The 71,184-nt window shown below is 44.1% G+C and overlaps 3 protein-coding genes across 10 annotated transcripts in view; 2 read left to right on the forward strand and 1 right to left on the reverse strand.

Annotated features, from left to right (window-relative positions):
- The first annotated feature begins 20,927 nt into the window (after positions 1–20,927).
- On the forward strand, positions 20,928–49,058 carry FOXJ2 (forkhead box J2). Of its 7 annotated transcripts, none has more exons than XM_080346557.1 (13): positions 22,443–22,458; positions 26,618–26,686; positions 27,011–27,119; positions 37,535–37,887; positions 38,415–38,489; positions 40,469–40,537; positions 40,910–41,050; positions 41,505–41,703; positions 43,626–43,937; positions 44,323–44,424; positions 44,866–45,066; positions 45,820–45,918; positions 46,504–49,058. In XM_080346557.1, exons 4-13 carry the CDS (start codon positions 37,555–37,557, stop codon positions 46,590–46,592), a joined length of 1,620 nt encoding a protein of 539 aa, XP_080202683.1. In that variant the 5' UTR covers positions 22,443–22,458; positions 26,618–26,686; positions 27,011–27,119; positions 37,535–37,554; the 3' UTR covers positions 46,593–49,058. The 7 variants fall into 7 exon arrangements, with proteins under 7 accessions (XP_080202680.1, XP_080202681.1, XP_080202678.1 ...); XM_080346558.1 differs by having other exon boundaries at positions 41,508–41,703; XM_080346554.1 differs by lacking the exons at positions 26,618–26,686; positions 27,011–27,119 and adding an exon at positions 20,928–21,667 and having other exon boundaries at positions 22,268–22,458.
- A 5,032-nt stretch (positions 49,059–54,090) lies between these two features.
- C3AR1 (complement C3a receptor 1) lies at positions 54,091–57,124 on the reverse strand (the record flags this gene model as incomplete). The annotated part of the gene is given in 3 exon segments (XM_080350788.1): positions 54,091–55,216; positions 57,036–57,061; positions 57,065–57,124. Coding segments are annotated over 3 exon segments (1,212 nt in total).
- Positions 57,125–67,522: 10,398 nt separating this feature from the next.
- Positions 67,523–71,184, forward strand: part of NECAP1 (NECAP endocytosis associated 1) — a 10,980-nt gene continuing 7,318 nt past the window's right edge. For both annotated transcript variants that reach the window (XR_013922907.1, XM_080354511.1), the window contains exons 1-2: positions 67,523–67,662; positions 68,878–68,978. Coding sequence is in view for 1 of the 2 variants with exons in the window: in XM_080354511.1 (XP_080210637.1) it covers positions 67,565–67,662; positions 68,878–68,978 (199 nt within the window). In the remaining variant the exon portion in view is untranslated. The remainder of the gene's footprint in view (positions 67,663–68,877; positions 68,979–71,184) is intronic.

Here is a 71,184-nt window from a genome sequence, read left to right on the forward strand (position 1 = left end):
AGATAACACATTCTTCAGGCTTTCAGACGAATCACTGAATCAGAGACAGACAGGACAATGTGCTAGTCACGAGACCCTAAATTGACCTAAAAATGCAGTGAAGCTCAAAACTTCATAAATAACATTTATCTGCAATTGATTCCTAACCAAGTGTTGTTCCAAGATTTATGGGAACACCTTAAACGGTGGGGCAAAATGTAGTAGCAAAATACATGTCTGACAACTGTTGCCATTATCTGAGAAAAATAGATGTTCATCCAGCAGAACCAAGCCCCCCTGAATCCCATCCCATTCTGTGTCAGGCTCAGTATAAGATTTGGAATTACTTCCCCATGGCAGCCACTCCCCTGATTCTTCCAGAGTTTACTCCAGAGAGCTCAGAATATTGCAGAAACCAACAAATTAAACTACTGATGATATTATCTTCAGAGCCTGGAGCCAGCTAGGGATCGATTATTAATGGGATGAATTAGTCCTCTTAAAGTGTCCATCTTAAACCAGGATGACATGTAGAAAACACTATCTAAACAGTAGGAGATAGCCGGGCCCTGAACAACTATCTCAACACCCGCAGGCAGAAGGAAAAACAATTTGTATTAGCTCTGGTTTGCTGACATGGGAACCAGGCATGTATCAATTACACGTTTTGACGCAAGAGAAAATCTGTGATGGAGCCATAAACTAAACCAAATACCCAGAGGCCCAGTGCTTCACCAGCTAGACAATCCACAATCTTCTTCTGGACTAAAAGCGGACTTCATGACGCAGGTAGCTTCTAGGTCTGCTAAAAGAAGCCACTACAAATGCTGTATTTTCAATGTGTTTCATGTTCATCCTAGATTTCATGCTCCTTTACTCACTTGAAGCCTCTGGCACCAAATAATAATTTGCTGGGAAGCAAGAAAATGTAGTTATGGATCATATACCCTCACTTGCCTGCTGGGAACGTGCACAGCCGATGCTATCGGGGAACCTACACGTCAGATTCTGTCCACTTAGCCCAGATCAGAAACAAGAAAATGACCTTTAGAGCTGCACTCCAAATTTTTCTGCTTAGGTGACTAGGAAACTGATGTTCCACTGGGACAATCACCCTAAACTGGGAAGAACTCACTGGGCGGTGTTATGCACCAAAAGAAGCTGGGGTACAGTCCTTGGGATATTGCTGCACAGAAAATGAGAATATCATCATGACTGCCTACGTGATCCGAAGCATGTTCTTGCTTTTTACTGAGAAGAATAAGCACTGCTCAGTACTGTGACACTGTTCCTAAGCTGTTGTTGGCAGGACATAACCTGGTCAAAGACAGGACCAAGCTAACACTGAACAACACAGACTCTTGCAAACCTATGGACTGTTCTCTCCACAGAGACCTTCAAAAGGCTGAACAGAACCTTGGTAGCTGGTAGTGCACTTGACCTCACTCACAGAGACTCGACATGACATGCTTGAACACCATTTTTCTTTTTCTGTCTCTAATTCTGGCCTCCTAATCACCTAATTTCTGGACCTGATGTAAACTGTTGTGCTGAAGCAGGTTTGTACAAGTTTATGCTCTGCAGACATCAGCTGTCTCCTGCCAGGCAACAACCGTGGACATTGAACCTGCCCAGCCCCTTCCATCAGTCAGTTTTCAAGGTGCCCAGAAGACAGCAGGGAGGTAAGTTTGGGTTCTCTGTTTTCTAGTACAGAAATGGCTACAGAGATCCAGAGAGAGCTGTGGTTGACAGGCACGCACAGCTCTCAGGCAATAAACCACGCCCATGTTCCCCACCAGACACCAGCCTTCCTAGTTCCACTCTGCTTTCCCTCCCCTATCACATGCTCAGCTGGTGGGCAGTCATGTTTCATCTCCCACCAAACCAATGGAAGTGTCCAAGATACCTCAGTGGGGTAGAATCCCTATTGTGGGGACATTTTCTCTTCCAAATTCCCATTTGAGACTGACTTGTCAGCTAGATGTGCTATTCCCTACACTCCACTGCAAGTTTCCATGATGAAATAGCTTACCCTCTCTTCTGTTGCCTCTGTACCCCTTTCTGGCAGCCTTCAAGCAGGCAGGTACAATCAGAATAGGAGCAAATGCATACATACACAAGAGTTAGTGGCATGTTAAGCAGTGGTAGTAGGACTCATAGAACAGATATGGATTTTATCCATGGCAGGGAGGATCTTACAATTGCCTCAACTTCACTCTGGCTCTTCCCCAGCTGGAAAGATGCTGCAATATTTGACAACAATCAATGGTATTCAAGTCCCCCCATTCTGTGTCCCCTGTACCCCAACTTCCCTTCAGCTTTGAAGACACACAACAATTGCTGCACTTTGTGACTTGACCCTGGGAATATGTCAAGCTCCACCAATCTGAAATTCAGACAGAACCACAGCAGTTTAATTGGCAATAAATTTAACCCCTTTTCAAAGGGAACAGGAAAATGTATGTCACCTATCCTACTCACTGCACAAATTGCATGAACGCAAACTAATACAACCTGGAAAACTGGGTGGAGACCAATCACAGCAATCCAACACAGACAAGCCTATGTCTGCTCACCCCAGATACCACCTCTGTCATTCCTACCTTGCACCACCTCTCCCACAAGCCTCTTTTCCTTGGGGGTCCCTCTGCTTGCAGCATCCCTCTATTATACACCCAGATAATCCTCATGGAGGAGCTCTGTTACCATTTGAAATATTTGCCCTGACCACTTGCCCTGTGACATTTTCTTCAGCTGCTTTCCCTGACATGCAATCACCCTCCCACTGCCAGACCTAGAAATAGACTTCAAGCCTTCTAATTTTGTCATCCCATTATCCCCTGGTCCTTCTTCTGTTCTCTTCCACCTTAGCATCTCTGCAGCCAAAGCTCCAAGATAAGTAATATAATGCGAATGTGCAAGTGGCTCCTCCAGCCTCCCCTTCTCACCACACACTCTTGCATCTGCCCCATATGCACTCCCCCGTAACAGGTGCCCTCTCACGCCCAAGCTTCAGTGCTGTACTCTGTATCTAGCACTGCCCACCTCCTGCACTCCCTCTCTTGCACATTACATGTTCCCCTTGCCTTTACAATAGTTATCTTTTGCATCATCTCTTCTCCATCATCTTTCTCTTCCCCGGCCTCATTTTTTTTCCAACATCTATCTCCTCCTCTCAGGCTTAATCTAGACTGAGTTTGAGGTGTGATGTTAGCCACAAAGGATAATCTGCTCATTTAACCAGTCTAATATGGACACAGCATACTGGCTTTAAGTCATGTTAAATGGATCAAGTTAGAATCTAAGAGGTGATTTAAATCCTAATTCAGGCAAGAAAACAATGTTTATTTGCACATCTCTCAGTTTTTATCAGTTTCTGACATCCTGTCCAAGAGTCTCTCCTCAGTTTTGTTCTTTTGGTACTAATCTCTTTTTCCTTCCTTTCTGTCCCAAAGAAGCTCCTTTACATGGCTTCTTCACCATCCTAAACAGGACACAAGTCTTGTTTTGCCCTTCAGACTCATCTACCCACAAGACTGATTTTTACTGACTCCCAGGTGAATCACAAGGCTTTTCTCATTTAGATACTTCCCCTTGGCATCTTTATGTTAACATGAGCTTGCTTCTCGTTCCAAGTTTATTGCTTCTGTCTCCAAGATGGTATTTTTTTTTTTAGAAGAACAAAGAAGTTCTTTTCTGTCTTGGATATAGATAAGGTGAGGCTAGGATCCCAGAGGACTGTCACTAATCATACAGGGAGGCAGAAAAGGAACAAAAGAGAGACTAGAAAATAATGCTGGAGTTAAAGCATGAAGGCAAAAGGTTACAGATAGGGCTGAGTAACAGCTCACATCGAGAACAACAAGAAGGTCTGATTCCACCTTCCCAGTGGTGCCTCTAGTACCCAGGAAAGGGCAGGTTGTAGCAAAAAATGGATTGCATGAGGGGAGCAAACCCGCTCCAGCACTCCCCTCTGCCAGCCACTGCCTGGGGACACTGGATAGGGTCAGGTCTGCTCCAATTTACCAGATTGCCCTCCTTTTCCTTGTGAGACAACGGGCCTCGATGAGTGCCAAAACTGTCCGTGTCAGCTGAAACACAATGTTCTTGTTTGAGGCTGAGGATGGCTGATTTATTAGGGAAACTTTAGCAAAATTCCAGATATTTATTTTGTTGTTACTCATTCAACTTGAAGGTTAATTAGTATGTCTTTTATGTCTTTAAATGCACACTAATATACTGCAATGCTTTTGGCTCGTAATGGCACCTAAACTGCTTCCTCCAGTGGCTTGGATTTTCTTTCCTTGCTGCTGCTAAAAGAGGGCAGAAGCTACCAAAAATGACAAACAGGAAGCCGTAAAAAGCCAGATCATTTACAAAGCCACACACAGGCACACATATCCATAATGTATCATGGATAATGTTAAACAGCACAAAAAAGATTTGTTTTGCTATATCCTTTTGTACTTGAAGAAATACTGATGCATGATCTTGGTTTAACTAGCATAAAGAGCTTCTTAGTCTGCTCCCCAGATGTGCACAGATCTATAAAATTTCCTACAGCTGTTCTGTTGACAGTGCACTATAGAAGGCACTATTATTTGTCTACAGCAGAGCTCTTGTTTTGTTGCAGGGGATCTGCAATGTATGTCACGTCTGTTGCATGTGCACTTGAAAACAGTTTGCGCATTTCCTTCCTGTGATGTAAGACGAAGATTTACAGCCAAGTCCCATCCTTCCTAAGGTTCCCAGTTCTAGATCTTTTTGCAACTTAAAATTTCCTTTATCTTGCCTTTTAGCTACAAGCTTCAGATAGATTTTCTGGGGTACTTAAATATTGGTAAGCATTCATTTCAACACTCGCCCACTCCAAACCCTCCCACCTTCAGCTGCATCCCACTCTTCCCTCTGGTGCCCATCACGCCACTTCCCATCTGCCCTCCTAGTCACCCAAACCTGCTGTCTCTCCTTGCCCCAGCTCTCCCACCCATTCCCTCTTTTTCTTCCCCTTTTTCCCTTTACCACTCTCCCCTCCTTCTTCTCCTTCCTTTCTCTTGCTTTTTGCTTTCTCTGAACAACTGGAATGCTGCCAGGACTTGGTAGATGACCCACCCGTCTCCAAATTAGCTAAATTAGCTATATTAGCTACACTAGCTGTGTGTGCTACAGGGAAACCCTGTTTTGCAAGCTCACCTCTTTCAGTCCTAGGGCCATTTTTAGGAATTCAGTTTCCTGCAGTCATTTGGCGCCTGAAGCTGTTTTTGCTCCTGAACCGAGCCCTGGCAAGGAGCTAGGGCAGGCTGTGAGGTGTGTGGTGATGTATCCAAACAGCTATTTATGATGTAAAAATGTACTCATTGCCCCTGGAAACCGGCTCTCCTGCTTACCTCAAGCAGCAGTTGCTAAGCAATGGGTAGCAGAGAGCAGGGCTAAGATCTGGCAGCCATTCTCTTAGGAGTAACCTGTTGCAAATAGGAGGGCAGAGACAGGCAGAGGGCACAGAGGGGCTGGCTGATTTATTGTAATGTTTGACTGACAGTTGCTTGCCAGAGACAATAAGTGGATGGGATGCAGGAAAGAGCAAACCGGTTCCCATGGCAACTATGCTCAAGTCATCTGAGGTCACAACGGTGACTGAAGCTGCCAGAGAAAATTAATTTTGATGTGAGGATAAATCTCACAGCAGTGACTGCATGACTCAGTTTGCCAGTTCAAGATGCCTGGGCAGCCCTGCACCCCTCTTGCCCCCCACTTCCCCACCCTAAACTGGACGGCATTGGTCCCAGCTACAGTGCTCCTCGGGGCTCTCCCAAAGCCAGATCATCTACCTCAGTGTCTGTCCTGAATTCTCTCCTAGCTATTTTTGTTTCTGGGTCACCGAGAATACATCTGCACAGCCAGCAGAGGTTGATGGCAGCGTGGGCTGGCACATCCACGCTCCTCTTCACTGGGAGCAAGGACTGCCCACGGCTGCGGAGCTGCTTACACCAGCCCGCCACCCACCGTTGTGGACAGCTCAGCTCTCCAGTCGCTACCCCCTCACTGTCCTCAGGTACCCGACTTCACAAAAAGCCAGCGTATACGTGCTTAGTGACAATAAAATCACGTCGGCTTTTTTTTTTTTCTTTTTTTTTCCCCCCCCTTTTTTTGTAGGGCGGGGAAGCGGCAGGCAGCCTTTGCAGACTTGCAAGCGTTTCAGCCAGGAAAGCGCTGGACTTGAGCAGGCCGCAGGATCCTGCTGCGCTGAAACGGATTTTTGTTGCCATCTGGTGGCATTTCAGAAGCACCTGGAAATGTAGAATAAATGCCAAGATAAAGGCCCTCACCATTCTCCAGGCGAGGCTTGTTCGTAATTTATTCCACAGGCGTTTACTCTGACCACATCACAATTTCTTCACTTTACAAGGGAGTGGAGGAGAATGTTCCTGTATATTAGATTATTTATTTATTAGTTAATCTAATCTAGATTCCAGGTTATATCTGTCATTGCAAGCCTTCTTCAGTTTTCAGTTCAACACTGGCAATTTTCTTGACTACTGCACATGCTGTAGTCAAGACTCTCTCCTAACCTCTGAAGTTTATGGTTTAGCTCACCCTAGATTAGAAATCACTCTAGCTCTGAGAGTTGCTGAATGAGTCAGCCACAGTGGGTCAGTTAATAAATGTAAAATTACCAACCCCATCAGCCTGTTGCAGAAATCTCCTTGTAAGATTGCACTTCTACTTACTGAGGAACTAACAAAGCACCAGCCAGCCCCAGACTCCCTCTCTGTCTTGCCAAGGTCCCCCCTTGCTGGCTTACGGGCAGAGGCCTCATGGAAGACAGACTTCTCACATCAGATGGTTTGCCCTGACACATTCCTTTTCCTTCGTGGGCACTATTGCAGCTTCTGCTAAAGCCTGGCTTAAACTACAGCCCAAGAGTTTCTGCAGGTAGTCACAAATTTACCCTGTTGTCATTGAATTGTTCCCTGGTAAAAAAGAATTTTTTCTCCCAAACCTAAAAACTGCATGGATAATTCAGAAGCAGGGCATTCTGACGGCATTTTATTGTAGTCCTCCTTAGGTTTTGCTCCCACCTATGCTTACCTCCTTGTTCAAACCCTGCCTTTGTGCTTCTCTCTGTGCCAGCCTTGCTTTTGCCCCTGTTCCCTGCTCCAGCCCAGCTCCAGCAAACTGACTTTACCACTCAGGCACAGAACACCCACTCTGGTGTTCCCAGAGGCAGAGATGACTCATGACATCTTGTCACTCCCAGCAACTTGGCTGATGAAATCCCGGGAGCAAGTAGCCACACTAAAGCTCCATGTGGATGTTGGTGCACCAGCACCAGCTTCTGCCCCATGTGAAACTATTTGTGGAAGTGCAACAGCTGCTTCACTAACCCAGTCTCAGGGCTGAACCTTCTCTTGCCACACAAAACTAATGAAGACCATCCACGTTGTTTTGGTACTTTTCGCCTATATTATATGTCACTTTTGACCCAGACTCCTCTGTGTGCTGCTGATGGTGTCATGAGGGCCCAAACAAGCCCTCCACTGCAGAAGGTGAGGCATTTATTTTAACAGTTTCTGTAAACCCCAGGAGAGGGCAGTCAGTGGAAGCTGCACTCATAACATTAAAGACAAGACAGAGGGACTGTATGTGGATGTTTGCTAGTACTGTGACCCTCAGCGTGGTCCCAGGAAGGAACTCTGCAATGCAGCATCCCCACTTCCAACAAGAGCTGATTGGAAAAAATCCTGGCGCAGGTGTAAACATCCTTTGCTTTAAGTAAATAATTTTTTATTCTCTACATCTGTACTGACACCCACCAGCAAGACAAGAAGGGTGTGTGTTTGAGGGGCTCTAACCAGCAGAGATTCTCTCATCCAGCTTTCTACTGCTGCATGTTTCAGCTTCATGTTCCAGCTTCATGTTCGGTCCAGTGCATTCACAACTGTTACCTCAGGACGCAGAGCAGAGACAGGCACTACAGCGTTGTCTGCCATCATACTGCTGGGAGGCAGTCGGGGACAGATGGTGTTCCACACCCATTTTGAGTCAAACACCTGATTCCATAGACATCACAAACCTAGGCAGTCTGAGACACCCCACCAATCTGTCAGCCCACTGCTCTGCTCCAAAACAAGGTAACCTCATCCCACCGCAGTATGATGGCACTGGGTTACATGGGTCTGAAAGACACAGGAGACTCTAGAAACTTCATAGACACAGGCTTTTATTAAGAATATATATATATACTTTTTTTTTTTTTTTTTTTTTTTTTTTACAACTTAGGCCAGGAGCAGATCTTCATTGACTCCAAACTATTTTGTGACAGAGATTTGGTTACACAGCCACACTAGTAAATGAAATGGTGTCTGAGAGCACTCCCCAGCACTGAAATTTGATGTTCGCAGCCAACTAGCCATCTTCCAAACAGTTCTGATAAAGTTTTAGGAGTCAGCATATGGTAAGCAATGGTCGAAAAAGACATCTGCATGCAGCCAGCCTGTTATGGAGGGTGAGTTTAACAGTATGGTCAGTCCATGCTCATTAGCTTCAAAGCTAGAGAAGAGTAATTTAATTTACTATTACAACAGAGTCAGCCTTTCTCCGTGAGTGGGCACTGAGCCAATTTATAGACACTTTGTTCCCTTTTCACACTTTCAAACTACTTTATGCTCTCTGCATGGCACTAAAATCATTTGGGGCAAGGGACTACTGCAGTTTAGGTCCGAAGACATATTTCACAAGCATGTCTCTACATGTAATGCTTGATTCCCTATGATGACAGAGCCAAGTTTATTGATTTTTTTTTTTTTTTTAGCTGAATTGCCTTAGAAAATGAGAGCTTGTTGCTGGTTTTCAGGATCCAGGTTACTGGAAACACAGGTTAATAGGTCAAGTGCATTGCTCTACCACAGAGTCATGCTTTACCACACAACTCCCATTGATTTGAACTTAGACACGAAGACTCCCTGTCAGAGCCAAAGCCAATGCTGCTTTGAAACTAAGCCAGGTTACTCTGAGTACTTAACAGAGGGTTCCTGTGTTCCCAGAGCTTCATCTACAGATCTCCACATTCTCTCTGAGCTGGAACAGAGAGCTTCCTTATATCTAGTGCTGCCTATCAAGAACTGAAGAAGAGCAATGGGAAATACAAATACCTCTTTCATTGTATCCTTGAGCTACTGGTTTGCATGGCAAAAATCAAATGGTAAATAAGCCTTCCAGCCCAGAATTGGTCATTTTGAGTATATGGTTACTCATCTTGCTGACAGCAATTCTTCCAGAGGCTGCAGGCTAACTTAGCTCTGAATATTTTGCATCATCACCAAGTGCATGTCATAGCTGCAGCAATGCCATTTGGAGCAACCCAGAGCAGAACTGCTGGCTCATACCAATTCTCAAGAAGGGCTAAGGATGATTCACAGTAAAATTTCAAAGCTCACAGACTGAATCAGGCCTACTGGTGTTTAGGGACTCTGCAAATGCTTACTACCAATTTTTTTGTCATCAAGTAATCTATCTCCCTGACACAGACTCCTTAAGCAGAGGGCAGTATTTTCAGAACAGCAGGCATTCAAAAATCCTTCGAAAACCTTACATAAGCCTTTCCAAATACTATTTCCCCCTCCTTGTATTCATGCTGTGTCTCTTCAAATGTTTGAGACAAAAATCTTCTGATTATGCACAGGAACACAGTTATTCCAGTTCCTCTTTCATTGAACAGAAAGGCATCTGATGTCAACTATTCCTATAAACAAACAACTTCAGAACATAGTTAGCAATATTGGCAAAAAATCCCACAAGTAATTAAAATCGTGGGTGGCCAACAGTAACACCACTTGAAGGAGTATGTTGTGCTTTCAAATGTGGACTGATGAGAAAGCTTTAATAGTTTAGAGAAGAAACGGAATTAAGTTCAAGTTAATTGGCTGTTTCCTTTTCCTGTTTCCACTCTAACGCTTCAGGCTGAGTGGAAGAGTAGGACAGCAGATGCCTGTCCATGAAAGGAAACTTTAGTCAGCCTCCATCTCAAGCTCTGTATCTTCCAAATTCAGTTATGTCTCAGCATGACTCACACAGCTTTGGGACATCTTCCACTACAGCGTCTCCTAGGCATCAGTCACCTACCAGATAATTCAGCATCCTCAGCCAGGATGTTCCCCATCACAACCTCTCAACAGCTCATGGGACATAACTCTATAAAATACCCTGTCCCAAATGTATTGTCATTGATGGCAGTGCTAGGAACTCATGAGAACTACATATAAGTCCAGTTCTTTCTGAAAGCTAGTGAAGTCTCTGGCTCAACCACTTTCCTCAGCAATGAATTCATCAGTGTAATCTCAAGACACGGAGAAGTGTTTCCCCGTTTTCACTCCACAGTTTCATTGAATGGTCCCTTTGTTCTCATATTATGATACAGGAAGAACAGAGGCTCTCAAATCTACTTTTTCTACTCTAGTGATTTTTTCATAAAGTAAGTGTCCTCTATTATATTCCTCCTTTCTGAGATAGCGATCTCAGTTTTATTAATCTCCCAGAGTTTTTACATGCCTTAATTGCTCAGGTCACCATTTCCTGAAATCTCCTCTTTAAGAGCAGACTTCTGTGTCCTCCCCAGAGCATTCAGACAAGATTGTCCACACTGGCACTGAAATATCACGCCTGTGATTATTATAGAGTTAGTTTAAACCCCACAAGGGGTAACATGAGCCTAAATGTTTCCCTTGCCATTGCACTGTTGACATTGAATTTCAATTAATGTTGTGCTGCCTAGTCACCTTCCCTGTTTAGGTCCGACTGAAGTCTTCCAGAGTCCTCTCTAATACGGGTATACTGAATTACTTTGTCTTCTGCAGAAGTTGTTGCTTCACTGTTTGCTTTTCTCCCCTCTTTCCAGATGAACAATAAACACAACACAGGGCACAGGATAAATGCTTAAGATATATTGCTTTTAACCTTTTGCCATGATGAAAATTAATTTTTCCATTGCACTCTTGCTGCTTATAGGACAGTTCTTGTTCAAAGACAGTTCATCTCATCTTACACTGTAATGCTTAAATTTTTTTAACATTTTTTGTATGCACAAAGGGAAGGCCACTTTGGAAAGTCCCTACTTAATTCTGGATTGTTTTTTTTCCTACTGTTCAGCCTAACTGAGGCCACTCTATACCTATTTGTTTTTAAACTAGTAGCATTCTTTCAATTAAAAGCTCATTTCTCTATCTGATGATTACTGTTAGGTGTGTTTCTGGCTACCAATCAGATCTCTTCCCTGTTTCAATTTTACTAGTCAAGGTTGTTAAGCCAAAACTACACTGACACAATCTTCATTCTCCAGAAAATCCTAGAAGACATTCTGACACCTGTTTCAGTTTGAATTAATCTTTATTGAGAATGACTGATCAGAGCTATTCACAATATTCTATAAGTGATTTTTTAAATAAAACATTAGCTTGATACTTTCCTGGATCCCATTTACCTTTTAGCAGTTCAGGGTATGTGATCAGTTAATAATTAAAGGTCCTTTTCCTCATTCTCTCTCGTTTTCAACTGGTGAGGTCCCAGGGGAAAAAAAAAAAAAAGGCCGTAATTCATGGCACTAAATTTTGCATAGCTGAATCTCATCCAAAATTCAATTTCATCCAAATCTCAGAGCTCTTTCAGTATTCATTTATAACATCCTGATCATTCTGTCTTTGTGCCATCAGCAAATTTCATCCAAATGCTCTTTTTATTCATGCCAAGGCCATGAATACAAATATGAAACAAGATAAGGCCCCAAAGTGACCTACATTAGTAATCCGTTCTCCCTATCAAGATTTTGTCTTTGTGAAGGAGTCTCTAAGGCCTTTTAAAAATCTAAATATATCAGATTAATTTTTTCTCTTTTAATAACTTCTTTATTGACACATCCAGAAAAGTGAGAAAGGGATTTATGAGATACTCTTTGCTTAAATGATTCATCTTGGTTATCATAGTCTTCCAGGCATTTTGACATACTTTTAATTACCTGCTTTCAAGAAACAGATGAAAGTTTCACTATTCTGCTTCCTCGCTTCATCCCTAGCAACTTTTTTTAAATTGTGGGTACAGTCTGTATTGCCTCTCCTGATGCTCTAGAAGCATGGCAGCTTTCTATGAGAGACCACATATTTTCCTTACTCAAGAAGCCTAGGTGCCCAACTACTTCTTAGTTGAATTTATCTGGAATTCTTGGAAGTATGCCATAATATGTCTTAAAATCTACCATGTTTCCTTATGAGATCTCAATCTCTAAAAATTACTTCATTGTAAAAAATAGAATGGATGCAGGACAAGATTATAAAAGCCTCCTGCATCCTCAAAACTGAAGGTGGTTATGAAAAAACCTCCCTTGATCCAACACATCCGCTAATTCTTTCATAGGCTTACTGGTTCTCACACCCTGGAAGACTCTCATTTACACTTTTCATTTATTTCATTGCTTTCTCTGGAACTCCCTGTTCTAGCTTCCCTCCTAATTATTACTTGCTGCAAATTCAAGCTTCTTCCTGCTGTAAATTTTGAAACCTCTTGTGTGACTCCCAGGTTCTCAGAAATTATAACTTAAGTCACATGGGTATCATTTTTTCCCTTTGATCCACAGGGATGGTTGTCATTCAAGACTATTGCTGATAGCATAGGTATCCACTGCGCTTCTAAGGATTTTTGTCTTTTACTATTAACTCTGATGTCTGCTTCTCAGTCAGAATGCAATGGCATGAACTGCTCATTAGTTTGAGCTATTGTGATAAAACTTTTTATCCTGTCTGCATTTTCACAGCATCTGCTTTTAAAGTGGTAGACAGACTGTTAATCAGACTTACTATGCTTCAGTGTCTGTGAAGTGTAGTGGCTCTTTGAAAAGTGACTTGAGGTGGTTGTACATTTACTGTCTCACAGCAACTTCTGTCTGCACTTACAAGCAGACAGAGCTCTCCTCAATTCCAGCTCTGGGATGTGACCACAGCTTTCCTTTCCTGGCACTGCCTAAGGTGAAGACCCAAACTCTGAGGCACAAAACATGTTTTTTCTTTAAGGACAGCTACTAATTGATCTTTTGGTTAGTTCACTTTAACTCTCTGAAACTTAGAATACAATTTTGTCAATCCAATACAGGAAGGAGTAGTATCCAGCTTCTTCTCTCAAAGCTATTTTAATTCTGAAGGGCTAACAAGCAAGAAAAACAGTAAAAATTATTTCAAGTCAGAAGATTACTCAGAACGCATCTAAGCATCTTAACTGCTGAGTAACACGGTACCTTTTCACATACAGCTTTTTAGTCGAGAATCAGTTTATAACTTTCCTGCATGTTGCTTTGTATTCATTGAGTCTATAGTAACATAATGTGTAACAATACCTCTGGGAGCTCTTGGGCCCTAGAATCTGATATTATCAGTTTGTCTGTCTAACTTCTGAAATGTCTTACTTGTAAGTACTTCATCATCTTTAATGTAGTAACACTACATACACCTTTTGAGTCAGTAAAGTGCAAGGTCAAACTGAGCAACTCCCTAACAGAACTCCACCAAAATGGAGCAGTACTGGAACAGGTCTCCTTTTCTATCTCTAGCCAGAAAAACCCAGTTCTCCCTAAATATGAGGCATGATGCTAAAGGCATGGAATATTCTTATTGATCAGTCTGGATGTCAGTCAAGCTCTGCCCCATCCATGCCCCCCTCCCCAGCTGCCCCACACCTCCAGGCAGGGTCCTCAGAACAGTCCTTAGATCCCAGACAATGGCTAAGATAACAGTAAGCTCCTGCATTCTCTTTGTTCCAACTCTAATACACTGGAAAGCCACTTGAAGAAAAACATTAACTCTGTGCTGGGGTGTTATCTTCTTGTTCTCAAACTAAATCCAAACAATGACCATGCTAGCTACAAAAAATAAGTTTATAATTGCATGAAGAAAATTTACTTGCTTTCAGTCAAACCAGCACAGAAGTTTTACACTGAAGGAAAAACAGTATGAATTGAAAATATAGGTAGAACAAATCTACTTTGTTCACTGACAGTCCTCTTCCTGAGAAAGCTGCTTTTTCTCATCCAAGTCTGCTAGAATAGCACATAGCAGACCTCAGACCACTGGAAGTGCTCCAGAAGACCATGATGCCCTGGTCTGCCAGACTGTGACAGCCAGGAATCTTGTCCCTAAAGGTCCCCCGCTCTCTGGCCTTACAAATGCTGAAATCACACAGGAGTCAGAATTTAAGTATTACTTATTCTCATGTAAGCACTTGCTGACTCTTTCAGCTCCGACTTCATCCTCCAAGATTTTCAGCTTGAATTGAAGCTCCAGAACAAGACTCCTCCAAACAATTTTCTCCTACCCATCTGTCTAGAAGACGTCACTCCCAAAGGCCCACTCAGAGCACAAATCGACCAGAGGGAACCTGTAGGAAGGGCTGGGGCAGACCAAGCACCTCACGGTTAAAGCATTTTCCCCAGCTTGTAGGAGCAGCTTTCCTGCCAACTCCTGCCTCCCCACATTGTTTTCTGTCAGAGATATCACAGTATGAACATGCAATTACTTACAGTAAGTATTTGTCATTTTGTATCTCCCTGGTACCTCCCATTTACTGACTCAACGTCCTGAAAACCAGGGTTTATAATCCATCTATTTTTGTCTCTATGCATATTTAATCATTCACACAAAGAAGAGCTTCAAGAAAAAAAAAAAAGCCTTAAGAAAGCAACTGCCTCCAGTTATCCAAAGCTGGGTAACGAGAGCATTTGCCTGGTATATGCTGGCACGTCTCTAAAACAGGCATTTGACTTTGGGCAGACATAGAAGGAGCAGCCTCCTTCTGCTCATGATACTTGGAAATGAGCCCTGATCTGCTCTGGTACCTACCTACAGCCACTGTGCCTGTCTGAAAGATAAAGGGAAAAGCAGGTGACCCAGGTTTAAACCTTTGCTATAAAGCTATGAGAAGAATCAAAGTCTCTTGCAGAGATCTAAAAAAACCCAAGAACTCCTGTAGGGTTCATGAAAATAAGAAACAAAATACAGGATACTTCCTTTTAGTCCTTGCAGACAGAAAGGTCATGGTTCAAACTAAAGATTTAAAGGCACAAGAGAACCAGAATGAAGTGAGACATTAAAAATACACCTGTTAGGGGAAAAGCTTCAGTTAGAACTTGTGCCTTATCAGTTGTCAAATAATCCAATCAAGAGACCAGAAGTAATCAAGAACCAGGCTTTGTTAGTTCTGCAATTCACAGAAGTACCTGCTTCAAAGCACATTAAAATGCAGCTGTAGCCTGAAAAAATTACTGTCACAACAACGTGTGATGGCATGAAGCATGCACAGAGTCAGGCTTGGAAGAAACAAAGAACAAACCACTGGTCACTAAGAAATGAAGTCTGGGACTTTCCTTCTTTTGAAAAAGACTTTCTGTATTGAAAGCATAGCCAGCGTCCCTGTGCTAGACTTCTGAGAATTTCAGAGAACGATTTATATGGTTGCAGGTCCTATCTGAAAGCAGCAGTGGGCCCATGGCAGAGACAGGATAGTCCATGTAGAAACTGTACTTTTCTGGATGGAGAGAGACAGAAGGGTTTCTGTCCACCTGAAAGAGTCTGTTATCTTTCCCAGTGACTAAAACCTCTGGAGCAGGGCTGATGTAATTTTTTTAATGTAACCTTGCAGGGTTACACTGGCACGCTCCTTTAACAGACACAGTTGTTAACCAATAAAACACACTCCACTGCTGAGAGCCTGAGTGGAGTTTTAAGGATACACTTCATACTGTGAATTCAGTTAAACCTGCTGTTAAGAAATGTTCTTGACCCTAGGATTTCCTGTAGCATAGTCCCAGATGTCTCTGCTTAAAAAAAATAATCAAAAGATGAAAGATAAGTGGAAAGGTACAGCAAAGAAACAGTCCAGACTCGATGCATCTCAAGGAGGGTGACCCTGAGACAAAAAGTATGCTTGGGTTTTTAAATCCTCACAGTCCATGCACCTGCTCTTCACTTGTCCTTCATGTGCTGACCACATTTCTTTTAGTCCAATGATAATTCTGTGTCTGGGGACTTCCTTCTTATTGGATTCTCCTCCTCTGTCCTCCAGGCAGCTTTTTTAGTGTTCTTGATGGTTTGTAGTTTCTACTAACTGTGTTTACTATTTATGTCCTGGTACTAGTCTTCAATGCACCCCCATCACCAAGCAACCAGGTCATGACAGGTTCACAGTATGTGGCATGGAATTCCAGTGATCCTAGCCACTCATGCTAAGTTTGGCTACTCATGCTAAAATAGGTTATTCAAACAAAATAATACAGCTGAATAAAATTTAAGTCAGTTTGATTAAACTTATCCTGAAACACCCGCTGAGCAAGGGATAATATCAGATTTAATGGCTTCTTTTACTCTCATCTACGGGGGGATGAACACCACTCTGACAGTAACAGCATCACTGCGCTCCCTCATGTGTCATCACCATTACCCACCAAGTGCTACACTGCAATTGGTCACAAAGCACGAGAAAGGCCTGGCAGATGGGTACAGCCCCCTCTACTCGCACATATCACAGCGTGGACTCTCCTGCCAGAAGACAACATGGATCCCATTCTGCCATTTTGCAGACGCCGCTCCCCACGCGTGGGGGGGGGTGACAAGAGGTGGGGGGAACGGACGCCCCCGCACGGCTCCAGCGGCAAGGATGCTGCGGAGGGGAGGTCCTCGCCGCAGCCCGAGTGTCCGTGCACGTCGGCAGGGCCGCAGCTCCCGGAAGAGGCGCCGGGACGCACCGCTGCCTTCCCCAGCCCGCCCACGGCCGCCACACGCGCCGCCCAGCGGCGCCGGGCCCGGCGGGAGACGGCCCCACGCCGCGCGCCCCGCCACCGTGGGCGATGTGACGCGACGCGACGTCCACCGCGCGACGGCGGGAGTACAGGCAGGCACCACCACCCCCGCCGCGCATGCACCAGCCGAAGGTCGACGACACCCGCCTCAGATCGCGAAGTTAACCGGAAGCCGTCGGGCCCGGACAGGAAGTGGCTCTTACGTACAGTGACAAACACCCCGCTGCTGGGGCCCGCGTCCCGCTCCAGCCGGACGCGCGGCCCTTTGTGACTCGTTTGACTGACGCAGGGGGGATGACCAATGGGAGCTACTTCTCCCTTGCTGTCTGGACCACCTTCTCTCGGGCCACGGCCAATCGGAAGGGCAAAGTCCCCTCCGTCGCCGTTGCTTGGATGGATGGAGGCAGAATCCAACCAGACAGTGGACTGTGGGCTAGCCCTGCCCACACCTTCCGCCAATAGGCGCTGTGGAATGAAGGCTCTAGCGGGACTGGGGGGAAGGGGGCGGTGCGGTGCGGTAGAGGCTCTTGTCCCAGCGGACTTGTGGCCGCCCGCTGCGAGATTGTTGCCTGCGCTTCGCTGAGCGGGGGAGTCGCTAACCCCGTCTTGGGGGCCGCCCCCGGGCCGGGGCAGCGTTGGCGGCGCGTCCCCGCTCCCCGCCACACGTTCCCAGGCTGGATGCGACACGGGGCGAGGAGGAGCCGCCCGACCGCTGTGGGGGGGGCTGCCTCGTGCTCTTAAGGAGGCGCGATGGCCGGCGCCGCGGGCCCTGCCCTGCCTGGCGCAGCTCGCCCGCCTGGCCGCGGCGAGAAGGGGAGCCGGCGGTAGCGAGGCCTGCTGCCTTTGCCCAGGGTGCGAGGGGACTGTTCCGGGGAGCGGGGGACGGGAGACGGGCGAAGTCCCGCTGTGGGAGACGCGCGGTAACGGCGGCCGCTGTCGCGTCAGGCGGGAGATGCCTGGTGTGAGCGCGGCGTGCTTCATTGCCCCAACGGGCTTCCAGGGCGGGGGTGGCAGCAGGAGAGTGAGCCCGTTTTACCGTCAGGGTAAGGGGGCCAGCTCGGGGAGAAGACCGGTCCCGTGGCTACGTACCAGGCAGTAAGAGTCTCGCAGGAGCCTTCCTGCTGTGGGAATGGGGAGCTGTCACACCGAGGCAACGCCAGGCATCTGCCTTTGCAGGTGTGCGAGGCTCGGCCAACAAACACATCCCTTAATGCTTATCCAACCTTTGAAACTGCGGCGCTCCCAGTAGGTGTGTTTGTGCTGGTAGTGATGCAGAGCACATATCCTTTCTTGTAGCGAAGGTCCTAAACATGTAGTTTTAAAACATTTTTAGTCTCTTGATCGTGTAAGACACATCATTACATGGGGCTACCTGGAAAAGGGGGCAGATACATATTTTCCGTATAGCAGTTGGAGAAATGGTTCAGGGGAGGCAACAACAGCAACTAAAAAATTTTTTTATATATGTTTACATAAAAATATATAAAGGAAATATTTTCTTGGGTGAGAAGATGGTTTGGAAAAAAACCACCAACCACCAAACCCTACTCATGGAGAAAAATGTATTAGGATACCTGTATGTTATACGGGATTGCTGAGGTGTCTGTTTATTACCAGTTGCAAAGGGAAGGGACAGGCTTTCAGCCAGGATGTGGAGATAATTCCTTTCCAAATACTGTAAGTTTTGGCGTTCTAACTGCCAAAAAACAAAGCCACCTCCTACACCTTCCTGGAGACCAGAAGCATCAACTGCCCGCTACCCATCTGTTAAAATTTGTAGCTTTCCTTAGACAAATGTTAACAATTTTGTCATTCACAATGCCAGTGGCATCTTGGAAAAAAATAAGAGAAGGATAAAATACATTGAATGTAATGTAAAAATAAGTTATGTGGTGGCTACTTCACATTTTTTGCCATGTCTCTATCTGCTATATCTTCTACTTACCTTGAAAAGGCTTTGGGATGGGTCTTTTTGTTCTCTGAATGCTAAAATATGATAATGGATCATAGTTCATTCACTTCTGCTGTTTCTACAACACTGATTTCTTGGCCTGCCTCCCAATGGCTTTTTTTGTGTGCTGGATGGCATTTTTGTGTTTACATTCTTTCAAGTAGTGGAATAAGTTACTTACAGCATATATTTTTGTTTGATTGTTTTTGTCTATAAAAAGCTGGCATACTTCAGACATTCATTTGGGAGAGAGGATCCTGAAAACCAAAAGGAAAAATAAATGGGGAAGACACACTGTATGCCTGGCACGTGTTCAGTTCGACCGCAGTTTTCTAACACCTCTGCAGTTGGCTATAGATCAAAGTCACAGACACCACCCATTAGTGCCTCCCAGCACAGTGGTGCTTCTGCCTTGTCTCTGTAGAGTTAAGAGGAGCATGTGCACAGGGTGGACACAAATCCTAGCTAGAGGGAAACTAGAGAACTTGCTGTGGAAATACCAGGGAGACCCAAAGAGAAGTCCAAGTAGAGGCAGAATGACAAGGGAACTGGAGCAAGATGTTTACCCAGGGCTGGAGTGAGACTGAGGGAAAGGACAGAATAGGACAGAGCTCTGTTATGGAGGTGGGAGGGGAAGAGACGGTTGTTGGCCCTTGGTAGTGATTAGAAACACTGTAATGGGATCTGTAATGAGATAATATGAATAATATGGGAAAAAGGGCAGGAAACCCTCCTTGACAGAGAAGAACAGGTAGTAGCACAGAGAGGACAGCTATGCCCAGAGCTGCTAGCCTAGGAGCAGAAGAAAGTTTTGGTGTGGGAGAAGACAAGACAGTATCCTGAGAGGATGGAGGTTGAGCATTCATTCTTGTGACTTCCTGATATGAGGGCATGGGACTTTGGTACAGCTTTTGACCTGTTGAAGAAATGCAAGGAGTCATTGCAGGTACAATGTTCAAATAAGCCCTGCAAAAGCTGCAAGTCTTACAACACTCCCTCTACTATCAGAACAATTTTCATATTAGAGTTTCCAGAAGAAAGAAAAAAAAGCAAACTCAGAAAATGTCATTTTCTTCTAGCATGTGTCCTATCCTCCACTCCAAGCCTTACAGCAGTGTTACCATTTGGAGGCATGTGAATGTGAAACTACTCACAGAAAGAAGACCTTGTCAAATACAGCAGGTCTTTCAGATAATGGGGGTAGGGACCCCAAGGGAGGCTCTTTCATGGTTGTGTTTTTCAAATTTCCATGTGGAAATCTGACCTCAGATGTAGGGGGATCTCGGGAAGTGGCTGTTCCTCCTCATAGATAGATTGTGTAACATTTGAACTAATTAGTTTACTTCACTACACAGTCCTCTTTAACATTGTAAAATAATGGATAGTTGCCTCTGCCTGTGTCCCTAAGACCAGCCTTGCAACGGACTGACAGGAGACTCACAGTTTTCAGTCAAATAGGTGAAAGCAGGACAACACTGTAATTCACAATGTTTTCTATCTGGTTTTAGTTGGTTGTAACACGTTGGAGAGATAGCAATGAGACTTTTAACAGGGTTGCAGCAGAAATGCTTCATAAGATTTGGGGATGTGACTGCAATAGGTTTTTGGCCAATACAAGGCACCAGGAAAGATTACCAAGGATGGAAGGTCTACTTTTTGGGGGGGCTGGAGAAGGGTGCAACCATTGCGTGGTTGGTGAGAGCAGAGCAAGTTGCCCAGGGCAGCAAGCCCGACGTGCAGCGGGGGCTGCCAGGCCCAGGCAGCCATTTGGGAGCAGCGTCCGCGGATGGAACGGGGAGCTCTCTCGGGCCGGAGGAAATGACGGCCGTGTGAGTGCGCGGCTGCTGCAGGGGTGGTCTAACACCTGCCGCCGCCAGCTGGGAGACAGCAAGAGACCGCTGCTGGCAGAGGTCTGGCGAGGCGAGGGCCCCACGAGCGGCGGCCATCTCCGGGGTGAATTAAGCTCCCGGGATGGGATAGGCTGTGATCCCGACGGGCAGCCAGGCTACCTGGGCGGAGCCGGGCTCTCCCTCCACCGGGTTTCGTGCGCGCCCCCGCGCTGGGCAGCCACATCTCCCGCAGACCGGCGCCTCCTTAACCCGAGGAGGCGGGGGCGGCCACGGCCAGAGGGTGCCGGGGAGGCGGAGCGGAGGCTGGGGAGGAGCTGGGGCCTGCAGTGGAGCCGCAGCCCGGAGCAGCAGCCGCGGCAGCGGCGGGGCCTGGAGAGACTCAACGTCGCTCGGCCGGGGCCCCCCGCACCGGAGCCCGGGGAGCCCCTGAGAAGGAAGCCGAGGCCCGGCGGAAGTCGGCGGAGGCGACCGCTCAGCCCCGCGCAGGCCCGTGGGCCGCCGCGGCCTCCCGTGGTAGTCGGGCCCAGGCAAGAGGAGCTGGGGCCTGGGGGGAAGCCAGGGACAGCCTCCGGGCAGCTGGGGTGGGGGGACACCTCCATAGCTTGGCGGGGTGGAGGAGACACCCTGCCCGCCGCCCCCCTGCCCCATCCGCAGCCGTGAGGGGACACCCCGTTAGACAGCCCCACTCCAGGCGCGAGGGACGCCCCCTCGCCCCTCCCCACTCTTCGCTGGCAGGCCGGGGCGCACCCGCCAGCCAGCCGCCTTCCCCGCACCTGGCGAGAGAGCTTAGTACTTGCCCCCTTCCCCCATAACCAGCCAAGGTTGGGCAGAGGCCCCTGACACCAAGCCCTGTAACTTATCTAGAAGCGGGTCTGTTCTTCCTCGCTGTGGAATAGAGCCTGCTGGAGCTCTCTCGATACCTGTTGAGGGGAGAGGCATCCTCAGACCACAGATTCTGAGGGCTGTGAGAATAACCCTTACCACCCACTCCCCCTTGCTACTGAGGAAATTCCTCTGTCAAGCAGAGGAGACAGCTCTTACCAGACCAGATAGTAACAGGTGAGTCTCCACAGAAGAAATTGCATGTGCCAAAGAGAGGCAGTCCTCAAGGCAGAAATAAGTAGCACCTCTAGATACTTACCTAGTAATTGTAATCATATTTGCTCAGGAGGCAGCAGAGAAAGCAAAGGAGAAAAAGTAGAGCCAGATGTAGATATTCTTCCCTTTTCCAGTTGCTGTTAACCACTGGAGATAAAGGTAATTTCCAATACTGACCTCATTCTTCTTCATCCCAAGGAAGATCCCTCATTCCCCAATCCTAGGAGGGTTTTCTTCAAATATCCTGTGCAAGGAGAGAAGACACACCTCCCAGTTACAGGGAAAGGAAAAGGCAGTCTTCGCTGTTAATAGTCACAGAGATAGCACGATTTTTTTCAGAGAAAGAGATTTGCCCACCATTAAGTACAAGGTGCAGCTAGAGGGAAGAAGAAATTTACAGGTAGAGAGACTGAGGAAATTGATTTTTGAAATAATCTGACAATCAGTGAAAAGGCTGCCTCCCAGGGGAATACCTTTTTAGTCCTTAGCTGCCAGAAGGGAGAGAAGATCTCCATCCTGGGATAAAACCAGCAGTTTTAGGGGACTGACAATCCCACACAGATTGTTTTAATACTCAAGATCCTGAATTCATCCACGATCCCTTCGCCCTCAAAATATTTCTTGAAGAAGGTCTTGGAATATTTGACAGCAATGGTCTGAGGATGGGCCTTCGAGAAAGAGTGTGAAGGACAGTACCCCAGAAACCAACACTGAAGATAAGCCACCTTCCTCCAGAAAATCTTCCAGACAGAGTGAGTGACCACATTTTATCATGTCTCTGTTCTTAGCTGTCCTTCTTTTTTGCCTTCGCTCTTTGTTTTCCATGTCTCTTCTCTCACTGTATCTGCTTTTAATCTTTTTTCTCTGTTCCTGAACCTCTCCCTAGCCTTATTTTTCTGTATGTCTTTCTCCATCTCTCTCATTTTCCCTTATATGCTGTATGGAATTGACTTAATTCTTTCCCTCACTATTTAGCTTATGGGAGACCTCAGCCCTGGTTAATTGTGAGAAACCTCTTTGCCCATTTCCCTCTTACTTTCTTTCACTGGTGTATTCATCCTAGGCACAGCCTTTATTGTCGCTGGTGTGAAATTAATTTCTGTCATTTGGGGGTCATTGAGAAGGATAATACTGGCAAAAAAAAAAACCCTGTTGAGGAGACAGGAGTGGTGATTTGTACCACTAGTGTACAAGAATCCGCCTGTGGGGTTGGAGTGTCAGTTTTTCTCCATATGGGTCCTACTGTGCTCATAACTGTGGGAATAACTGTGTGATGCAGACCTCTACTGTGACTTGGAGCTGAATGTACAGATCCCAGTGCTAGAGCTCAGAGATGTGTGTCGTGATGTACCTGGGGGCTGTGGGATGAATTCTGGAAAGAGTACCCTTGACAGCGGGTCCTGTGGTGCTCCAGGGCCTGGGAATGAAAGTGGTGACAGTGCTGGTGGAATCTGCTCTGAAAGCCAAAGAAGCCATTTGTTGCCACTAGTCTTCATCTGTGTTTTTTATGCTGTGTTTAGGGGCTAGGAATGTGATTCCTAATGCTAGTGATATGGTAAGCCAAGCTGGCTGCTTTTTATAAATGAGGCAGTTAATTTCAGTCACAAATGAATATTCTGATACTAACTTGATTTCCAGAGAAATCAAGTCCAAGGGAGACTAAATCTCAAATGAAGCCCAAGCAGATTCCTGTACCAGAAGAATCACGCCTAAGGATGTCTCACCTGAGATATTCCAGTTTATGTTCTTGAGTGAGATAGCAGTAAGGAAATCCAAGACCAATGGGTCCTTGGCCCAGACAGGAACCATTCTTGAATCCATTTGGGAACACAGTGGTTAACAGGGAGTCCCTGAAGAAGAAACTCTGTGATGTAATTTGCAAGCAAGATCAGACAAAAGATGCCAGGGCCCTCCAAAGTGATTTGTCATTTTGTCAGAGAATTTTTACAGTTATCCCTGGCTTCAGAAGGTGCCTCTTTATAATGGAGGGCTGAACCATGAAGCATACATATGTTCTGGGGGTATTGTTAGATGCCCTCCTACCTGTTGCCCTATAGTTATGCAATCAGCCTGTGTTGAGTACAGCTGTGTTATCTAGCATGAGGGAAGAGATAACCGTGGCATTTTGGCCTTTGTACATCCAAGGGGATAACTGACTTTTCATGCTCTTGAGGTTAATTTAGCTCACGCTGTCCCCTTCCTCACAGTAGTGACTTGACATTTTTTCAAGTGCTTTTGGCTCTGATGGATGCCAGGGTACTTTACAGAATATATATGCCAGCCTTACAGAATTCTGCTCTTCCACAACAGTTATCTTTCTGTATATGAAACCTTTTTCTTCATTATTAATGATAAAAATTAAGATTTTGTATTTGCTGCCTGAGCTTTAAATATTCATGACCAAACATACAAGGGTGAAAGACATATGCTGTAGAATAACTGTTAGTTGTTAATTGCTGACAGGGTATTCAGTGTTGACTTGGACACACAAAATTAAGACAATGCTCTGCAGATCTCATAGTCTAAAACACAGCTATACAAAAGCAAGGACATACTGATAAATTTAAGGAAGGGACTCATTTTTAGAGGACATAGCTCTTCAGTGTGATCGTGGTATTTACATCAAACGTTTATCACAGGCTAAAAGGCAGCTTCTTCTGAGGTGGAATACTGCAGCTGTTCCGTACCATTTATTTTATACAAAAGTACCCATAAAAGAAAAAGGGAGAGTATTATTTATCTTCTTAAAGTGTGAGATACTTTATAAACACATTTAAATGAAAGTGCTATGTCTTTGAGTTTCCATTAAGAATGTTAAACCAGAACACCTAAAATTAGGCTTTAAAAACCACATTTAGGTACCTAAGTAGATAGCCTAATTCTTTTAAGTGCCCAAGAATGTAGAGTCAACGTGAACAGAAGCAATGAAGTCTTCAACAATTAAGAGACAGTTATGTGTGTATGAGTTTATAAATTTAAATTTAGACATTCATGCTTCTAAAAGCTGACTTGTAAAGTTGAATTAGTCTGATCTTGTCCTATGTGCACTCTGCTCCCATCTGAGAATTGAGTGTGTGGCATTTCTCAGGTCAAGCCCTTAGGTAAAATGAAATGAGGTGGTCTAGAGAGTTATAGGAAAAGGATTCTGTTACTGAAAGATCATGGGGTTAGATTAATGTTTAAGTATGTGTTCTGTAAGTTCTTGGGTTTTATATTGAAATCCGGTTCTGTAGGCAAGTTTCTAGGGTAAAATAAGGAGTCAGAAAACTTGCAGTGAAATGCAATAAACAGTTTGAGGAGTTTGGATAGAATTTCTGAGTCCAAGGTGGTGATGTGACTATTATAGTACTTTTTTTTTTTTTTTTTTCTTCTTTTTCTTCTTTAAAAATATGGCTGATGTCTCTGGCTAAGTTTTTTCTTGCTCAAGAGGTACAAAAGTCTTTGCCTGCTACCTCCTCCCCTAAATTTCAGCTGACCTTCATAGAGTGGGAGATTCAGTGTACATCGGGGTTTGGATTTTTGGCCCTTTATTTCAAGTGTCAGAAAAGGGATATGGTTAATCGCAGCTGTGGTACAGACAGTTGTCCCTCAAGAGCAGGACCGCACTGATTATCTCATTTTACACAGCTGTCAGACAGGAGTTACATCTCCATCATTAGAAACCAAAAGATGCAATCCTTTTGGACTCATTTTTCCATTTGTTTCTCCCAACCTTGGGTAGAACTCTAAATGGTGCCTTTCATACAGAACCCTCTCTGTTTTATAGTACTTAGTTTGCAGAATCTGTTGATGAGTGATGCTTCAGAATTGAAACTTTAAAAACTATTGTTTCTAGCACTTTCAGTCTGGAAGACAATTTTCAAAATACAAGTAGTGCCCGGATTAATGGGCAGCCTAAAATGGTATCTCCAAAATGTTTGAAATCTTCAGTCGTACTAACTCTGAAGCCTAAAGAAAAGCATTTAAATCTATATTGCTGGCTGTTGCACATCATGTTACTTTAGCAAGGATATCCAGTTGATGTGTTCAACCTCGAAATGCTTATCATCTTTGTAGGTGTCAGTATTTCTATCTATTCTGCTGTTGTTTTCTTCTTGATGAACTTAGAAATCTGTAATATATTTCTGCCCTGTAGTCATGTTTTCTCTTTTAAAGGCAGTTTGTGTGTGTATTGCTGAGGGGAGAGCAAGCATGCTACAGTATGTTTTCACAATTAAATAATCACAAGTTTTCATTTTAAGTTTGAAATGAAAATGTGAAATACTGGGAATGTTTCAAATTTTGGAGACCTCACAACAGAGTCTAGGACAGATTTAATGTTGCGTCCTGTGGTGCTTTGCCAAGATTTGGACTAGGCTGTCGTTTTACCATTCTGTCTTTGACCTGTCCCGTCCTCTACCCCATCGTACTATGAACATTGGAGTTGGTGTCTTAAAGGTCGACCATGAACAGATTTTGTTAGTTTCTGACCTTTGTGAACCCTTTCCTGAATCCCATCCTGGGCTTCCTAGCATCCTGTCACAGTCAGTTTCCTTCCCTGCACCTTAAAGGTCCACCATGTTTCCACCCCTTTACTCTCATTTCCTCCTACACCCTGCTCCTCCTCCCACTTGTCTTTGTACTGCCCTTTACATATAGTTTTATGCTACCACTTTGGCATTCCGTCCTGTGGTCCTGTAAGCCTAAAATGCAACTTCTCGCTTCATCAAGCAAGCATCCACCTCTCTAGGATTCTTCACTGGCAGGAATTCTTTCTTCCTGCCTCTCACAGGCCCCACCCTTACTTCCACACATGCATTTTTACCTGTTCTTAGTTTGGCTTTCGTTAGATTATATGGTTGTGGATATAAAGCTTTTTTTTTGGTCTGAGATTAGGTCAAGAAACCTGCTTTATTTTTACCACTATACCAGGTGTTTCAAAACGATGGGCCCATCCGTGGAGGTCTATGGAGGATCAGTACCGCCTCTTATAGTGTACTTGTAAGTGGATCTCATTCCCATATAAGGTTCGATAGATTTGTACATGGGTTCCTTTCCCAACTTAATGCAAAGTGCATTTAACCCCACTGTGGGGGTTATACTTCAGGTCCATCTTTTGAAACACCCTGTAAAATAGATAGAATTTTGTTCATCTGAAAATTTCCTGTTCTGCTGGGCTGGGAAATGGCACTTTGTCTCCATAATCCAACTCATTTATTCTCTCACCCTCTCTTCTGCTCTACCCCCTTCCCTTCCTCAGGAATAGCTGGATTTTAGTTGGTTAGACTGAAAAGCCCTTGCATTACATTTTCTGGTTCCTTCCAGCACTTCAGGATCTTGGTTTTGAGAACTGAGGTGGAGAGTTTGTGCAAGGTGCAATACCTCATTCCTCATGCTTCTAAGGTGGTCAATTTACTTGATGTGAAGTCAAGAGGTAAGGGGATATGTGTTCTTTTTATCTTTTTTGCCCCCTTTTTATGCGTAAGAGAGACTGAGTAATGAAGGAGAGGTAGAAATGACAAATAAGAGCTTTTATACCTCAAGGAAAAAATATTTGCTTTTTTTTTTTTTTTTACAATTAGCAATTCAGATTTTGTTTATGCTTTCTATAAAGACTGTGGTTGATTATGTCAGAAATATGTAATTACTGTTTAAAGTTCAAATCCAAATAATTGGGAAGGAATCTGAACTTTCTGTGGTCACAAATTAAAGGAGCAAAGTTTCAGAATTCTCAGTTTTCCCAAAAAGCTATTGTTAAGTAGAACCAAAACAATGCTCCCTCCCCATGTGGAACTTGCAGAGGAAAATAAACAAGGTGCTAAAATAGTTACCTCTGAAATTCCCTTTATCTCTACCTGAACAAAGCAGATGAACTATGAATGTAGGGAACTGGTCTGGGATTTGAGAGGCATTACGTTCTCTGCATGGTTCTGCTTCTCCTTTCCTGGCTGACCTTGGGTGGCACACTTCCCCATCCACGGCTTCTCATTTGTCCTGAATAGGTTATTGATCCTTTGTAAGGGTTCCAAAGTATAAGGATGAAAAATACTTTATAAAGGCTAGCTGTTCTTCTTACTGTTGATTATCTTAATTACAGTGTGATATTCAACTCAAAATCTCTAGATGCAGCTTTTCATGGCATTACAAAACAGTGAATTGGGACATGATGCCCCAATTAATTTTTGTTTCATGGAAGGATCTGTGACTCCAAAACTGAAAGATCCTGTACCATGTCTGCCACCTAGAACTGTTTAAGTTTATTTAAGTATAGATATTTGGACTCCCTTCAAGCTTCTTCTAAGATCTCTAATGACCTTTTCTTGGCCAGGTCTCAGGGTCTCTATTCCATCTTCATCCTTCTTGGCTTCCCTGCTGTTTTTGACACTTGATCGTGCCCAGTCTTGAAATCTTGTCCTCCCTTGACTTTTGTGTCAGTATTTTCCTGGTTTCCCTCCTGCTTTTCTAGTCATTCATTCAGTAATTTCTGCATTAAGCTGTTTACCTTCCTCCATTATTTTTTTTGTAAGTGAGACATAAAGACCCACCTCCGGTATCCTCTCTTTTCTTTACCACCTCCATGCCAGTGATATTAAATTATGCAATTTGGCATACTGTCTTAACATACTTTAGAACAATTTGCAGCAAGTTTAAGACTGCTGAGGCCAAGATGGAACTCCAGAAAGCTCCTCTGAGATTTCCCTTTGTTTCCTGCTTTCTTCTGTTGTGAGTCTCCACAGTTGGGCCTGTAACATGGGTTTTCTTGCATTCTTCATGCTCTGCGTATACAGGGTAGGGGTTCATCTTCCAGGTTCATGACCCGAAGCTCCTTCTGCTTCTTAGTCTCTTTGAGTAACCATTATGCTTCTTCATTTACCATCTTGGTTACTGCTAGCTGTTCTTGCTGGACTCTTGACAATTGTGTTACCTTCTTGTCTTGTTAAAACCACAATTACTGAAGCTATCTTCCTGTTGTGTTTTCTCAGCAAGTTGCCATCTCCTTCTTGACAAGCCTGTTTGTTGGCTATCATCCACTACGTAAGATGCCAGCTTCTTGTACTCAGTCTAAGTGACCTGCACATTTATGTTTTTCCCCTATCTGTTGCTGTCTCTTACTGTCCTTTGCTCTGCTAGGAACACAAGCATGACATTGTGCTTTTCCATTACTTGCATGAGCATCTTTCCACGTTCTTCCTAAGCTGACTCATACCTTGATACATATCTGAAAATTGCCAGCCAATAGAGGCTGGATATACTGGAAACTACTTATTTGCATATTTGAAAATTATTCAAAGGTCTAACTGATACTCAGGGTAGTTATCTTATTACGTGTACCCTCCTCTCCCTGGATTCTTTTGTAAAGAAGGATGATTACAAAAGTAAATGAAGATCATCATAAGCAAGAGACACATCGTCTCAAAGACTAGGAAGGTCAGGGTTGGAGCAGAATAATATTTACTTGCAGTTGCAACTATGTGTGTGGAAGTAAGGGGTGTCTTTCAATATCTGGAAGAAAATGAACAGGACATTTAGTTTGAGGATGATAGCCAAAATGGAACATTTTATGAGTAGGGTGCAGAAAGGCAAATAGCAATATTAGCTTTTTAAGCCCAAAGACACTGTTAATGGGTGTGTGTTCCTTGCTGGCGTGGTTCTGAATCCTCTTGACCTTCAAGCCGGATACGAACCTTTACAAGGTTTGAACCTGGCTAGGGATTGTTAGGTGTTTTGTCTCCTAGAAGACAGTTCAGTCAGTTTAGTTCAGAATAACAACTAACAGAACAGTAAAAAGGAATTATGTTAAAACAAGAGTTGAGACCTGATTTATGAGTTTCATACAGTATTACTGAATTCTTCTGATAGTTCTGCAACTTCAATTTCAGCTGCACTTCACTTCCAAACTCATCTTTAACAGTCTTTTCTGCAGTGCTTTGGTAATCTTAACTCTGGGAGCATCTGCTGTATGTACAGTTTGGGCATGTGGTATCCGACTAATCTGCACTTGATGCTAGTTTCCTTATTTTCTATGAATTCAGTACATAGTTCTTACTAGTGCTTGATACCCATTTCCACAAGTGGAACAAAATGGGTTGTGGCTTGTTTCAGCAACTATTGCAGAGTTCATATTGACTAATCTGTTTTCAGTGGTTCAGCCTTTGGTGAACAGGTTCTGACCACTTGCAGATTTTCATTTTCACTATGCCTGACTGGCATTCATTTAGCCCTGGGAGCTCTCTTACACAGAAACTTTGTAGTAGAATTATTATTAAACTGTAAGGTTAACAGTAATTTTTCACTGATAGACCCATTTTTTAATGGGAATAAGAATACAGTCTTCATTTGTAAGTGCATGTTGCAATATTTTAACCCGGCTTTCTGTACCTATCTGCAATGATATGAAGATCATCTGAGAGAGATATTCTTATATTCTGCACACTGAGTTACTTCTGATGTTGTCTCTAATTTCAGAGACAGTCTACTTATCATATCAGTGTTTGCATATCCTGTACTGAAGGTTTAGTACTGGATGTGATTCTGATAGGCAGCTAAAATTGAAATCCTTCTATTAAATCTGAATATTCCCAGGAAATACCTTCTCTTAAATACAGTTTCTCTACCACAGACTTCCTTGTTGCCAAGGGAAAATTTCATTCCAGATATGTGCTCATAAATTCGAATTATTCCAAAACCAATACCCTATACCTTTCTCAGTGTAGGAGTAATTGCTCTGTTAATGTTCTTAAGGCAAATGCCAAAGATTTCTCTTGCCTGCCTTGGCATATGTATAGAATTACAGCTCCTACTTCAAATGGTAAAATATTGCATAGTGATACAGAGGATGGAGGGATGCTGTAGACACATTTCTGCTGTGGTGATGTATTTTCATTGTGCTTCTTCAAAGTGCTTGGATTACTTTTACTTCAGATCTGTTATTGTGAGGGTTGTCATGGGACATTGGCTTATTATTAGAATAAATCTTTTATAGTAGTCTCATTACAAAGAAAATAATTTTCAGCTCAAAAGTATTTTAGGCATACCAGTATTCTCAATATCACTTGCTGTTTCTTTTGACAGGTGTTATATATTCCACACTTTCACTTACACAGCACCATAAGTAAGTAAGCTAATCTTAACTTTGAACACATATTTTCAGACTCTCTGAGGGGTCTCTTCAACATTTGTGTAGTATTTCTCTCTGCATTTTTGCTCCATGTTTGTATGGCAGACAACAAAAATATATGATTAGTTGGTCTTATTAAAATCTGGCAAGGCACTGGCTGTGCTTGATCCTAGCCATTTATGTCTGTAAAGATACTGTCCCTTGACATGAGAATATTTTAGACTTTAGCTGTAATGCCGTCTATTGATAAGTTTGAATAAGCAGGTCAAGTCTTGTAAACTATACTGGTTTGTCAGTTTTTGTACAAGAGGAGTACATAATTGCTTTTGGAATTGGATCCTGATGCTCTTCCAACATGGGAGTTTTGGTGACTTTATAGTCCTCGTAAGACTACATGCTTCATTTGTACCGAGAATGCATGCACAGTCAGTGCTGTTCATTCACTAAATTGAAAATACAAAATTATACCCTTCTCGTGCACCTTTCACAAAATGGAGTGAATCGAAAAGTCCTATGTTAAAATATGCCATTATGATATTTATGTAATTAGTAACTATTGTGAAAACATTTGTTTTCATTTTTCCTTGAGACTTAATATGAACCTTATGTTGCCGAGATTACTGTTTGCTAAAGGAAAACTGTACCTGTATAACAACTTAATTGTAATAAAATCATTACATCAGTGATTTTTATTAGGCTATATGTGATCTAAAAGTTATTGTACTTCTCTAAGTCTGACTTTTCAATACCATCTTCTAGTGTTGTGTTGTAACTTTTAGCAGATTTCTAATTCAGGATGCCATAGTTACTGAACCACCTGTGTTCTTTTACACAAAATAGCACTGAACATTCAAAGCCATTCCATCTTGCACACTAAATAGTTTTGAGTAGGGGTATAGAGTCAGACAACCGTGACATGGACAGGCGCAGATTGTGACAGTTTGTATTCATATAGGTGATAACACACTATGTGCTCTTAGGTGACTGTGTGCTTCCTTTGGTTGAAATCTTTCTTCATTGTGGTTCATCACTAGTGACAACCATGTGCCCCTTATTACCACATCTGCACATCTATAGTTTGTTGGGAAAATGTTTTTGGCTTGTTCTGCTGCTCCCAAAGAAAGGAAACATGGTTCTGAAGTATGATGATTTCTCTTCCCTCTTTGCCACATGGACTGGTTTCCTTCCTTTTATATGGTATTGCAAACAGGAGTGTACTTTCAAACTGCACTGCTTTTCTTTGGTTTGCTGATACACTAATATGACACCTGCCACTCCTTCAGGTCAAGTTTCATTTTATGAATAATACCCAGCAGCCTCTCTTTTCCTTCTGGAATTGATTCCAGAAAGATAAAAATTTTCTGAAGGCTTCTCACAAGTAGTTGCAAAAATGATGGATAAAAAATTTCAGGCTATCCAGGGTGATCAATATCCTTTTGTATGACTTACATGAAACAAATATCTCTCAGTTAGGATGTTTGCTTAGAGAAGATAAGATTTTTAAATATTTTGTTCATGCCCTCTTAGTTCATACCTCCTAATTTTTGAGGGAAGGCACATGTTAAAATGTCAAAATTATCTTCTGCCAGAGTAAGCAAAATTGATTCTTTTCCCCTTTCTGTATTGGCTTAACAGTACAGGTCTCTTGCATGTGTAGTTTACACAGGTGTGTCAAAATTGCATTTTTTCATCAAAGTATCATAGAATGTCCTGAGTTGGAAGGAACCCACAAGGGTTATCAAGTCCAACTCCTGTCCCTGCATATGACAACCCCACAGTTCACACCATGTGTCTGAGGGCGTTGTCCAGTCACTTCTTGAACATTGTCAGGCTTGGGGCCGTGACACCTCCCTGGGGAGCCTATTCCAGTGCTCCACCACCTTTTGAGTGAAGAACCTTTTCCTAATGTCCAACCTAAACCTCCCCTGGCACATCTTCATGCCATTACCTCGGGTTCTGTCATTGGTCACCAGGGAGATCAGTGCCTGCCTGTTCTCCTCCCCTTGTGAAGAAGCTGCATCTGCCATGAGGTCTCCCCTCAGTCTCCTCTTCTCTAGGCTGAACAAACATAGTCACTTTAGTTGCTCCTCATATGGCTTCCTCTTCAAACCCTTCCCCAACTTTGTAGCCCTCCTCTGAACACTCTTCAGTAGCTTTATATCCTTTTTATCCTGTGGTGCCCAGAACTGCACACAGTGCTCCAGGTGAGGCCACACCAGTGCAAAGCAAAGCAGGACAATCACCTCCCTTGCCTGGTTGGCAATGCTGTGCTTGATGCACCCCAGGACACAGTTGGCCCTTTTGGCTGCCAGGGCACACTGCTGGCTCATGTTCAACTTGTGGTCAACCAGAACTCCCAGATCCTTCTCCACGGAGCTGCTTTCCAGCATCTCATCCCCCACTCTGTATGTACAACCAGGGTTGCTGTGTCCCAGGTGCAAAATTCAGAACTTGCCTCTGTTAAACTTTATGTGGTTGGTGATTGGCCAGTTTTCCAACACCTTTGTGTTTCAGAAAGTTTGCAATCAAATGATTCTTTTTTTTGCCAGTTAGTTGGGTTTGAGGTTTTTTTGTTCGTTCATTACCTCAGAAGCTAGGTGTGTTTCTGAATATGTTACATGGATCACTGGATCTGTGTTTCAGGAATGTAATAGAGGTGACCTTACATTTATAGATGTTCTACAGCAATGTCTCTCACTGCTTGAAAGCCTGTTTTGCTGTGCTGTTCCCCACATTTCCTACATTTTTCGGTCCCGATATATAAGTAGTAGTGATCTTGGATAAGATCTGACTGTCTTAGAGCAAGCATTTGCAAAATAGCAGGGCATGCAAAGTACAGATTTCTTCAGTCTGGCAGGGATAGTACAATATGATAGAGAGAAGGCTGCCTTTTTTTGCAGCCTGAGGTTTGATTTGCTAGTTGCAAATGTTCAAAGTAAGGCAGTAGCTTTCCTGGAAAGCTGTAGTGAAGTATTACTAGTCCCAAGTGGATTAGTGGTTATTAAAAGGTATTAAATGCTACGATTTTCTTTAATGATGAATACATTTCTTTATGAGTTACAGATTCTCATATGTTTAATTGTAGTTTTGGACCAGTGCTTGGCTGTCATTTTTGCACCCCTGTCTTGACTTGGGGTTGTACTGGAACTACTTAATGCTTGAGAAATGAAGGCTTTGCAGTCAGTTTCCAGCTGTTGATGGTGGTTATGACTTAGCTATCTTACCCTTGGTTTTAAAGGCAGCCAAATACATTAACAGATACCATTTACTATGTAAAGTCAGAGATTATAAATTCTGGACTTCCAACTTTCTTTTTGCTTCTTCGGAGTTAATTCTGGTTTGCTAATGTGGTAGGATTATTTTTCAAATACTCTTGGTTTTAGTTCAGTGTGTTTGTTAGTCATAAGTGGTTTTTTTTTTTTTTTTTTCTTTGGGTGTGATCATAAGATAATAGCTTGAAAGAAGATTTGACAGGCAATGAACTGGGAAGGGAAAGTTGGAAGAATCATCAACTGCTCTGGTTGGCTTCAGTCTTGTTTTATCATACCATTAAGTAGTGTCAAGCTGGTGTATTGCTTGGATCAGGTAAATGGGATACGCAGTACGAATTGTAGCAGGTATTGCTGTTATAGTAAGCATTATTTCAAATAACTTAGTAGCCAATTACACCAAATATATTTTTGCACTGATAGTGTTCTGGAATGCCACCTTACCTATGTTTTGACTATGCCTGATTATTACAGAACCCATATTGCCAGGATCCAGTGGCATGATCAAGGTTAAGGAAAAAACAAAATCTTATTCCACTGCTTCAAAATTTCCCATGTGATTGCTATCGGATCTAAGTCTTCAATTTATGTCCTAAATTACTGTCTGGTGTATGTGTTGTTAAAAAGCTGCTGGTTTTTTTCCTGAAAAGTAGTTCTTTCAGATTGGTATCTTAATCTGCTGTAGGTTTTTGTAACCTAATTTTCTGGATTTCTGTGCTTCTCTTAAAAGGGAGGGTGTGGCTGGGAAATTTGTATTTATTTTACTTCGGGTTTGTATTGGTAGCACAACTGATATTTCATAGTGGTTTAACATACATAGGATGAGCAGCAGTAATTTGTTCTCTGCACTGTGGAAATTAAAATTTATATGAGGCATACTTACAAAAATAAGCATTCAACTGATATTTAGTTCATGTTTGTTTTCTTCCAAGTTGAATACTACTTTTAGTGACGGCTAATGCAAATGCAGCTGTGTTTCAGTCACTGGGACGCCTCAGTGGTCTGTCCATGCCCACTGGATAAAAAGACATTGTTGCTTTACTTTTGTATAGTTCCAGAAGGAATAGTGCTGCTTAAAAAAAAAAAAAAAAAAAAAAAAAAAGTTTGAGATTAGATCAATGCAGTCAAAAAGAGCTATATTCAATAAACAACAACTTGAGGAGGGTGGATAATGGAAAGCCTTTTGCTGCTCTGATCATCTAGTTAGCTGTGTAGCAAGCAGTCATTGCTGTCATATGTGATAACGTGGCAGATGAGTAGATAGATAAGTTAAAAGCAGTTGGGCTTTTCCTTTCCTCCACAGATAGAAGTATGTTTCCACTCTTACTGTAGTGTTGCAATTTTACTTTTCAGTCTGTACATGCACATGAATGTGAGTGATAATGTTATCTGTGCAACTACCTTGTTTCCCTGAAAATAAGACCTACCCAGAAAATAAGCCCTAGCGTGATTTTTCAGGATTTTTGAGGATGCTCCAAATATAAGCACTACTCCAAAAATAAACCCTACTTACAGTTCGTTAAAAAGTCAGTTTAAATAGTGTCCAGGCGGATATGCAAGTAAAAAAGTAAGAAGTTTTGGAGCAAAAATTAATATAAGACCCTGTCTTATTTGTCAGTAAACAGGGTAGGAGATGCTTTCTGAGCCCAGGGCTTTGGAGCCACTGCCTATGGTGGTTGAGGGGTGGATTTTGTTGGGGCGTTGTGTAGGTATTTGAGACCTAAGAGCTGCAATGAGCACATACATGAAAATGAAAGGTTTAGTGCGTATGAACGTGTTAGAGTGTAGACTCTTGAGTGCTTTTGTGCTGTGAGAGCACTTCAGTGAAGAAGTGCAAGGTGTAATGCATGTAGTTGTGGGGGAAGAACAGGGAGCTTCTGTGTCAAAATGCTGGTTGGCCTTTCTCTGGATCTGTGCATCCACACTGTATTATTGTCAAATACCTATTTTTAGAATGACGATCTAATTGGTATTCATGCAGATGGGTGTCCCCCTGTCTCATCTGATCCACTCATCTGAGTGATGCACTTAGTGAGAGATGTCTGTTGATGAATCTTTCCAAAGCATAGTGTGTTCATGTGCGTCTGTTCTCTCCTACATGTATGCATGTGTTTAATGTGTTACGTGACCGTGTACGTGTGTTTGTGCATTTGCCTTTTGTATGCACTAGCATGCTTAAAGGTAGTATCTAATATTTTTAAAAGATTAATTTCAAAAATGAAAGATGCAGAACTTACAGCACTTCAAGACATGTTTCTTCTCTTTATGGAAAGAATAAGTGCAGAGCAGGGCAGGTTGTGTCCATAGAAACTTAGCTATCTCAGTCCAGACTTAAAGGGATTGCTCCTAGTATAGGGATGCAGCCAATTATGAGTAAGAATTATGATCTTTCTGCTTGCCTTGACTACTACAAAAGATAGCATTCAAGCTCGTATGCTAAGTTTACGTGTTCATGCTGCTAAATATTTTCTTCATATAAAATAACTGTGAGGTAGAAAACCTTTGGTACAAGTGCTAGCCATGTTGGATATGTGTGTTTTATTTCTGTGAGGGGAAATATATAATACTTATGAGAGGAAAGATCCTGAGTCTTTTTCCACCCTGTGACAAACTTCTTGTGTGACTTTGGACAAGTAAGTTTTTCTTGTGTCTCAGATTTGGGGAAAATACTTGCCTGCTACATTGTGCATTAAGTGAGATTTAATTCAATGAAATGTATATTTAGGAAAAACGGGTTATGGTAGGCAAAGCTTTAACTATTATGAGCTTAATATAGTCTGTTCCACCTTGTCATGGTAGATGTAATTATCTGTATACAGTACTACGCATGATGTTGGCATTTTAAAATGATATGTAATCCTAGCTCTAAGGAATAGTATTCATTATAATGTCACCTGATGCAAAAAGAGAGACTAGGCCTTAGGGAGAAGTGAATTTCCCCACAAATTAAGATAGTCCCAGTTCTGACTTTTACAGATGATCTAATTAAACTGTGGTTTGTATGTGGCATGAAGGAGTATTCCCTTTTAACTATAATTTTCCTCTTACCTGACACAACCTACTGGATCACAGGTACTCTTGGTGAAGGGTCACAACGTTATATTGCTTATATAGTAATGGAGCAAATGTGATACAGCTGCTGAAAAGGCTCAACTTCCTTTGACTAGTTCTCAGTTCTTTACCTGGGAACAGTTGGGACGCTCCGGGTAAGACTGTCCTAGCAGTGTTACCATCATCACTGTCCTGGCTAATATCAGCAAGGATAATCCTTCCAGAGACAGTCATAAGGCTTTTTGGATGATTCTGTCTGGCTGTGGATAAGATATATGAAGTAGGATAATCTTTACACAGGTACTTCCGATGGGGGAGAAGCAGAAGAGGAATGCAAATGGATGCTTCTGGTCTTAAGGTTCACCTTTTTTATATCTCAGGAGTTCTCTTCTGGCTCCTTTCTTCTCACAGGTACTCCTGCATCCAGCATCATGGCCTCCGACCTGGAAAGCAGCCTCACTTCCATAGACTGGCTGCCACAGCTTACTTTAAGGGCTACTATAGAAAAATTAGGGGGTTCCTCACAAGCAGGACCTCCAGGGGCTGCCCGAAAGTGTCCCCCAGGCTCACCAACAGATCCCAATGCCACCCTGAGTAAGGATGAGGCTGCAGTGCACCAAGATGGGAAGCCACGCTACAGCTATGCCACTTTGATCACATATGCCATCAACTCATCACCTGCCAAGAAGATGACGCTTAGTGAGATCTACCGTTGGATCTGTGACAACTTTCCCTACTACAAAAATGCTGGTATTGGTTGGAAGGTGAGGACTCGCATTGCTCACAAAAAGTACCCATTTTGCCTGATTACAAGACTTATCTTCTTAATTCTGTGCAAAGTATCCTCACTGAGCAAAATAAAAAGACAGATGTGAAACTAAGTTGACCAACTGGAGAAAATGCAGAGCCAGAAATCCCATTTTCTCTGAGAATTCTGTTGTATGTGGTGGCCCCTTAAGAGGGAGCCTGCAAAAAAATCACCAACAACAACCAAGAAAAAGAAAACAAAACCCCCCACAAAACCTACCTCACTAGCAACCTCTGCATCACACTAATACTATTTTCATTGCACCTTCTGTAGGTGTATATGTGGTTCAGCCCTGTATTGTTCATCCTAATCCATCCCTCTCCCTTCCACAGCTTCTGTTCTGCTCTGTTCTGTGTAGATGTAATGAGATTTGACTTTTGAGTATGCACCGTTCTTCTGTTTTCTCTACTCGTTTCCTGGACATACTCAAAGGCGGTATGTTTTTGTTGTAGCACTTACCTGTGTCTCTTATTCTCTCATCAGAACTCTATTCGTCATAACCTCTCTCTGAATAAATGTTTTCGGAAGGTGCCTCGACCAAGAGATGATCCTGGGAAGGTAAGAAATCTGCATGCTCCTGGGCACGCAATTTAAACCTGCAGAGAATAAGCCAGGGTTGCCCTTTCTAACTCATGGTTGGAATTTGAAACCTGAAGTGTAGGCAAAAATGGAAGCAGTAGTAAGATTTACTGCAGTGCTTTGGCTACAGAGGCATTCACTTAAAGGGAACCGGTATAGGGGCCTTAATGGCTTTAGCAATTGTTTTTATATGTGACCTTTGGTTAACTTTAGAGATACTGAAATAAGGAAAAATGAGGTTGAATATATTTTATTAGTTTTGTTTCTTTTTCTTCTTGATTTTTGTGTGTAAAATGTGGGTCTAGGCCAGCTTGATCTATTATGGAAAACCGTAGTTGCTGCTGGTGAATGGCAGGACTATAATGTGACATCATGGGTTTCATGGAAGCAAGATAATGGAAGTGAGAGCAGAACTACTACCTATTTGGACTGTAAAATATTTGGTGTTGAGGAAAAAGTGTCACTGCCAGTTTGAATCTGCAGAAGTCATTGACAAGTAAAACTCAGGAATTTAGGAATTTTTTGGCTAAGTGAGGGCTAATAAAGTTCTGTTAGTATATGAAGATTGTAAAGGTAATTGCTAGCAAAACCAAGACTTGGCATCTTGGTATACAGATATTATTACTGTTAAAAAAACCCACAAACAAGCAGGAGGAGATGATGGGGTCAAGAACCTATGTATTTAAACAGAAAGATTGTCTCTTCCTCCCCCATCCTAAAGTTACCAGAAAGGGCCACTTGCTTAAGCCTTTTACTTCACGTTATATTTAAAGGACTAGGTGGTGCTCAGTTGGCATCTATAAATGGAAGTAGTATATCTTTGAAGATCACTGCTCAAAAGTACAATTTATTATATGGCTTATTCCAGCAAATCCTAACTGATTTCAGGGTATATGTTTGCAGGTGTTCATTGGCATGCTCAGATGGATTTATGATGAAAACCTGGCCTGTGCTTGTCACTGATTATTCAGATTGGAGGTTAAAATGGGCTAAATCACACTCTGGAGTTCTCTTTATACTTATTCAGAAAACAGCAGACAAAATTATAGACTATTTTATGTTGAAAGGGGCATCTGGAGGTCAACATGCACCCCCACTCTCCTCCCAGAAAGGGACAGTTAGACTGGGTTGTTGATGTCTTCATTGAGTTTTGAATATCTCCAAGGATGGAGATACCACAACTGGGCATTTATTCCAGTGCTGCACCACCATCATTGTGAATAATTATTTGTTTATATCTGATTGTAATTTCCCTTGCTGCAACTTGTGTTTGTTGCCTCTGTTTCTTGTGCTGTGTATTTTTGAGAAGAGTTTTATTCTTCTTTATAGTCTCCTTACACAGTTGAAGACAGTGGTTAGATCCCCTTAGCCTTCTATTGTCTGGACTAAACAGATCTCTCTATCAGAACTGCTTGTATATCATGTGTTTTGATTCTTAGCCATCATGGTGACCCCTCTTTTGATGCATTCTAGAGTGTCAGTATCTGTCTTGCACTGGGAACCCCCCTAATGGGCACAGTACTCAAAGTGGAGTCTCACAAGCATGGACAAAGAGTGATCCTTCTAGCTGTTTCTGCCCAATCTAAACATTGAGTTGGTTCTCATTAGCCAATAACAAATTTGTGTTGTGAGGAAGGTACTGAAAGGGCTGTGCATGCCCAAAAGAATTGACCTATCTTGGATCAAGACATCCTTTGTTCTTCATGGTGTCCTGTCTTGGAGTGGTGGAAATGTAGAGCATTCTGCCTTCCACCAGTAGCATCAAACCTCATTGTTCAATATAACCCAATGCAAGAGGGGAATCTCTGCAACACCCAAGTCTCAGTTGTCTGATGTTCTGGAGGGTGGTCCTTGTGGTCCTAATGTTTGGTTGAGGCTGCATTCTTCTAGTGGGTAACTCCCTGCTTCAGGAAGCTCTCTGATTTAATCATACATTCACCAATTGGTCTTCTTTCCAGGGCTCTTATTGGACAATAGATACATGTCCAGATATATCTCGCAAGAGGCGGCATCCTCCAGATGATGACGTGAGTGTTGTTTTTTCCAGACAGCATGGAGTGGGAGGGGAAGTTCCCTTCTTGTTCCAGGGAGTCCCTCCAGCACCAGACCATGGTATCATTTTGGAGGCAGCATGTACAGATGGGGATAAAAAGGCTATGGCTGAATGAACTAGCATGTATATCCTGCCAATTGGCTGTTGTTGCTGCTGCTGTTCAGTAGCAAAGTTAATCTTGTTTAAAGTCCTTTATGCTGGCTCTTCAGTGACTAAGACCCATTCCTCCTCTTTTCTAAGCCATGAACTTCCACAGTGGGGGAGCTGGCTTCCCATCTGCAGTTTCACTTCTCCCTATGTTCCTGATTTCTGCTCCTTTCCTTTTCTCTTTCTTCCCCATCCACAGATACCACAAGACTCTCCAGAGCAAGAGGCGAGTAAAAGCCCCCGAGGGGCTGTTCCAGTTAGCACAGAAGCCTCTTTGCCACCTGAGGCCACTCCTCAGCTGTCACTACAGACCACCACCCCCATTACTAACTACAGTCAGGTGAGCAGCAGGGTAAAGGGTACAAACCTTATGGTGGGGAAAAGTGAGAGGGGGAGGAGAGTGTGAATGGAAAAGTGAAGCGGTGAGAAGAGAGGGAATTGTGAAAATGGTGACATAGAGGCAAAAAAAAAAAAAAAAAAAGAAGGGAAGAATGTGAAATAGCAGAGTCAAAAAATAAAGAGGAAGTGAATTTTAACAAAGGGCTGGATGGGGATAAGAATAAAGGTATAACAGTATTAGATAGCTGAAGAAAAAGCTGGAGCCAGTGTGCTCTAGAGGGAGAAGGTAGTGATCGGTTTTCCTCAAGGAAAATGGTATTTGGGAAGTTTTGTTGGAAGATGAGCTCAGTGATATGGGTTGCCAGTACATGTTCTACCTGTATCTAGTCTCTGGATCCTGGTCTCAAGTTACAAAACCAAGTACAATCTAAAGTCATTACTTCTGACTTCCTTAGCAGGGTGCAGGGCCTGTGGATGTTGCCTCTACTGTAGCAGGGGGGCAGGGCCGTGAAGGGGCTGATGTGCCGTCCCCGCTGTACAGTGCCAACCATGACTTCAAGTTCTCCTACTCTGAGATCAACTTCCAGGACCTCAGCTGGTCCTTCCGAAATCTCTATAAATCCATGCTGGAGAAATCATCTTCCTCTCAGCACGGTGAGTAACTATACGTATCATGTCAGTTGGGGAGGTATCTGCCCACACACTGTTGTTGACTTGATCTGATCTATCCTTGGTATCTTTCAGATCTTTCCTTGTTTAGGAGCCTGTGCAAACAGACTTTTCTTCTTTGGCATGTTTTCTTTATTTCTGCCAGGACCAGATAAGAAATCTGCATGTCCTTTATCTATTGCTCCCCCTAGTTGTCTCAGAATAAAGAGGATAATGATTTAAGAATACCTTGTGTTGATATAAAAGCAAATACTAAAATGGCAGACACTTAGCAAAATGAAGTCCTAAAGAAAAGCGTGTCAGAGAAGTATTCACAATCTATCAGGCTAGAAACCAAAAGAGGGAGGGGACTTTTATATGTAGAATTTCTCGAGAAGGAGAGTGGAAAGTCATTATTGCTCAGATCTGTTAAAACTAGGATTGTACAAGGCATTGGAGAATTGAGTTTTATGGGTTTGGAGCACAGAAGAGAGCAAGCCTGCAGCTCCATTCACATCTTGCCTTTTTGGAGTCTGGGGGAGCATCCACCAGGGGGCAGAATGGCTGTAGGGATGGGTTGTCCACAGAAAACACTCCAGAAAAAACTCCGGTTGTCCTGCCTTTAAACACTCTTCTAAATATTAGTCTGGTGTAAAAAGGAATATATTGTTACATGAGCCTCTTGTCTCTGTTGTCAACCATGATATAGTGTAGGCAAAGTTTGCTACTCTAGGAAGAGCCTCCTGAACTGACCTGAACTTCAGTAAAATAATCTTTTTTTACTTTTACTGCTTTCATTATGCTGGCACTTGAGATTCCTAGTAGGAGCCTGTTGTGTGAGTTGTTGTAGAATAAGCAAGCTACATGTATGTAGCCATATGTAGAGAAGAACCTTGACTGAGTGTGTACCTCTGTTTGTAAAAGCTTAGCAGCAGAATTTTTTTTTCCCCCTCAAGTCTTCCACTGTAAGGTAGTCTAGGAAAACTTGTAATTTTAGAGGAAATTTTGTAGGCAGTGTTTGAGTCAGGATGGCAGTATTCATCCTTTTGCCCCATCACAGTAGTAGGATGCTCTAAGGGTTGATTTTGGATATAGTGAAAAACTGAAGCTTGCTTGTAGATGGCCAAGTAAGGGTGCTCAACGTAAGAAATAGGTAGCTTAGTTTAGTGGCTTGTAATGCCTTTCACTGTGATTTTTCATGGAGGTTCCACAATGTAAGGGGGGAATGAATTGGGGAAGGAGACCTAAGAGAGATGCCAAGTTCCTGATGTGGGGAAGAGTGGAGAACACCTGATGCCATTCCATGTAGTGGGATACCTGAAATACAAGAGGACAGAAATGAGACTCCCACTGTGTCAAGAGGAATGAAAGTAATAAAGGAGCCCTGATGCATGTAATGTGCTCTGTGAATACAAGCAGTAGAATGTGTGACCTCTAATGATCTGTGTGAGAAAAACTGTGAAGGTTCCTGACCGAACTTCTTGTAAGACAGAAACTGAAGAGAGCTTTTGGAAACAGCAAGTCAGATTTATCAAGTTATCTGGTTTCTAAGTGTTTTGTTGTTTGCTTAATGGTCATTTCTAGGAGAACAGCATGTGTGTGAAATTTCAGGAAAGCATGGGTTACTTTGATAAATACAGGAAAAATCCAGGGAGGAATTTAAGTGCCTAACTCTATTAGAAGTTTAAATCCTGCTGGGGCTTTGTTGTAGAGCCTTTTGTTTTGAAGAGAATCTGGAGCACAGTGAGGGCATAACTGTGCAGGTGATAGTTGTTGGCAGCCTGCAGAGGGCACTCCAAAAGCTTCATAAATAGCACAATAGGCAATGTGAAATTAGAGATGGATAATTTAAGCAGAGGTCTGATCCAGGCAGCTCTTAAAGCTCCCTCCTCTTTTTTTTTTTTTTTTTTTTTCCTCCTACTTGGCAGGCTTCTCTTCTCTCCTTGGTGACATGCAGCCCTCCAACCACAACTACTACATGTACCAGCAGCAGCAAGGTCCCTCATCAGTGGGTGCTGCTCCCCCACTCCACACTCCAACCCCAGAGGGTTGTCCATCCCAAGGGGGGAAGCAGCAGGGTGGTGAAGGTTATGGCCCTCCACCAGTGATGTCCATGCACCCACCCCCAATGCAGCATGGAGGCTACCACCAGCATCAACATCACCCGCACTCCCACCCACAGCAGCAGCCACACCAGCACCAGCAGCAGTCGCAGACTTCAATCAACAATGCTGGCTTTGGTGAGTCAAGGTGATGGAAAGAACAGCTGGGGAAAAGGCAGCAGAGAGGAGTCCCCAGGCAGAAATGCCACAAGTGAGCTTTTACTATGTAGTGCCTGTGTTTTATGTGGAAAAAGTTATGATTGAAATCTGAGGGGAAAGTTGCTTCCTTACTGAAATAAAGGGGGATACATCCACACTGGGTTTGGAATTCTCTTTAGGGATGCAGGATAAAGGCAGGGGCTAAATGAAAAAGGCCCCATCCTTGGTCTTCCAAGGGAAAAAGGATTTCTAGCTATTGTAGCATTAGGCCAAAGATAGTGAAGAGGGGCCAACCATTTTATAATAAGGAATGGAGGGAAGGAGCCGTCATTATTGGAATAATCTTGTCCCCATTTCATTGCAGCATTTCCTCCTGACTGGTGCTCCAACATTGATTCCCTGAAGGAAAGCTTCAAGATGGTAAACCGGCTGAACTGGTCTAGCATTGAGCACTCCCAATTCTCAGGTCAGTGTTGGCCTAGTGGCTAGATCTAGTGACTCTGACTAGGGCTGTAGTCTAGAGTGCTGTGGCCAGATCTTTTTTCAATGTAATCGTGTCAAGTGCATGAGTTTCTTAGTGACTCAGCTCTTCTATTTGTAAAATGAGGTTCTGTTAAAGACCCTGAAGTGCCTGGACACTGCAAGAATTTGGGGCAGGGGGAATTAATTCATAAAAATATCTCAGAAATCTAACTGAAATTTTTCCCTCTTACTCTTCCCTCCCCTACTTGAGTCAGTGAGACAGTATCCTAGATATGGAGTTCTCCAGGAGTTTGGTGACAGATTCAAAGCAATGAAGTTGGGTTTGTGGGAAGAAGGTAGGATTTAGAGGCAGAAGACAGAAACTCTTTGCAGGGAAGACCACAGTGTGAGTACTGTGTTTGACATTGCCCTTTGTCCCCTGCAGAGCTGATGGAGAGTCTGCGCCAGGCTGAGCGGAAGAACTGGACACTGGATCAGCACCATATTGCCAATCTCTGTGACTCCCTTAATCACTTCCTTACCCAGACTGGTCAACTCCCTCATCTGGTTGGCCCACAGCAGACCCCCCGAATCTCTGATTCTTGTGCCCTGAACAGTGGCAAACAGGAGCAATCTATGAACCAAGGTAATGAAGATGGAGACTAAAGTGACTTGTAAATAAAGGCCCAATTCTACAAATATCCTAAACTACTTCCTGCCTTCCCGGGCAATGTAGCACTGAGCAACCCAGGGCTGGGCTGTCAGCTGTTTGTAGCAACTCAGCTTCCTCTGGCTTTAAAGAATTAGGCTGTCCTATGTCTGTGGCCTAGACAGACTGTTATTATGTGATGCATAGCATTGACAGGCAACTTCTCCAGGCAGAAATACATTTAAAAGGTAAACCCATAAAAGGAGAAGGAGGTGGTGGTGTTTGTAGGTTACCAACCAAAAGGAATGGCAAGGTAAAGAGGTTGCTGTTCCAGGTGGCAGGAGCTGTAGGAGGTGTAAAGAAGAAATCTCTTGCACCCAGTGTTGCAGAAAATACTAACTGGACAAGGAGTAGGAGGAGAGCACAGAGGATATCATGGCCTTGATACAACTGTGATGGTGTGTGTCATCTAGTACTGAACTGAATGGATTATATTGAGCCAGCTTGTGGTGTTTCTAGATGAACATTTTCTTATTTTACAATAATAGATAAACTCCTGCTGGTTCCAAGAACAAGATCCCTGACCAAGCTATAGCTTGCAGTTAGGACCCAACAGCTGAATGTCTCCTCAGTATCCCATGGGTCTGAGTGAGTTGCTCTGTGGCCGAGCTGCCACTCAGTCGGGGCCAAGACATCTGACCAGAACATTAACAGGTTTGTTGGTTTTGGTTTTTTTTATTCCTTTCACAGTGAACTCCTATGGTCAGCCGCAGCCTCCCCATCTCTTCTCCGGGCCATCTCCTATGTACCAGATGTCCACCCAGGACTCTCCAGGATATAATCGCCCAGGTAAGGGGTGACAGTAAGGCATATTATACCAATGAACATTGAAGAACCAGTTCCCAAGCCCTTTGTGCATTTCTCTAAGCATTTACTAATCAAATGGAGCACTGAGGGTAGAAAGGAAGCTTGCAGTGCAAGGGGCTCTCCGTTTAGGGCTCTGCCATGGCTTTGGCATGGTTTAGGATTTCAGTGGCCTGATTTCTTTTCACTTCACTCTAGCTCAGCCTCACCCTCAGCTGGTTGCTTGAAGGCAACTTTACATGAGAAACTTCTTTTGATGAAGTCCTTTTTGCTCTATCAGCAGACAGCTGTAAGGGAAGTTAAGGAGACTGAAACTTAACCTTGGTAGAAGCTGCTGTGGAGAATTTTGTAGCAGACCACCTGCAGACATTGGTAGGTGCTGTCTGACAGGGAGAAATTAATGACAGTAGTGTTCTTGCTTGCTAGATTTTTGGAAGGGAGAAAGCTGGAATCCCTTATGGGTTCTTTTGCCCAAGGGCCCACTGTGAAAAAGCGTGACATTGTTAATACTAACTCTCTCTTGTCTTTCCTATCTTGTCTTTTTTTTTTTTGTCTTCATTTTTGACTCAGCTCACCATCTGGTCCCTCGGCCTCCAGGGCCTCCTCCAGGTGCCAATGAGGAAATCCCCGATGATTTCGATTGGGACTTGATCACCTAGCAAGTTACAGACTCGATAGCCCGTCCTTCGTGAAGGATGTGGGAGGGGAGGGGGACATGGGGTGAATGGTGTCAGCACCACCCTCCCCAGCCTCCCTGCCTTGTCTGTATATAGATATATATTCTCTATCTCCGCCAGAGAAGCCACCGCAAGATGCTGCCGAAGATAATCCTTTCTTGCGTCCTGTTTTATCTTCTTTTTCTTCTTTTGTTTATTATTATTATTGTTATTATTATTATTATTACCAATAATTGAGCACAGCTCTCCCCCGCCTCTGGTGGCCTCTGATGCATCAGATCGGCTCTTTCATGTTGTGTGGTGCCCTGTGGAGGGTGGAAAGATGGGTCCTTGGTGCCATGAAAAGACCTCGGAAGGCTGAATCCTTGAGTGCATCTTTCCCTCATCATTTTGCGTTTAACAATCCCTCTTTCCCTTCAAGGTGGCTGGTGAATCTGTTGTATTGGCTACTGGAGTGAGAGAGCCTAGTGGACCCTGGGAGCCTGTAGTTATGTTGTTTCATAAATGTCGTAAAGGTCAGGGGGCTAAAGGGACACTGGAGGGGTGATCTTAGCTCTATGAACTTCTTTGCATGAGCAGGAAAAGCAAGAAAATAATTACAGTTTCCAAGCACAGAGAGAGGTTAGTCCCTGAGGGCAGGGGGAACTTCAGCTGGGAGGGTAGACCTGAGTTTGGAGAAAGGAAAATGTAGCAGAGATGGTGTTTCAGCAGAGAAGTTTGGTTTCAGAATGCAGTGCCATCTGTGAGGACTGAGAGAGATTCTGAAGGAATCCTGAACTGTTTCTACACTGCCTTTGCAGTCTCCAGGTGAAGCTTACATACCCATCAAGTAAACAAAGCAGTCAGGGGTGTCACGTGATTCAGCGAATTCTGTTTTCCAGAGCTTTTAATTTCACCTCCCACCCCTTCAAGCCATTCTTCAAAATATGTAGTGAGGCTCTTACTTGCATATGCAAATTTGGAAGTTTTCTCCCATCAGTATTTGTTCCGTTGTTATTTGGCCCTCTGCCCCTCGTATTTCTTTGAAGACTGTCCTTGCCTGTGGTTTGAGAGTGCCAGCAACAGGAGCCTTGTTGTGTAGGTGCCAGTTCTCAGTCAGTGGTTCCCACTTCACGAATGGGCTGATGGTGGTAAGAGGAAGCTGCTGCTCAGAGTGGAGGTGAATTAGAGGACTTAGAGGTCAAGGGGCTGGACCCTCTGGTCAAGTAAGTGGGTGGCCCTCACAAGTGTGGTTTTTTTAATAGGTGCATTAGAAGAGAGAGGATGAAGTGGGGGCAGATTTTTAAACTGAACAGCCAAAGAGCGTTGTATAAAAGGGAGGTTCAGACCCCTTGTAGTTCAGCTGGGGAGATGATGGAATCTAGGGTAAATCCAGAAGGATGAGTTTTGTCAGCACTTGCAAATCAGAAAGGTGGAAAAGGTTCTGGAGCAGGAGTGAATGTTGAGATGCCTCCTCCCCAAAGCTGTGTCCTGTGTTTCCCTTTTTTTCTGGTATGGCTCTGTTCTGTCAAACCTCTTGTTTCCTCTTAATAAAGCCTTCCCCCCACCCATATTTCCTGTTTACCAGTGAAGAGAACCAAGCTGGAAATAAAACATCATGGCTGTTTGACAGACCTGGAGCAGGGGAATTATAACCTCTACTCTGACTGCAGGAGGATAGGGAACTAGTACTGCTCTTTAAATTTGCTGTAGGAATAGATCAATTGGATCTTTTCTTTGTCAGGGAAGTGGACAGAGTCTCATTGTGTTGCAGGGGTGATGGGACTTTTTTTTTTTTTTTCTTTTTAAAGTGTGTGTTTGGGGGAGTGTTCATCACTGAGTGTTTCCAAGAGAAATTAATCCCAGACAACTACAACATGGAGTCAGTTGTTATCTCTGCTGCCTCAGGATGGGAATGATAGAGCTTAGAAGCAGGTGTGTTGGGTTTATGTGGAAAGTGGTGCCAGAGACAGCCTCTGGTAGATGCCAGTTCATGCTTTGCAGAGGATGTTACTGAGAGACGGCCCTGTTGAAGTCTGAAAACACCACTGGAAGGAAAACAAGATGGCTCCTTCGCGTATCCAAGTGCCCCTGATTTGCATATTCGCATCATTTGCATATTAAGTTGTGCCTCCTTTGCATATGTAAATACATGCCGGTCAGTGTGCAAATTGGCCTCATTCCTCTGCCCCTGAAATAAATGTGTGGTGTTAGTGGGTGGGAAGGCATGGTGGGTGGCGTGGAGCTCTGCAGGGTGCTTGGGTACCAGCCTGTGGGGAGGGGAGGAGAGGGGAAAGCAAGGCAGCCTGTTCTGGAGAGGGGTCCTGCTGGCCCTTGCAGTGTGGGGTGTCCCCTCCAGCATGGTGTGGCCCCTTGCACTTTGTTCCAGTGGTCAGGGAAAGAGGGGCGTGGTCTCACAAGTTTATTTTTGTGCATGCTTTCTTAATAAAAAGAAAAAGTGAATGTTTATGGTTTAACTCTTTTGGTGCCAGTATTGATTTCCCCCGCTCCCTCCCCAGTCTCGTTGTTCAGGACCCCACTTGAAATGGTTCTTTTTCCAAGTCACTCAACAGAGAGGGCTCACAATCTGGCTGTAGTCAGGAATATGCATTCTCCAAAAACCTAAAGCGCCCAAGAAAGTCTGTGTCTCCTTTTTATTAGTAGGTGGAGGCATAGCTGCAATTTCGTTTATCACATCCATTGGGATCTGATGACACCCATCTTGCCATTTTATTCCTAAAACCTGGATCTCTTGTGCAGGTCCCTTGACCTTGCTTCATTTTATGGCAAAAACAGCATTCAAAAGAATCTGAATTATTCTCTCACCTTTCTTGAAGACTTCTTTTGCTGTGTCGGCCCATATGATGATGTCACCAATATATTGCAAGTGTTCTGGAGCTTTACCTTGTTCCAGCATGGTTTGAATCAGTCCATGGCAGATGGTAGGACTGTGTTTCCACCCCTGGGGCAAGTGATTCCACATATACTGGATGCCCCTCCAGGTGAAAGCAAGCTGCAGCCTGCACTCTGCTGCTAAAGAAATAGAGAAAAATGCATTAGCAATGTTGATTGTAGCATACCACTTAGCTGCCTTTGACTCCAGTTCAAATTGCAATTCTAACATGTCAGACACAGCAGCACTCAGTGGCATAACTGCGTTCAGGCCATAATAGTCTACAGTTAGTCTCCACTTGTCGCTATACTTACGCACTGGCCAAATTGGGCTGTTAAAAGGTGAGCAAGTCTTACTGATCACAACCTGACTTTCTAGTTGATGAACAACTTCTGGATAGGAATCAAAAAGTCTCAATTGGTGCGATATTGCCGGTGATGCACCGTTGTGGTAGCAGTTGGCACCTGCCGGTCATCAGCTATCAGCAGTCCTACAACAGAAGTGTTGTCTGAGAGACCAGGCAAAACAGACAGCTGTTCAATATTCTCAGTGTCCACAGCTGCTATACCAAATGCCCACCTATACCCTTTTGGGTCCTTAAAATACCCTCTCCTGAGGTAGTCTATGCCAAGGATGCACGGAGCATCTGGACCAGTCACAATGGGATGCTTTTGCCAGTTTTTCCCAGTTAGGCTCATTTCAGCCTCTACAACCGTCCCCCAGTCATTCCAGAAATACTGATGGATTGTGTTCCTTTATACTTTGAGGGGATTATTTGTGCACTGAGCACCAGTGTCCACCAAAGTTTTGTACTCCTAGGGGTGTGTTGTACCAGGCCATCATACCTGCACAGTCCAATAAACTCTGTTATCCCTTTCCTCCACCTGGCTGGAGGCAGGGCCCCTCTAATTTGTGTTTTGTGCAGCCTCTGGGTATGAATTAGAGGTTCCTTCAGGAGGATCAGAATCTCTCTACCCCTTCTGGAAACTGGAGCAGCAATTTTCCTAGGAGTTTTTCCTTTTAACTCACATACTCATTCCTGAAGTTCTGAGGTAGGTCTTCTATCACACCTCCTCATGTTTTCTCCCTGGTCATGTAGGAAGAACCACAATGTGCCTCTTTTTGTGGACTCCTTCTATCTTCTCTCTTGAGATTGGAAATGCCTTCTCCTAATAGGTGAAACTTATGTTTGTACAGGTTGTGAATGGAACCTGTCTTCTCTGAGTGCTCGGATTTCTTGCAACAGCCTTTCAAACTGGTCATCAGGTTTTTCACACAGTTTCTCCACAGTCAAGACAGAAGCCTGTAAAGAGACAGCAGGGCTGTCCTCAGAGTCCTGAAGCCACTTAATCATGTCAGAAATGCTTTGTCTACCTCCAGCTGACCAGACGATTGCTGCCAGTGACTTAGCATATGCAGGTGGTGCGCTTTGTACAAACCTGCGCCACATAGGTTGTGTACAATTTATTCTATCTGGGTCTGTCCTCTCTTGGCTGTTTGGCCCAAAATAGATGATTTCCCGCACAGCTAATTTTCTCAGGAACTGGATACCTCTCTCCATGGTATTCAGTTTCCCTGGATTACATATAACATCTTCCTTGAAGGGAAACCTTGCCTTCACAGCTGTCAGGAGTCAACTCCAGAGGGTGGTGGAGTTGTTCTCTCTTGAAATTGCCCTTTCAAGGGTGGCATCCCTTGTCAGAGATGCCAACTGCTTGGCTTCCCCACCTTCTAGTTCCAGACTATCAACTCCATTATCCCAGCGTCAGAGCAGCCAGGTTACAACATTCTCGCCTTCATGACGACTAAAGTATTTTCACATATCTCTCAGCTCACTTGGAGAAAAGGTTTGGGTGGTCACTTCCTCTCCTCCTTGTGTTGATGATGCTGCCCCTTGGGTTGATGGTGCCCCTTAGCCATCATCTGCAGCACGAATAGTGTTTCTTGTGAGTCTCTTACAGCTAGCAACTGATGCTGATATGGGCTCACCATCTCTTGATTTATTTCCAGAATCTAAATGACTGTCACTGGCATTGGTATAATTACAGTGGCTGTTGTGGTTACAGCAGCAGCAGTGCCCAGTGTAGGGGGGCACAGTAGCTGCCTTGTTAGTCTTTGAGGCTCGAGAAATAACAGTCTCTGTGGCTGGCAAGGCAGCGACCTTGCTAGCTTCACTCTGTGTGGGAGCTGGAACTGCCTTGGCAGTTGCTTGAGAAGCCACAGTGTCTGCGTTCGCTGGAACAGCAGCAGCTTACCAGGGCTGTAGCCGTAGCCTTGGCTGCCTTGCTCTCCATTTGGAGCGGGCAGACGCAAGTCTCAGGACTCAAAAAAGATGCAGTCCTCCCACACAGGTGATTTAAAAGCCGTCTTAACTCGACACTAGCACTCAGTTCCTGAGATTAGCTGATTGGAGCCAGCTTGGTGGGTCCCAATTAAGCGAAATCTTCGAGGTACAGAGAAGCCTTTTTTTGATTTATTTTCTCTCTGATTTGGGCACTTTCGTTCTCGAGAGACCCGGAAGCTCCTGGCAGCCTTTGCGAGAGCAGCTGACATGGAGTGGGCATTACCACGGCGAGGGCTATCACACCCCCGCCCCTCGCCTTGAAAAAGCCTCAGGGAGGCCAGCGATGCATCACTGCCCACCAGGCAATGGAAGGGGCAACTAGTTTTTGGCGTGGGTGAGTACCAGCCATGCTGTGCTGCAGCAGTGGTTGTGGTAACTTGTGCACTAGGGTGCAGAGGTTGTCACTTTTTGATGGTTAGACTCTCTCATCTATTGCCACTGTCTCATGCTGCTGCCGACCATGGTCTTGACCAGAAAGAGAGCTTGTCTCAAGATGACTGTACCAACTCAGACCGACCGCCTGCCCTGAACCGTGGCTGTTCAGGTTTCCAGTTGCAGGGAGTGCCAGAGCCTGCTGCTGCCAGGGGTGGGTGGCCAGCATCCCACCTGTGTGAGGATGAGCAGGAAACACAAGAAAATAATTACAGTTTCCAAGCACAGAGAGAGGGTAGTCCCTGAGGGTGAATAGGATGTCCCATGTGGATGGGATGGAATACTTAGTTGGTCAGTTTTAGTCATCTGTTCAGTTCACCCCTTCTTGCTTATGGGATGTGCATTCTTAACAGTGACCTTGCATACTATTGCTATGTCTACCAAAACATGTAGCCAAATTCAGAAAAGTACAGTTACTAAGAAGAACTTAGGTGAAAGAAAAATTCACTAAAAGAGAAACTTTAACAAAACCAGGACACTCAGCAGTGTGCCCATCATGTGGGCTCAGTTTCCACCAACTTACCTTAGAAACAGAGTTTGGGTGTGGACATGGCTAAATTGCCAGCCCACACTTTACAACCAAGACTTGTTAGGATGGTGAAACAGAAGTGTTGAAAGTTCTCACAGCTGGCAGTACTCAGGGCACTGAGATCAGCAAGGCTTTAAATTTGTGCTCACCAGAAAGGCAAAGTGAAAACTATACTGATGCTTAGTGGCTGTTTGTCATTCTATTTGTTGACCTTACTCCTTTAAGGAAGGACTAACATAAAAAGCAGATTTTAAACCACTTCTTTAGAGTACCTAGTAAACATGCTTCTGCTTTTCAGGACCAGGGGACATTCAAGCTTGGGAAGCACAGCCAAATAGCCTGACTCGATGAAATTTTTTTCTTCCTCTACTGGAAAGACAGGAGAAGCACATCTCTTGTAGAGAGCAGGACATGACTATGCAACAACAGGCTCATTCACACCTTCTTGGGGTCAGACTAGAGGTTATCACTCCTCAATTCCAAGTTTTTATCAAATGGCTGATAGTCCAGGAGCCACCTAATCTGGTTTATCAGTGACTGCAGTTGCTCAAATTGTGCTCATGTGCCATCTTAAAATGCAATAGGTACATTTGGATAATCTTCGACAGCTTCCTAAAAGGAGGATTTGGGACATTGGTGGTGGAGGGAGCATTAGGGAGACAGTGAGCGCACACTAGCAAAGATAGCTACAGCATGTACATTGGACCAGTTACTACTGTACAGTGATGTATTTGCTGGGACAAAGAAATACCTTGAGCATCTACCAGGGCATGAAAGTCAGCTCAATGCAGCAGCTGACAGGGGCAAGTACTGTAAGAAAATGTAGCACTACCCTCCAGGGAAATCTTCAGAAAACAAAATAAAACAAAACAAAACCTCAAGAAGATAGATTTGAATGAAAGATATCAAAGTTAGTTTAATCTCCAGTTTATCAAAGATGGCAGATGTAGAACATAGACATGCAAATAGCTCTAATGACATTCTCATCTAGCAATTCAGAGGTTAAACTACATGATCCCACCATAAATCATTCTGCAGGCGTGCTTTCTTCTTTAAAGTGCTGTGTCTCCTACTTCACCAGGATCTTCCCTGGTATGCTCTCAGATACTCTTGGTACTTCCAACTTCCCAACTCTCTAGAGTAGGATATAAAGGGTCTTAGCTGTTCTTATTAGAACTGTCTCAGTGTGTGGATCTGCAGATTAATCAAATGTGTTAGAGCAAAAAAAAGCTGTTAAATGTAGAGTGACTGATGTGCAGGGCCAAAGCTTGCTCTTTCTACCGTGGGGATCAGAAGTCCTATATTACACTGTGCTGCTACCGTCCTTCTCTGTTGAAGTCTTGCTTCTGTCAAGGGAGGATGGGATTGCACGTGTTGGTTCCTCAGTAAACGCACCTTCCAAGATTCCTTTCACTGTTTGCCGTGCCTTTGTCCTGAAGTCTTGTCCCACAAAAACATAGAGCAAGGGGTTGATGCAGCTGTTGGCATATGCAAGTGCTGTAGAGAGGTGATCCCAGAGGATCAAATTTTCCCTCAGTCCTGTTCCAAGAGTAGGTACAAGGGACAGAATCCCTACTACATGATATGGAGCCCAGCAGATGAAGAATACAGTTACTATAAGCACAATTGTTCTCAGCATTCTGTTGCATGGCTTGTGAAACTGACTTGCACGCATTTGGAAAGCAATAAGGGTATAGCAAACTGCCATGATGCCAAAGGGGAGTACAAAGCCAAAGACAGCCCTACTGGTGTTTATTGCCACTAAGGCAGGGGATACAGAATAATCACTTTCATAGAAATTTCCCCATGAGTCATTACCGTTGTAGGTTAAAGGTGAGTATTTTTCCAATAGCTCATATACAGCATCATCCACGTAATCCAGCACTTCGTTGTCTCCAAAATTGTACCCACACTCAGTTTTGCCATCATGAGTGCTAGTCTCACGGTAGTGAAATACAGGACAGCAGAAAATTAAGGCCAGGATCCAAATGCCACTGCATATTAATGATGTACATTTCACTGTTCGGTGATTTTGACACCAGACAGGTTTCATCACAAGGAGGCACCGGTCAATGCTGATGGCCACAAGTAGGAAGACACTAGTAAACATAGTGAAGACTATGACTGATGGAATGACTTTGCAGAGGAACCAACCATATGGATAGTGTTCATAGAGGGCCAGGTGAGCTATGGAAAATGGCAAGGACAAGCAGCACATGAAGTCAGCCACAGCAAGGTTTAGGAACCAGACAATGTTCACAGACCTTTTCATTTTCAGACCAGCTACCCAGATCACCAATCCATTGCCTGGGATACCTATGATGAAAACAATGGTGAAGACAGCAATGGAGACAATGGATTCTGATGCATAATATATGGCAGCCTGTTCATGTGAACTGCTGTTACCCAGGAGTTGAGGCATTCTGTACCTATAAAACAGAAAGCAAATTAGTAGGCAATTCACACCTTTCTTCCAAATTATTATTTTTATCTTTACTGAAGCATCTCTGAGTCAGGTGACAGTACAAAGCTGTCAGGGTACAAAGGCAAAGGTCTACAAAAGTTTTTGCTTACAAATCTGACCATTACACACCAAAATTCTCATGGTGGCTAAGCTACATAAGCCCCACTATTCAAACAAGGAGATTGTATACACCTAAGTTCTCCTGCCTCTGTCATCCCCTTTGATTTCAGTTCTTTTTAGTCTCAGCTCTGGAGTTCTCTATTCATATGCCTACACTATCAACCACTAGCTTTTGTGACTGACTTGCAGCTTTGTATACAGTTCACTTCTTCAGAAAAGTGAGTCATCATTATAGTTCCTTTTTCCTTTAAAACAAATGGATTTCTTCTAGCATAACCAGTGAAATAGGTTTAGGTTAAGAAAGCAATGCTTGTCTTAATGAAATAACCCCACTCCACTTTCTGGACACCTATAAATAGAACAGATGGGACAGCAATTCTGTTTGCTAAGGGTATTTTTAGGGAAGTCTCAGGAAGCACTTCCTTCTCCCTGCTTTTGTTCTGAGCTCTCTCCTGGTTCCTTAGAAGGCTAGTGTTGATGAGCAGAAAGGCAATAAATGAATGCTTTAAGAAGAACAGAGATTAGTTATAGATCTAGTTATAGAAAGAAAAATTAAAATATAGAGTAACAGCACTAATGTTCTTGATCTATTTTGGATGGCTCATTGCAAGACAATGAATCTGAGCCATAGAATACTGTAGTGACATTTTAAAATTATGAGAATAGTAGTGGAAAAACTTTAATTGCTCAGTTATTCTTGGACTTAGATATTAGTAAATTTTGAAAGCAAAGTATAGGAAATATAGCAAAGTCAAGATAGAACTGAGAAAAAGAGCCTGATCTTCATCCTGTAGGCATTAATAGAATTGTTTATAAAACCCCTGTTAACTAAACCCTTGCCAAATCAATGAAGACAGTTGTGTTGCTGAAAGGTTCCTAAAAGGCTTACCGGAATGCAAGGAAACTGCATAGGTAAGAGCTGAATACAGTCTGCAGAAGCAACCGAGGAGACATGAATAAGGCAACCCAGACTGATTCTATTTTAAACTCCATTATGCTAGTACTTAAGAGCCAGTCAGGGACTGTTGTGTGCAGGACTAATTATCAATATTATTAAAGAAAAATATTAGAAATCATCAATCTCTTTCTTGCATAGCATATAGTCTAAATGTGGAGTGATGTATAAATGTTAGAACCGCTTCACCACAAAGAAACTGAAATAAACAGTTATAACAAATGTCGGTAACACTTTTCGGTAACAATTGCTAAAAGGTTGTTAGGTGAGGGTGACCTGCAGGGAAAGCTATGAAAGCAGTCACTGTAAGGCAGCTAGGGACTTAGCTTGAAATCCTAACAAGTTTGCTCCATTTTGTGTGGTCTTGCTGATATATGCAGAACCGACTTTTACAGCGACAACTGGAGAACAGTTCTGCAAGAGCTGAATCTCGCTGCCTCCCCATATAGCTACAGAAGGTGGTTACGAAGAGGACTGGGAATCAAAGAATGCTGTAAAAATAGTAATACAAATCCTACTCCACAGCAAACTGAGGGATAAATCAGTAAGAAGATACTGCCCACACTGTTTTCAAGAGTGCTGAAAGGGCTGCTATGTGGTTATGAAGGTGGAAGAGGGAACTGAAGCAGGGAGAGAGGTTTTCAGGTGTGAAGAATAAGAAATTGCAAGTTGAAGAGGGAGGCAGAATTCTGCATCTTATTATACCTACCCAAGTGAAGCAGATGCTCTAGTGTGTCAGGGAGCAAGTACCATCAGTTCTGTCTCTGGAGTGACTGAAAACGGAAACTCACATGCCATTTTAGGAACTCCTCTTGTTTCCTGTATTCACAAGTGTGTGCTAAGCATGTTCTTCCACCCTGACGGAAAGGCTTAGAATGACTCATATTTTCAGTTTTAGATATGATCTGCTAATAAAGAGTCAAACCAAAAGAAGCTGTCTCAACACTATCAAAATAAAATAGTTCCCTGAGACAAAGAATAATAGAAAGCAAGGGAATGATAGGCACAGACTATAAAGTATATACTTTACTACAGTTTCCATAAGACAACTGAATCAGATGCCTCGCCTGTTGGTAAAATGCTGGCCTTTGCTTGATATAATTCACAGTTCCAAACCCTGCCATGCCACCATCTGGTGTCTGATCTGTTGTCTTGTAGCCACTTTCATGTTTTATCAGAACAGCACATTCACCTAGTTAATCCAATTTTTGGGATGTTTACCAATATATATCAGCTTCTGTCCCAGCTTAGTTCACCAAATACAGAACATTGTGCTCGCAGAATCACAGAATGTTAGGGATTGGAAGGGACCTCGAAAGGTCATCTAGTCCAATCCCCCTGCCGCAGCAGGACCACTTAGATGAGGTTACACAGGAAGGTGTCCAGGCGGGATTTGAATGTCTCCAGAGTAGGAGACTCCACAACCTCCCTGGGCAGCCTGTTCCAGTGTTCTGTCACCCTCACTGAGAAGTTTCTTCTCAAATTTAAGTGGAACCTCTTGTGCTCCAGTTTGAACCCATTACCCCTTGTCCTACCATTGGTTGTCACCGAGAAGAGCTTGGCTTCATCCTCGTGACATTCACCCATTTTATATTTGTAAACATTAATGAGGTCACCCCTCAGTCTCCTCTTCTCCAAGCTAAAGAGCCCCAGCTCCCTCAGCCTTTCCTCATAAGGGAGATGCTCCACTCCCTTAATCATCTTTGTTGCCCTGCGCTGGACTCTCTCCAGCAGTTCCCTGTCCTTCTTGAACTGAGGGGCCCAGAACTGGACACAATATTCCAGATGCGGTCTCACCAGCGCAGAGTAGAGGGGAAGGAGAACCTCTCTGGATCTACTAACCACCTTCCTTCTAATACACCCCAGGATGCCACTGGCCTTCCTGGCCACAAGGGCACAGTGCTGGCTCATGGTCGTCCTACTGTCCACCAGGACCCCCAGATCCCTTTCCTCTACACTGCTCTGTAATAGCTCATTCCCCAACTTATACTGGAACCTGGGGTTGTTCCTACCCAGATGCAAGACTCTACACTTTCCCTTGTTAAATTTCATTAGGTTATTCCCCACCCAACTCTCCAGCCTGTCCAGGTCTCGCTGGATGGCAGCACAGCCTTCTGGCGTGTCAGCCACCCCTCCCAGCTTGGTGTCATCAGCAAACTTGCTGACAGTCACTCTATTCCCTCATCCAAGTCATTGATGAATATATTGAATAATACTGGCCCAAATAATACTGCTCAGCAAACCATAATTGGTCATGGCAAAGGGATTTTTATCTGGTTCTTTATCTTTCAGGGTATTGGTTGCTTGTTTTGTTTTGTTTTGGGGTTCTTATTTGTTTTTAGAGAAGGAACTTAACCAATGAAAACTTAGAAGTGATTAACTGAAATGCTGATAGCGCAAAGTGTGGCAAGACTATAAAAAGAAAAGACATCTAGGCCAAGGCATTTCAAATGTGCAACAATAGGATTTCCCCTCACTCCTCCCAATTTGGGAAATCAACACTGTTAGCAGAAATGACAAAGCTCAGACACACAATCAGCCTCAGTATTTTGGTTTTGGTCTGGAAAATGAACCAGAATGGAGCAGAGTCCCGCTCCTGAGCATGTCTCTGTGAAACACATGAATGCTGCCTCCAGCACAAAACCCATGAAAACTGAGACAGGAAGGCAGGCCAGGGCTGGGCTGTCAGCAGCCTGCCAGGAAAATTCCTCCAGCTGCATCTTATTCTCAGATGCCACCTTTCCTGGAGGACTACTCAGGCCCAGACCGACAGTGCTGATAGGAGGGTACTCCTATTCCTTCCGTTGGCCAAGGGACACACAGCCTTTTCACCACCATGTGACTCACTAGCTCTAGTCAAACTTTCCTTTGCAAGAAGGGTCTTCTCCACCAGTTGGCCAGCTCTGATCCTCCCAGTTAAAACCTCTCTCCTGCAGCTGAACTTGACACAGCAAGCACTTTATCTTTAGTCCAGACAGCTTACCCTGGACAGTGATGAGATGATGTGGTACCTCTGTCTATAGATTTCCAGATCAATAAAGATTTTAAGCAGTTTGACTAGTGGAGTGTTTTGGACCTCAGCATAAAGGGCCTGAAAATGCAGACACTCAAACATGCAAGGAGGGAAAAAAAAAAACCCATTTCATTACTTTCATAAAATGGTTACTTAGATCAGACCAGACCTTTGATTTGCAGCTTTGATGGTAATCCCAAATCACCACACAGCACTCTGTTCTTCTCTTCACAAAATCACAGAATGGTTGGGGTTGGAAGTGACATCTGGAGATCATCTAGTCCAACCCACCTACTAAAGCAGGCTCACCTAGAACAGATCACCCAGGAATGCATCCAGGTGGGTTTTGAATGTCTCCAGAGAAGGAGACCCCACAGCATCACTGGGCAGCCTGTTCTGTTGCTTCTCTTCTGGATCTCTCCCTTCCCCTCACGAAAAATGGACTGAGCATACAAAGGCTCTGATTCACAGAATCATTGAATAGTTGAAGTTGGAAGACTGTCTGCAGACAATCTAGCCCAATCCCACTGCTCAATGCATGGTCAGCTAGAGAAGATTGCCCAGGACTGTGTCAAGTCAGGTTTGAGCATTTCCACAGAAGGAGACTCCACAAACTCTCCAGGCAACCTGTTCCAGTGTTCAACCACCCTCACAGTAAAAAACTGTCTGATTGTGTTCAGACGGAACTTCCTGTGTTTCACTTTGTGCCCCTTGTCTCTTGTCCTGTCACCAGGCACCACTGAGAACAGTCTGGCTCTGTCTCCATTAAACACTCCCATAAGATGGACAATAAGATTCCCCTGAGCCTCCTCCAGGCTGAACAGTCCCAGCTCTCTCAGCCTCCCCTTGCATGACAGGTGTACCAGTCCCTTAATTACCTTAGTGGCTCCCCACAAGTAGATAGCACAGGAATGAATCCAGGGGGGTTTTGAATGTCTCCAGAGAAGGAGACTCCACCACCTCTCTGGGCAGCCTGTTCCAGTGCTCTGATACCCTCAAAGTAGTTTCTCCTCATGTTTAGATGAAACCTCCTATGCTTCAGTCTGTATCTGTTGCCTCTCATCCTATCATTGGGCACCACTGAAAAGAGTCTGGTCCATCCTCTTGACAGCCACCCTTCTGATTTTTGTAAACACTGATAAGATCCCCTCTCAGGCTTCTGTTCTCCGGCCTGAACAGACCCAGCTCTCTCAGTCTCTCCTGATAAGAAACGTGCACTAGGTCCCTAATCATCTTTGTAGCCTGCCACTGGACTCCTTCAATTCCTTGTCCTTGTTAAACTGGGGAGCCCAGAACTGGACGCAGTACTCTAGATGCGGCCTCACCAGGGCAGAGGGGGAGGAAAACCTCCCTCGACCTTCTGGTCACACTTTTTTTAATGCACCCCAGGATACTGGCCACAAGGGCACATTGTTGACTCATGATCAACCTGTTGTTGACCAAACTTCCAAGTCCTTCTCTGCAATGCTGCTTTCCAGCAGGTCCACCTGTACTGCTGCCTGGGGTTGTTCCTCCCCAGGTACAGGACGCTACACTTGCCCTTCTTGAATTTCATCAGGTTCCTTGCCTAGTCCTTCAGCCTGTCCAGGTCTCACTGAATGGCAGCACAGCCTTCTGGTGTGTCAGCCCTTCCTTCCAGTTTTGTGTAATCAGCAAACTTGCTCAGGGTGCACTTGGTCTCTTTGTACAGGTCATTGATGAACAGGTTGAGCAGGACCGGACCTAATACTGACCCCTGGGGAACCCCACTAACTACAGGGTTCCAACCAGACTTTGCACCATTGATCACAACCCTCTGAGCTCTGCCATCCAGTCAGTTCATAATCCATCTCACTATGCATTCATCTAGCTCACTTCCTGAGCTTGCCTATGAGGATGTTGTGAAAGATGGTGTCAAAAGTCTTGCTAAAGTAACAGCGATACAACAGCAAGAATTACAGCAGTACAACATCATCATTTGCTGCAAAGCTACTTTCCAGGTGGTCACCCCCAGCACGTATTACTGCATGGGGTTATTCCTCCCCAGATGCAGAACTTTGCATTTCTTGTTGAACTTCATGAGGTTCCTGTCTGCCTAATTCTTCAACATGTCCAGGTTGCCCTGAATGGTCACAGAGACACCTGGTGCACTAGCCACTCCTACCAGTTCTGTATCATCTGCAAAGCTGTGAATGTTGCTTCATTATCCAGGTCATTAATGAAGAGTTAAACAGTACTAGAACCAGTATTGACTAGAGCCAGACAGCACCAGTGACTGGTCTCCAGCTGGACTTTGTTCTCCTGATGAGCAACCTCCGAGCCCCGCAGTTCAGCCACTATTCAATCCACCTCACTATCCACCTCTAGCCCATACTCCATCAGGATGTTCATACTGAAGTTTATCTAGATGTACAGACTCAACTGGCCACCAGAACAAGTAGGTCAAAACCTTGATTGCTGTTTCAGGTTTGTTATTACAAAAGTGCATCAGCCTATCAGTTACTAAATAGTTACACCCATACACAATTTTAAAACTGTGATCAGTATGTTTACAAAAGCCACCCTCCTGCAAGAGTATGCAGGTTATCCCCAAGACTTTGGCAAGAACTGAGAATTCCACTTGTATTTCCTATTTCTACTAATTTTTTTTTCAGTTCTACAAAGCTTTGAAGCCCCTCTCAGATCTCCCATCCTTTTCTCTGCAGGTAGAGTGACTAGATAGCTATAATCTTTCACAGATCTTGCGTGTTCCCTGAGAATATGGCAAACCCATCTTCCTAAAAAAACCTGCCCAAATCTCCCCCTATAAAGCTTAGCTGTAACTAGCACAACTGTTTCTCTAGAAACCATACTGCAGTGGTCTGGTGGCCAGTCTTTGCTATGTGCTCATTGTCAATACTGTGCATGTACTTTCACAGGGATGCTATGGTAACATCCAGTATCTGCAGGGTTGCCCTACGCTGGTATTCCTCAGACTCTCCACTTTAGAAAATCCACTGAGTGACCCAAAGGCATTTCTGTACGTTGCAGAGTAAGCTCAGGTAAGCACAAGCTTTGGACACCAAGCAGGGAACAAAGCCTGGCAAAACTGGTAGATCATAGATTAGAACTAATTAAACAGTAGCTCTTCACAGTAGTGGATTCTCAGTACTGGGAGAGTTGCTCAGGTCAGATGTCTTGCCAGGGAATATTCAGTGAAGAAAGCACAATTTGAAATAGTATTTTGATTGTTTAGTAAAAATGCTTATCTTGGGATTAACATTTAAGTTATCTAATGGTCATTTTGTGCGACTGGTTTCCCCTGTACCCCCTGTGCAGAGAAGAAAAATTTCAGATGTTCGGTCCATCCACTAAGTATATTCCTGAACAATGCCCTATTTTTTTTTTTCTTAAATAAGCAAAGCAAAAAGTCAAAATTATTCTTCTGCATGATTATCAGGCTACCTACAGATCAGCATGACTGTGCATTTTACTCTACTTGCATAGGTCTTTTTATTTGCACATCTCATAGGATTGAATATTGTGGAGTTCCATCCAAGATTTCTGTTATTCCTTAGTTTTAATTAATTGAAGATTCCTGTGTGGCAATAATATGAAACCTTCATTGCTTTCATAGTCTGGTTTTAAAAATGTTCTCCTTCAATGTTTCAAACTCACTACTTAATTAAAACATGTTAGCTGTTATTTGCAGTGCTTTGTATTTTCTTGGTCCAGAGATGCTTGTTTGAAAGACAGAAGAGTGTTATGTTCTCTGCTGGTTAAGTCTCAATGGAACTGAATGGGAGATGTATTCCTGGTGTCCCTGTGCTGCTTATGCATCTTTCCTTACATGCCTCGTAAAAGTTGGCCCTTTGCCACTCTCTTGTCTTAGATGCTCTCCTTCTAGAAGAACAGTAGGAGGACTGTGGCACACTGAATGACACCACAATAAAGAAGCAGACAATTTAATATTGCTAATTGTGAATTATTGAATTTGGAAAATGTTGTGGTTTAACCCCAGCCAGCAACTAAGTCCCACACAGCTGCTCCCCCTCCAGTGGCATGGGGGAGTGAATCAGAAAAGTGAGAAACTTGTTGGTTGAGATAAAGACAGTTTAATAAGTAAAGCAAAATCCACACACACAAGCAAAGCAAAACAAATAATTAATTCACTACTTTCCATGGGCAGGCAGGTGTTCAGTCCTCTCCAGAAAGCAGGGCTCCATCACGCATAACTGTTACTTGGGAAGACACCATCACTCTGAACATTCTTCCCTTCCTTCTTCTTCCTCCAGCTTTATATACTGAGCATGATGTCATATGGTATGGAACATCCCTTTTTTCAGTGGGGTCAGCTGTCCTGGCTGTGTCTTCTCCCAGCTTTTTGGGCACCCTCAGCCTGCTCGCTGATGGGGTGGTTTGAGAAGTAGAAAAGGCCTTGACTGGTGTGAGCACTGCTCAGCAATAAACAAAACATCCCTGTGTTATCAACACTGTTTTCAGCACAAATCCAAAACAGTGCCTCATGGTAGCAACTGTGAAGAAAATTCACTCAATTCCAGCCAAAACCAGCACAGGAAAGCAACCATAACCAAACATACCAAGTGATGTACTCTGGAAAAGTTTTTACCATCCAGAGAAAAAACCTAGCAGTCACTGCAGGAAGTTCTATGAAAAATCAAGTCAACATGCAATGCTATTCAAAAGGTAAATGTAATGGGAAGTATTCAGTTGCTTCTTGAATATTGAATGCTGTGGTGGTCCTCGATCTTAAAAACAATTATAGAATCAGAAATTATAGAGAAAGTAATGACTAGACAGCCATGGCTCAAAATGGCTTCTGCTGGTGGACAAGCTAAACAGGTGAGAATGCATTACTTTGGGAAAGAGACATCTAAGTGGCAGTATGAAAGACACATGGAGAACACGACACATGGATTCTTATAGCACAAGAACTAGGAGGTATCAAATGAAATGATCAGGTAGAAGTTTGTAAACAACAAATTTACACTTTTGTGTATTGCATGATTCATGGCTCCAGGGATGCTATGAGTAACCAAAGGCATAAATGAGTTCAAAAAGGCAATGAGATTAATCCATAGAAAGAAAGTTTATAAAATGCACTAAGTCTAACAAATGCACACTGACAAGAGGAACAAAGTCTTTTAGACATCTGACTAGGCCTAATGTAACAGGAACTTAATAGAGAAACAATAGCTATATGGAGACTGGACAAGAGGTAAAGTGGGATGTCCTTGGTTTGCAAGCTGGGAAAATTGAATGTTCCACCGAATTAAGAAAGAACTACGTGACTTTTGCTGTGTAGTAGCACAAAACAACAACACGCATGCTCAAGAAATCAGGTCAAGAAGCTGACACTGGGGCGGGCACCAGCCTGCAAAGACCACGGGGGCCACTAGAGACCCCTGATGAAGACTCTCGAATGCCATAGATGGACTTCTGGCAAAGGGTGCGATTATGTAAATAATTTATGTTTAATGCATGAACTAAGCAGTAGAAACAAATGAATATGCAATTGGTGCGTGTAATAAATACCAAGACGTGCGAATCATGTGCACATTCGATTAGAGGAACGATCCTCTGAGCGTCCGGTGTGCTGCAATAAAAGTGCCGGCTTTTTAACACTATCAAAACAGTGTTAAGGAGTCTTTTTGCCAGCTTTTTGGTATTAGCACTAAACCCCTGGCCCACAAAGGCCTTTACACTACAAATATTGCTAGGCCAGTATACTAGGCAAGTATAATTCTGTACTGTTTTATAGGCCTTCTTTAAGCAGCTCTGTTCTTCTCCAAGGTCTGCCTCTCATTAACCTCTTTGCCTTCACTCTGGCAGTCTGGCAAACAACATAACACCAGCATATAGCAAGCAAGCAGGCAGACCCTTCTTTAACACTGTGCCACTTAATCTGCATCAAGCATTGGTGCAGTGTATTCCTACTAGTTCTCAAGCAGGCTGCATGAAAAGATTCAAGTTTCTTTTCCCAAGCAGTTATCTGTCCATCACAGCATGCAGCCTGGCAGGGCACCCACAGAGCAGGGTGTGGGTCTCTGCTCCCTAGGGCATCAAGATCTGCCACAAACCAGAGTGTCTCAGACTCCCCTTCTGCTGCAATGAAGCAGTGTAAGCCAGCAGAGAGGAAGGGGAAAAGGAAGCTGTGCATTTGCATCATTCCATATCTGTTTGAGTACTTAGCTTACACTAGTCACGTATCTTTCCTCTGTATCTACTCATACAGCTGTCAACATAATTTCTGGGGAAAATTAAGCCAGGTATACTTAGTTAAACAGTTAAACAGCTAGTTAAACAACAAGTATCTTACTTTGTTAGTCCTAATGACCCAAGACTATTCGTGTTCTTGGTTTTAAAACAGCTTCACTTGCCAGATCTATTGAACAAGTAGTGCAGACTCTGTTTCTTTCTTTCAGAATTTTTCTGCACAGGGCACTGTCAGACATAGGATGCTGGTGATGAGAACAGCTGTCCCATATCTGTACAAAATGGAGTGCAACAGACTTACAGGTTTAACAAATCAGTTAACAGGGAGTGTTGGTCAGGAGACATTACAGGGGGTGTTGCTGGGGGAATATGAAGGGTGGATCAGAAAGCTTGTAACCTCCAAGTACCTCAACCAAAGGGAAAAGGAGGAGAGATCACCTGAGACCAGGGATTAGGAGGCTGTGTCTTCCTACACTTTTGAGAGACCCTGTAGGGACTCCTATGGACTTTATTAAAATAAAGTTTTATTTTATTTTTTTATTCCTCTGTCTCCTCTTTGAACATTTACCTCTAGTGAAGCCAATTTTCACACACTGGGCTAGTTGGATGTTTGACCTGACGGGAGAACAGCTTGTTTGACTGCTATGATTACGTTTCATTACCATCCTGTTCCACTTATCTCTGGAAACGGCAAGAAACAAATCTCCAGATACTGTTTCAGCTCTCACTGCATTAACTAACATTTTTCCATACCAGGAAAAAAAAAAATAAAAAAAAATAAAAAAAAATTCCTCAGACTTACTGCTGTTTCATTCACTTGTTTTACTCTCAGCAATAAACCGTGCTAAGTCTTCCACAGATAACTTAAAACACTTCCTAGCACAATCAGCTCATGCTATGCCCACCCTGGCTCTGTGGATATATAACTGTCTTTGTAATGTTTCTTATGTCTTTTCTTCCAGTTTTCAGAGTAAATATTTAGTACTTTAGACACTCAGTTGCGCTACCACATAGCAGTACCCTTAAACACTGGAAAGTCACTATTAATAAAATGAAGATGCCCTGCTATTAATAAAATAGCAGTTTAATTGCTACTAGTCTTTCTCTTATTTAGTAAATAAACTAGCCACTTATTTTGGCCGTGTTTCTGGGAAGTGGCATTCCTGAGATTAACCTTTACGTAGCAGGCATTCTCACCACTTACAGCTGCAAAACCTGTAACGGTTTCTGCTGTGTTTTTCTGCTTTTCCTTTTTTTTCCAAAGGCCTCCTGATGCCAGCACCACAGGCCACACAAAATTATTTTTTTACTTAAAACCTAAGCTTTGACCCAAGCCTGCAGGAAAAACACACAAGGAAGGACAGAAGTGCCCAGGCCCACAGCGGAGGTCGTGCAGGGGCTGCCAAGCCCCCCCGGCTACTTGTGCAGTGGTAAAAACCACAGCTCCGTTTTTCAGCAAGGTTCAGCTGTGGCTTCCCAACTCTCGGTGCAACACCAGCACCTTTTGCTTAGAGCCACTGCAGCCAGCAGCCGCTGTCCCATATACCAGGCTGCAGGAGGTCACAGCCCAGCACCTCTTGCCCTTTGTGCCCTCTGCCGTGTCCCCGACGGGGCAGTTCACTCTCCAGCACCCAGGACAGGATCCCGACCTCCCCAGGGGCGCCTCAACCCGCCTTTCTCTGCCGACTCCCGGCATGGCTGCGCTCAGCTCCAGGATGGCGCCCGGCACTACTTCATCAGCCCGAACCAAACATGGCCATGCCAGGTTCTGCGGGTGACCCGCCAAGGTCCAAGATGGCGCCAGCTCCCGCTGATGTGTCAGAACCGGCCCCAAGATGGCCACCTCCCCGCCCCTGCTCTTTGCTGCCAGGAGCTAAGATGCCTTCCCCTGTGCCTTCGATGTGCCTTACTTCCTGCCCAGCGTCCCTAGGCGGCGTCTAGCCCTCATCAAGGATGGCGGCCGGAAGTGCCTCCCGTCATTAGGTGCCCACCCCTCGCTCGTCGCCCGGTTGTTGGGGTTCGCGGCCGAGATGGCGGCGGCTGAGGTGGAGTACGAGTCAGTCCTCTGTGTGAAGCCTGATGTCAGCGTCTACCGCATCCCGCCGCGCGCTTCCAACCGCGGGTACAGGTGAGGGAGCGTGTGGTTCCCGGGGTTGACCCGGCCCGGCGCGGTCCTTGGCCGCCCTGCCCGCGGGACTCCGGCCGCAGCCTCAGGGGCTGGGCCTGGGAAGGGGAGTCCTGGGACGCCGTGGCCTGCGGCTGGGAGCACGTTGAGGCCTGTTTCCCGAGGCCTTAGCTCTCACTGGATGGAGCTTCGGGGGAGGCTTGAGTCATCACTTACAGGTGCTGTCTGCCTAAAAGCAGCAGCCGTTGCTCTGTGCTGTGGAGGAGCAGGGGTTGCTCTGTTAATCGTGTGCGGGAGGTGAGGGCACCTGAGCCGTTTGCTTTTCTAGGAAGAGCTGACCTCTGCTCCCAATTTGGCTCATTCCCTGGGATGTGAGTCTGATGTGGTATAATGGCGTGTTGAATTTGGCCTGTTGGCTTTCACAATAGTGGGGAAGAAGCCAGAAGGAGTTCAGTGTAATTCTTAGGAAGAGATTGCAAGATGGGGAGTTAGAAATCCTTTCTTTCTCTTGACCTGAAACTCCTGGAGTGTGACTTTGTAAGCTGTGCCCACAGACTTTCTGGAGGAATGGGTTTGTGCTCTGAAGCACTGGTGGATGTCAGTGGTGGTTTCTGAACTTGGCAAACTGTTGGTGTTGGTGATGTGAATGCTGTGCTTGGTCACAGATGTTTGTTTCCAGTTGTAGAATCCTGTAGGTTGTTTTTGTTTTTCTCAGTCTCTCTTTTTTTTTTTTTTTTTTTTTTTTGTCTTTCCACCTTTACAACAGTATGTAGCAAAGAATTTGGTGGGCTAGTCAGGATGGCTGTGTGTATCATGTTTTACCCAGTATAAGCTAGCTGCCTCTAGGTTCAGAGGTAGTTGATATTATTTTACATCAATAGGGGACAATAATGGTGTTGCTTTTCAGCATGCTGTTAGTTAGTTTTGGGGGTTTCCCTGATGCTCACAAGTCATTTATTAGTTGCTTTTGAGTTTACTGTTCCAAGTGAGTTTCTGGGTTTCAGTCTCCTCTCTTCTGCAGGCCTGTAAAGGTAAAGACAGAGAGACAGAGTCTCTGTTTCCCTTTACCCACATGTGTCAGTTGTCAGCAAGGAAGAGTAACTGAGACCTTGGAGAAGAGAGGTGTTGAAGGTTTGGGAGCAGAGGCTTCTGTTGAGATGGTTGGACAGAAGTGGAGGGGTTTGTGTATGGTCAGTGAACAATTGCTTTTATTTTCAGGGCATCTGACTGGAAACTGGACCATCCAGACTGGACAGGGCGGCTTCGTGTCACCTCCAAAGGCAAAACTGCATATGTAAAACTGGAGGATAAGGTTTCAGGTAAGGGAAAGGCTGTGGCTTGGCGAGACTGTGACTATGATTGCTGCATGTGAACATGTGCTTCTAGGCGCTCTCAGAGCTGTGTGTGGCAGTCTGGGCCATGCAAGAAGTTGCTCTCCTTAACACCCAGTTAGAATCATAGAATATCCGGAGTTGGAAGGGACCCACAAGGGTTATCAAGTCCAACTCCTGTCCCTGCACAGGACAACCCCACAGTTCACACCATATGTCTGAGGGTGTTGTCCAGTCTCTTCTTGAACAACTGTCAGGCTTGGGGCTGTGACACCTCCCTGAGGAGCCTGTTCCAGTGCTCCACCATCTTCTGGGTGAAGAACCTTTTCCTAATGTCCAACCTAGGCCTCCTCTGGCACATCTTCCTGCCATTCCCTCAGGTTCTGTCATTGGTTACTAAAGAGAAGAGATCAGTGCTTTCCCGTTCTCCCCTTGTGAGGAAGCTGTAGGCTGCAATGACGTCTACCCTTAGTCTCCTTCAGGCTGAACAAACCAAGTGACTTTAGCCAGTCCTCACACAGCTTCATCTCCAAACCCTTCACCAGCATACTCTCCATTAGCTTTATATCCTTTTTATCCTGTGGCACCCAGAACCGCACACAGTGCTGCAAGTGAGGCTGTATCAGTGCAGAGCAGAGTGGGACAATCACCTCCCTTGCCTGGCTGGCAATGCTGTGCTTGATGCACCCCAGGACATAGTTGGCCCTCTTGGCTGTCAGGGCACACTGTTGGCTCATGTTCAACTTGCCGTTGACCAGAACCCCCAGATCCTTCTCTGCGGAGCTGCTTTCCATTGTGAGTTTGTTGTTCTTGCAGCCATGGTTCTCTGGCCTTGGCTATGGGGCCCCCAAGTCCATCTTTGGTGTTGAAGACTGAGGTGAAGAAAGCATTAAACGTCTTGGCTTTGTCTAGGTCCCTGTTTATAAGGTGACCATGCTCGTCAAGTAATGGGCCAATGTTATTTCTAGCTTACCTTTTGCCATTAACTTAAAAAGCCCTTTTTATTGTCCCTCATAGTACTGGCCAGCTTCAATTCTAATAGAGCTTTGGCTGTATGAATTTCATCCCTACAGCGGCGTGCAGCATGACTGTAGTCCTCCCATAACACCTGACCTTGCTTCCACTGACTATGTATTTACTTTCTTTGCCATAGTTCAAGAAGATCCTTGCTCAGCCAAGGTGGCTTCTTGCCTTGCCTGCTAGATTTTCAGCATTTTGAATTTCCTGCTCCTGTGCTTTTAGGAGGTGGTACTTGAAAAGCAATCAACACTGATGGACCTCAGCATCTTCAAAAGCTTCTTCCCAGGGGACCTGACTAAGTACTTCTCTGAGCAACCTGAAGTCTGCTCTCCTCATATCCAGAATTGAGGTCTTGCTGTCAGTTTTTCTCCTGTTAGCATAGATTTTAAATGTGACTGCTTCATGGTCACTGTGGTGAAGGCAGTCACCAATCACCACAAGACCTTCTCTGTTAGTGAGTAGCAAGTCTAGGAAAGCACCTTTCCTGGTTGGTGCCCTTAGTACCTGTGTCAAGAAGTTGTCATCCAGGTGCTTTGGGATTCTTCTGGACCTGTTGGTGCCAGCTGTGTGATATTCCCAGTTGACACCTGGCAAGTTGAAGTCCCTCATAAGGACAAGGGCGGGTGACATAGAGGCTTCATTTAGTTCCTTAAAGAATAACTCATCAGTATCATCATCCTGGCAGAGTGGCCTATAGTAGATGGCCATGACAACTTCTGCTTTACTTGTCTGACCCTTAATCCTTACCCAGAGGCTCTCAACTTTGCCATCGCCAATTGCCAGCTCCATGGAATCCCGCCCCTCCACTACATACAGTGCCACCCCCCTGGCCTCTCCTACCCTGCCTATTCCTTCTGAAGAGCCTGTAACCATCCATCATGGCGCACCAGTCACAGGATTCGGCTCACCAGGTTCCACTAATGCCAATTATATCCCTCGGACTGGGGCAAGGCTTTCAATTCATCTTGCTTTTTCCTCATTCTGCACACATTTGTGTAGAAGCACTTTAAGTGTGGTTATGGTGCCCTTCACCTCATCATGCAGTCTGAAGAATCTCACTGTCTTGCAGCTCCTTGAGCTTTGATGTGCCACCTGGTTGCTCATCACTGACTAGCCTGGTACTTCCCCCTTCCAATCCCCTATCAATCAGCCCTGCTACTCCCTGAGCAAACAC

The sequence above is a fragment of the Nesoenas mayeri genome (assembly GCF_963082525.1).
Source record: "Nesoenas mayeri genome assembly, chromosome: 1".
Taxonomy (NCBI): Eukaryota; Metazoa; Chordata; class Aves; order Columbiformes; family Columbidae; genus Nesoenas; species Nesoenas mayeri.

Coding starts and splice junctions, on each gene's coding strand:
- FOXJ2 (XM_080346552.1), top strand. CDS start 37,555: ATGGCCTCCGACCTGGAAAGCAGCCTCACTTCCATAGACTGGCTGCCA. Junction 40,538..40,909: donor GGCATCCTCCAGATGATGAC/GTGAGTGTTGTT, acceptor CCCCATCCACAG/ATACCACAAGACTCTCCAGA. Junction 45,067..45,819: donor GGAGCAATCTATGAACCAAG/GTAATGAAGATG, acceptor TTCCTTTCACAG/TGAACTCCTATGGTCAGCCG.